The following is a 71,914-nucleotide window of genomic DNA, read 5'->3' as shown; positions in this document are numbered from 1 at the left end:
AATATTTTAAAAAAAGGAAAAAATACTTTAATACCTGAAACATAGTAAGTACTCAATAAAGGTTGGAGAGCCAGATCATCTTTGGTGTGCGCTATCATTTTCTCAAAAACTGAACATATAAAGATATTACTCCATAATTGTACTTAACTGAAACTACATTGCCTGATGTTACTGAAAAGTCGGTTACTTTAGATATGGTTTAATCTGGGGCATCAAGACAATGTCCCCAGGATCTGGGCTTCCACTATTTCTGGGCTCTGCTGTTTTTATCGGTTTCTTTCTCTGGCTCCATACAGGGGCAAGACGGCTGTCGGTCCTGTAATCTCTCAGGTCCAAGTTCATCATTGAAGACTCCTAACCTCTCTCCTCGTGACTCGTTGCATCTGGCTGAGTCATGTGCCCAGGTGTTGGGTCAATTCCTATAGCCCAGTGCGTGAGATACATTGATTGGCCTTGATTCATGTGCCCACTCCAAAGCCAGCAGTGAGAGTCCTCAGTTCATCTCAAAGCATAAGGCATAAGAATAGGGGAACAGGGACTTTCTTCAAAGGAAATCTGGAATACCGTGCCAGGGGAAAGTTGGATATCAGGATAGAAAAAAACAATAGATGCTCACTATGCCCTAATGGACTTGACTGCTTGCCAATTTTTTTTGAAAAATATTTTTTCAGCAGGGCTACTAACATATTGCTAGCCTCAGTTCTGTTTCTCTGCAAAAGATCAAAAGATCATATTGCATTATGTAATAAAAGTAACTTCACATTGCATTGTATTTCTGTCTACAAGCAAAGCTGTATCTTTACCCTTTAAAAAAAAAATGTGGCCCAGGTGTGTTTTCATTTTTGAGAAAATACAATAAGCCGAATTGCTTACTTAGGAAACATCTAAATTGGGAAATCCCATTTTCAGTTCCAAAGGACTTTTTATAAAATGATTTATTGAGGGACAGATTTATCAGATCCAGGCCCCAGCACTCTTGCCCACTGTGGAGAATTTGTGGGCATCTCCTCACCACACCCACAGTCTTCCAGCTAGCCCAACAGGCAGGTCTTGAATAGCTAGGATGGGGTTTTTACTGTCACAGTCTATTGCTAGACCAAATCCTTTGAAGTTCACAATCCTGGCTGATGCCAAGATTCCATGGAAGCTTAAGATGGTTTATTATGGAGTCGCTGCCACGTCTACCAGCAATCCATGATCCCAGAGCAAGTTGCAGCTGACCTAATTCATTTGTCTGAGTCTATGGCCCAAGTGAGTACATGTGAGTGGATGGGGTGCCTGGGGACTCTGTAGGGTGTCTCCTGAGATCAGAATACAGTCTGTGAAGGTAGATGGCGCCGCCAGGCCAGCAGGATGGTTAGCTGACCCGGACCAGAATTTTTCAAAGCCAGCCCACACCTCCAAAGTGCATTCTCTCCCCAATTCCAGCCCTTTAATGAAGTTGACTATGAGGTACCAATGGCCTGTGGTTGTTGAATACATCACACATAATTGGGGGTGGGCTCAGTCACTTGCAGATATTAGTTAAAGGATCCAGAACTAACACAGGCAGATGGTTCGAGGAAAGAAGAGGGTGTTGGTTAAGGACATAATTCTCTGCCAGGGGCTCAGGTGTCCATTGCAGAGAAATGGAAGATGAGAAGATCACGAGCACAGAGAGGCAAAGAAGAGAAGTCTCTTCAGCCTGACCATTCCCTGATGCTGCCTTGCTGGGATCTCATAAACACCACCCTAGTTGTAGGTAGTATGAAGAGCTAGAAGAGCTGCAGTTTGCTCTCCCCACTACCCTCTCCCCACCTCCAATATTCTCATACACATATGGCTTTTCCAGGGCAGGACCATAGCCTGTCGGCCCAAGTGCTCCAGACCCAAGTCCTAAAACTGCTCCCTCTCTCCCAGGTATGTGAATAGTGACTCCGAAGTAGATCAGAGTCCAAGGTCCCAATAGGTCACTGCCGCAGCCAGTCTCCTTCCTGTGAGGGCCCTGCTATCTAGGTCTGGTTCTAGTATCTGGGTCAGAGCAAAATGACTCTCCTGGTATTTTGGTACTTATTTCATGGTAAGTTTCAAGATCTTTTTTTTACAAAGTTCATAATTCATACCTTTCAAAACAAATCAATAAAACTACACATTTAACACATTTCCTTGTAATAGAAACGAGCGATTCCAAGCTCTGCTGTGTCCTTGCAGGATTCAGTGCCTTCCTGCAGCTTTAGCTCCCCTGCCTGGAGCTTTCAGAATCTGCTCCTCTGGATTGCTGTTTAGGTCCCTGTATTTGATTTTTCCCTGCCAATCTGGGAAGGATGGCCCCTCCTGTGGGCTAACTCCTGTCTTCCCCAGCAGAATGAGCCACTTTGTTCACAGAGCTTTTCTCCTGGAATCCATAGGCCCCTCCTCCTTTTTGGGGGGTGGGACGGGGTGGGGAGCTGGGCTTGCAGGAGCTGACAAGATGAGAAGGGCTTCTATGAAGAAGAGAGGAGGCAGAGAAGAGGAAGGGGATAGAGTGGCGAGAGATCTGAGAAACTCAATGGAACTGCTGACTAATCTCTGCAGCTAGAGTATTACACCCACGGAAACAGTTGTGTGTTTTTTTTTTTCTCAGTACTTAAAATAGCTCCGTATAAGCAGAATACTGAAAACAGTGTGCTTGGGTTCTTGAACTCCTGATTGAGCAAACTGCTGGGTATCTGTCCTCTGTGAGAGGTGCTGCTATAGGTGCTCTCTCGTGTGTCTATCCTCCTGAAAGGCTAGAAATCCTTATTCCTATTTCCCAGAGGCAGAAGCCTGGGCTTCAGCGTGGCATAGGTCAGAAAGGCAAGTTTTGTTTGCAAACCGAGGCAGACCTGGGTTTTCATTCTCGTCTTGCCACTTTTGGACAGTGTCGCCTTGGGGAAGTGACTTAACATTGCTGTATCAGTTGGGATGACCATGTGCTGCAACAAATAACAGCAAACCCAAGAATGTCTTAGACAAATTAGGAGAGAGGAAGGACAGGGCCGGCATAGAGTAGCTCTTAGGTGTCATCTGCAGTCTAAGCTGGAATCTTTCTGCTCCGCCATTCCCTGCTTGAGGCTTTTACCTCTGTGGTGACAAGCTAGCTGCTTCGTCTCCAGCATGGCATCCTTATTCTGGAAAGGAAGAAGAGCGAAGGTGAAGGGCCAAAAATAAATAAATAAAGATTCTTATAGTAAAGAAGGAAGAATAAACACAGAATAAGCAACTTGCCAACCTAGAAGCATCACCGTAGGGATTAAATAATGCTCGTAAAACATCTACCAAGAAGCCAGTAACATGGTTGATACTTAAAAATACCCCTCCCCACCTAGTGGGGACAGGTTTTTATTTATTTGGGTTTTTTTTAATCACTTGTAGTCACACAGGTAATAAATAGAACAGGTAATAAATAGTCACTACACCTTAGTTACCTTTTACTGGTTTGGAAATTCTATATTTTCTCGAATCCTTTGGCATCTCTTCAGCTGTACAATTAAAACTACCTCTATGCTGCATTAATCTACACACACAACTGAGGAGTGGTGGTTGTTAGAGGACCATTTACTAGGACAGCATTATGTGTATATGATATCAGAACTTGATTCAAATTTCTTTATATTTGGGCATATTCACCTCCTTAGAGTCTGAGACATTTGTTCTTCTTTGGGGCAATGGGTCTCCATTCCCCCAGGGATAATCATTTGGAAAGATCTGGGAGGAGAAAGTGGTTAGAGAATAATGGCATTTGCTCAGTCTTATAAATAAACACAACTGTTTTATTGATTCTTTGCAGTTTTTAAAATACTTAACAAAGAGAGGGAACTGTAAAAACCTTTCCTCTTCTGTCAGTGATAATACTTGGAATTTTAAAATTCCTTTGTCACAGAATCAGTATGTAAGATTATGAAAACTTAATACCAATTGGCAGCAAAGTCTCACTTCATTTAACTGAGGATTTTACACTGAACATCAGGGAATAATAATATCAGTACAGGACAAAAAGTGCTGGTAGAAAAATAATAAATCAGGATTCAAATTATATATATTGAATGATCATAGCTAAGTTTCAAATATAAGCATAGGGAGGCGCCTGGGTGGCTCAGTCGGTTAAGCATCTGATTCTTGATTTTGGCTCGGGTCATGATCTCAGGGTCGTGTGATCAAGCCCTGCATTGGGCTTTGCACTCAGGGGAGAGTCTGCTTGAGATTCTCTCCCTCTCCCTCGGCCCCTCTCCCTGCTCGTGCACATGCTCTAAGATAAATAAAAATATTTTAAAAATAAGTAAATAAATGAAAATATAAGCATAGGAAGAAGCCAAGGTGTGAATTCAGAGTGGTTGTATTTTGGTAGGAAGATCCTAGGTAATGTTTTCTTCTTTCAACTGTTCATTAATTTCCACTGGATAATTATTTTTTTAACAAGCATGCTTTAAAAAAAAAAATCACAAATAGGGGCACCTGGGTGGCTCAGTTGGTTAAGCGTCTGCCTTCAGCTCAGGTCATGATTTCAGGGTCCTGGGATCAAGCCCCGCATCAGGCTCCCTGCTCAGTGGGGAGCCTGCTTTTCCCTCTCCTGCTCCTCCTGCTTGTGCTCGCGCTCTGTCAAATAATTAAATAAAATCTTTAAAAAAAATAAAAAATAAGTTTAAAAATAAAATTAAAAATTAAAAAAATCACAAATAATAAGAAACTTAGGAAAGATATTAAATAGAAACAGTTTTGGAGGAGAAATATCTGGAGCCCCGACAAAACTATTGATTTGCTTGGGAGACGAAGCCCAGCGGGCCCCATATTGCAGCTAATGCCTGAGCCTGAATTTCATTTCATCCACTTTGATACCATCTCTCTTCTTCCTTTCCTTTATTTCTCTTCTATTTTCCTCTTAATTTAAGGTAGGTGACAAGATTCATTGTAAGAAAAAGACCATTTTTTTTATTGTTAGTCACTATACATCATTAGTTTTTATGTAGTGTTCCATGATTCATTGTTTGTGCATAATAAAAAGACTATTTTATATAGTAGAATGAACATTATACTTTAAAGCCAGACAGACTTGGATTTGAATCCTGACTTCACCATTTATTCATTCAACAAACATTATTTGAGCAACTACTATGCCATGCACGGTCTTTGGCACTGAGGATTCAACAATGATTAGAAACAGACAACAATGTCTGCCTTTATGTAATATATATTCCAGCAGGGGAAGACCATGTGGGTTAAGACGCCCTGGAAAGACCCATAGATCAAAAAGTATCCGCCTAACCCAGTGATTACAGTGCACAAAAGTATGCTTTGAAGGACTTTGGATCAACAAATATCTTCTTTTAAAGTGCAAATGTCAGGGGCACCTGGGTGGCTGGCTCAGTCGGTTAAGCATCTGCCTTTGGCTCGGGTCATGGTCTTGGTCATGATCTCTGAGTCCAGAGATCAAGCCCTGTATAGGGCTGGGCGCTCAGCAGGAAGTCTGCTTTTCTCCCTCTCCTTTTGCCCCTCCCCCTGCTCAAGCATTTTCTCTCTCTCTCTCTCTCTCTCTCTCAAATCTTTAAAAAAATTTTTTTTAAAGACACTTTTTAAAGATTTTATTTATTTATTTGACAGAAACATAGCGAGAGAGGAAACACAAGCAGAGGGAGTAGGAGAGGGAGAAGCAGGCTCCCTGCTGAGGAGGGAGCCCGATGCGGGGATTGATCCCAGGACCCTGGGATCATGACCTGAGCTGAAGGCAGACACTTAATGGCTGAGCCACCCAGGCGCCCCTTTAAAGATGCTTTTTAAATAAAAATAAGCCTTCCAGACTTTAACTTAAAGAAGATCCCAGTGGAGATGATCACCTGGACCATAATCATCTGTTCCCCAAGATGTATCTTCTCAGGTCCCTAACACATTACTGCTGCCACCGCATGTTGGCCTCTAAGAGGCACTGTTTCCCCTCCAAGGTTGAGGACCAGTGGCTCTGAATCAAGTACACAGCTGAGCCTAACTACAGCTGGGTTCTATCTGCTAGGAGATGCCACAGGGAAACATACAGAGTGAGAGTGATGTCACTCTAGGTAAACTGGTTATTAGGAGAGTTTATTGATCCTCAGCTTGCAGCTCACTGGGGGTCCTGAATTCCTAGCTCTTGGACTATTGATGCAGTTGGGGCCCTCCTTACTCCCAAAAAAGCAGCTATCAGTTATCAGGCTTGGTGCTAGGAGCTGGGGCAGAATGAAATGCTAGGTCCCTTCTCAGAGCCAAGCCTAGTGGGAGAGGGGTAGTCACCTAGATTCCTCAAGACCAGGCCAAGAGTCAGGGCAAGGGAGAGGTCCTGACAACCTTCCTTAGACCCACCCTCACAGAGCCTAGTTTTTTGGTTTGAAATCAAGGATACTTCCCTTCAGGGGCGCCTGGCTGCCTCAGTTGGTAGAGCATGCGACTCTTAATCTCAGGATGGTGAGTTCAAGCTCCACTTTGGGCCTGGAGCCTACTTCAAAAAAAAAAAAGAATACCTCCCTTCAGACAGCACATTCTCCGCCCCCCCCCCCGCTCTCCCCCTCCCACCCCCGAGCAAGGGGTAGCATTTCAGCACATAGCACAGACCTCACTTAATTCTGTTGATGCCCATATTCAATAATAGAGGGTCCATTTGTATTACATGTACATTTGCCTTTATTATTTTATAATAATTTCTAGTTTAGATACACGTTGGCCAAAAAGCATCTATTAATGGTAACTGTAGCTAAGAAAACCAATTAGCTAATTCATTCAATTAGGATTATGTCTACATTTTTATTCTCAAGATTTATTCTCACTTCAGTATGTAATATTAAATAATAGAGTCTACTTTCATTAAATCCTATTCCGCTCAATGCCATAAAGCTTGAAAAATACAAATTTATTTTAATTCTATAAAATTTATATTTAACAAGACTAAAGACAACATTTTTTCTAAATTGATTTGTTAAGCCATAGGATTACAATTAAGCTAACCTAGGGGCACCTGGGTGGCTCAGCCGGTTAAGTGGCTACCTTGACTCAGGTAATGACCCCGGGGTCCTGGGATCTAGTCCCAAGTTGGGCTCCCTGCTCAGTGCGGAGCCTGCTTCTCCCTCTCCCTCTGACCCTCCTCCCCACTTGTGCTCTCTCTCTCTCTCAAATAAATGAATAAAATCTTTATTTAAAAAAAGAATTAACCTAACCTATGATGATGCTTTATTGAAGAAATGTGAATGGCATTCTTATTCATCAATTTGATAATTGTCTTATGTTATAGATTTAAAAAAAATGTTATAGACATCATCCCAGGTCCATTGCTTCACCCTAACCTCGTTATGAACGTATAATTTTATCTGGGGATAGGAGCATCATATGTTATATACATATTTGTGTTATTATGCTCTTCTCCCATCAAACACATTTCCACTTATGCACTTGGGTATTTGTTTTTTACATTTCCCTTTTGCTGTTAAGGTTATTAGCTTTCAGTTTCCATTGCTGTGCACAATAGTCCTTCCACTCTTAATTTGCTACTTGTGATCTAATGTAGATCTTTAGTAGTGGCCAACTTTTATTGAGCACTTACTGTGTTCCAGGCACCGTTACCAGGACTTTGCATATTAGCTAATATAATCCTCAAAAGCACTCTGTGGGGCCGGCATTATTTTTATGCCTAGTCTGTGACCATTTGGCCAAAGTCCTACAAGTACCAAGAGCCAGAGCTTGGGATTCAAACCCAGTCTGGCTCCAGAGTTTATAACACTATAGAAGAATATACAATACTGCCTCAATATCCAGGTTTATTAGAGTAGCTTAAGTTTAAGAGTAAGTGGTATCTTCAGAGAATTTCCAAAGTACTCACCTGTGAATTATATTTTGCTGCATATATAAGCTCTTGGAGACCATTTCCTCCAATAATGCAACTGACCTGGTCGGACTACTTTGAAGATTCATTGAGTGAGATGTGTTTGTATTATGTATATGTTTGCGTGCGCATGCGTGTGTGTATACATTCACGTGTGAATATGCCAGGCACTGTACTGTGTAAGGTTCTTACACAGTGCCTGGCATATATTGAGTGTTCATTTTTCTAAGCACTATTCCTGTGCTCAATGAATGATAACTATTGGTACTATTATCCATGAGTTCTGAGGACAGCAGAACTTCCTGATACCTAATGATCTGTAGATGTGGGGAAGCCTTTATACTTATCCCCTCCTCATAGCCCTCTTCCACAGGGCTTGTCCATTCCCTTTTTAAGGACCCTGCCAGTGCTCATTCAGGAGCTCCTGTTAAGTGGCAGTAGAAGCAAGTTTCTAGGGGCTTTCCACTCCTGAGCCTCGGGGCCTCCTTCGTGCCCAGATTCCTTTCTTCCCAGCCTGCTCTCTGCACCCTCCACTCCACCCAGGGGACCCTTCCTGCCCAGGCCTAGTGCTAGGCAGAATATGCTCTCCCAACCTGGCAATCCTGACCAGCCCAGGCTGGATTTTTCTTTTCTTTCCTTTTTTTTTTTTTTTTTTTAATGAGCTTTGCAGGTAATCAGCACAGGGAAACAGACTAGACACAATTCACAGGAAGATTCATAGGGAAGTACAAATGTGACTTAACTTGGCTCTGGTCTATAATTCCTGATTTCGGTTGAAATGGTCAACAGAATGCTTGTGGGGCCCTGCCTTTGTGCTTTCAGTTTGAGAATATAAAGATTTACATCAGACTTCCGCCTCCAGCTTTCTCTGGGTGGGCCTTTACCTCCCAGGTAGCCTGAAGGTGCAGCCCAGGATTTTGTGGGTGTTGTTTCCTCCAGTGGGCAGTTTGCATCTCTGAAGAACTCCAGGTGGGGACATCAGGCATTTAAATGTACTACCCAAGACCCCCCCCCCTCGGGGGGATTATCCCCTTGGGCACTTCCTCCCCAATTTTGTTCAGATCTCAATGTAAAGCTAGAGATAAAAAATTAAATTAAATTAAAGAATCATTAAGAAATTAGATGGAAGGGTGCCTTTCTGGCTCAGTCGGTAGAGCATGCGACTCTTGATCTTGGGGTTGTGAGTTCAAACCCCACGTTGGGTGTAGAGATTAACAACAACAACAACAAAAACTTAAAAAAAAATGACAGAGGTGTTCATTTTGCCTAAGATCCAAAATTTATTTATCAAGAGAAGCATTTACTCTGAGATGGACAAAAGATGCCAACAAATGAAATTTTATTTAGGTTAAAATTATCTTTAAAACTCAGAAGAAAATGAAATGACTTTGAAAACATCTTATGAATTAAGCAAATAGCGAAAGAGGGAAAGAAATGATGAATTAAAGTTACGTTATTATGCCAGTTGCCTAAGTTGTTAAAGGGACTCCCTGCCTTCTCTCTTCCTCCTGCCCCTCCTTTCTTCTTGCTGTGGCCTGTGATATTTTTAAGAAGACTTCATCTGGTTTCTCTCTGGACTAACACACCTCAGTACCTACGCCCTGCCCCCCCCCCCCCCAACTGTGCTCAGGATAAAATTCAAAATGTTTGATTTATTACAGCCCCTCAGACTTCAAAATTGGCCTTGTCCCTCCCCACCCCCCAGTCCTCTGCTCTTCCCCAATGCCTCTCCTAAACTCCAGCTTCTAGACTAAATAGCTTTAGTTGTTCTTACCTCCAGAAGTCTGCCTCTGCTTACCCTCCACCTGGACCACTTCCCATCCACAAAATTGGCTCCTGCTTGCCCTTCAGTTTTCAATTTAGAAGACACCACCCCCACCCATGAATCTGGTGCTCCCCTATGCCTCTCCCACAGATCTTACCCCCACCGTGGTACATTGGCCTGTTTGCTAATCTGTACACGCAGTTAAGCAGACGTCAGGAGGCCCAGGACACTGTTTTGTCTGTTTCGTGGGCCTACACACAGTTTAGTGTTTGGCCCTTCTAGACATTTAGTTAATAGTTGCTGAATGAAAGGATTGAGGGCTGAGGAAAGCAATGGAAATTGCTTAAGCGGCAAGTGCTGTGGAAGGAGGGCGGAGAGGTGTTGTCTTGGAGGCTGCTGGCCGCTTCCTCACACCTACCTGTCGTCAGAACCTGGTCTTCATAACTGGTCCGCAAATTGCTTGAAATGCTGAGAAACTGGCTTCTGCCAGCGGAACCTTGCACCACCCTCAAGTTTGCTCCTTTGTTAATATGTAAGAAGAAATATCAACTGTCAGGAGGAAGAAATTTCTTGCCAGCTCTTTCTCACCCTATAGGAAGTTATAGAGAATCCATATTACAGTCCGAAGGTTGCATGTGGGAACCCCCTGCTCACTTGCCCCTTCCTTCCTTCCTTCCTTCCACTTATTAAGTGCCTACTCTGTTGAAACAAAAGAAAGTAAGTTACTTTCAGGACTATCCTTCAACTGAGGAAGTATAGGAGACTCTTTTCCCTGCTCTGGAGACCCTACTGTTCCTGTGTAGTGGCCAAATGGCCGTATCTCTGAATAATGCTGGCATTGCTCCAAGGTTGTTCCCTGGGCTCCTTTCTTTTAATCCTTTCAGAGTTGACCAACCACCCTTTTCACTCACTTCTCCATCTGTAGATATATTTACATATTCAGTCTGGTTATGGTCCAGCTTTACCTCATGGAATCATTTGGAAGTCTCTTCGGGATGACTTGATTTATCTCTGCTCTGTCTGATGCCAATCTTAGTCCCAAATTCCAGGGTGGGTGGATGCGCAGGGACATCCAGGACATTAGTTACCTTGCTGTAGCTTCCATATATCGTCCTACTAATGAATCCATACATGATGCTTTCTCTTATGGTAGGGCACGTAGGAAGATTTAAAATTCAGCATTTGCAAAGAAATATTGGAAATGCTAGATTATAAGGTTGTCAGGGAGGAAAAAAAACTTTTCTTCTACTCTCTTAGGTTCAGTTGTTGGGAGCCTTTGAGTTAAACCAACAGAAGACAGATTGGCAAGAAAAAAGACAAAAATTAATCATGTGTTTTTATTAATATATATATATGGGACTTTGTAGAAAATGTGCATTAAAGGGGCAGTTACAGTTTGAAGCTTGTACTGTACCATCTTAATGGGGGAAGAGAATGGGAGGAAGGGCACTTACTGGAAAGCAAAAAACTTCTTAGTAAGGGAAGGGGAGGGGGGGAAAGGGACATTTATGGGAAAACAGGTGAGTTTTTGGAAAGATTCATCAGCTCCTACTAGTATAGATGGGAGAGATGGTAGTTTTGTGACAATGTCTGTTTAGGTGTGGAGACTTCTCAATGTCTCTGGTGATAAGAATCAATCTAACCTCATTGTTCTGTGACAGTTTGGGTTCTGAGTTCTTTTGGGAGGCTCTGCTTTTAGGAAGATAAAAGATCAAGCAGGGAAACAGATGTGGGGCTAGGTCCCAGGCCCCTGGGATCACGACCTGAGCCGAAGGCAGATGCTTAACAACTGAGCCACCCAGGTGCCCCTCTAATAGTATATTTTAGGCACATTTTTTTGGACAATAAAAAGAAATAATGTTGGGGCTCCTGGCTGATAGTAGAGTATTGGACTCTTGATCGTTGGGTCATGAGTTCAAGCTTCACACTGGGTGTAGAGATTACCTTAAAAAAAAAAAAAAGGAAAGACAATCTCATTCCAAAAATACTTATTGTACCAGCACTATTTTATTTCCTGGGAGTTTTATTTTAGGCCTGATTTATGAGATGCCAAAAGTGGACAAGAAAACTAAATACAGGATTAAAAAGACTGAGTGCTTGCTGTCCCAGGGGAGAAGTGAATGAAAACTCTGACAAAGTAGTCATCAAAAGAGAAAGGGACAAACCAGGGGTGTAGGCCAAGGGACAAACCAGGGGTATAGGCCAAACCAGGGGTGTAGGCCAAACTCAAAGATAATTTCTTACAGTTGGTAATTTGTGGCTAAGAGATGGATTTAGGTCCATCAGAGAGACATATTGAACACCTACAAAACAATGCAGCAGAACTCATCTTTGTAAGAAATAGAACACAGAGGACTAAGTTTCCTTGGTATCTATTTGGCTGACAGAATAACCTCATCTCATTGGAGACTTAGAATGGAAATTATGGAATTGTGGGGCCAGGTTAGAGCACTTTGACCTGAGCTGGAAATGGCTAAATTAGAGAACACAGTGTTGAGGAGATAAGCCAAGGTAAAAGTAACATGCTCTCTGAGCACTTATCTGTTATTTATATACTCTATGCTTTCCATACATTATCTAATTTAATTCTTACAACAGTGCTATGAAGTACTAGTATTATTTTGACTCTGCGGAGGAGGAAATAAATTATGTAACTATTCTTTTATTGAACATTTATTTCCTGTTTTTGTCTATGCTGAATTAAACAGTCCCCATCCTTAAGGTTATGTGTTTTTATTTACGTTGATTTCTTTGCATAGTTTAGTAGATAATGCATGATTGCTTTTCCATATTTGTGATGAGTATAACTAGAAAAAAAACACATGAAAACTTGGAAAGAAAGAAATGTGCTGGGGTGCCTGGGTGGCTCAGTTGGTTAAGCAACTGCCTTCGGCTCAGGTCATGATCCTGGAGTCCTGGGATCGAGTCCCACATCGGGCTCCCTGCTCAGCGGGGAGTCTGCTTCTCCCTCTGACCCTCCTCCCTCTCGTGCTCTCTATCTCTCATTCTCCCTCTCTCAAATAAATAAATAAAATCTTTGAAAAAAATGTGCTGAAACAATACATTGTATGTTAATTTAAAAAAAAGTGCTAACAGTATTTGTACTTGGTCATGTGATTGTGGCTCATCTATTTTTGCTTCCCATTTCCTACATTTCCATATGGAGCATGTACTAGTTAAAATAATAAACTTACAAATAAAATGATACAGTATAGATCATAGTGTAGCTCTAATGTAGTAATCTAATGTAGCCTCAGAGCTTAAGGAAATATCCATGCAATCTTTCCTAAAAGCAGTAACTACAAGAGAAAACATCTCCATGTAAGCCATGACACAGACATAAAATCTGAAATATTATATGTTACAGTCCATAAAGTAATTGGAATTACATCTTATAAATGCTTTATCAGCATTTATAAGCCAGTGTTATAGGAGGCTGGCTGCATGGTCCAATGTACAGGAGAAAATAAGAAAGTTGTCGAGCCAGACGGAAGCATTGACTAGGAAGGGCCCCGCCATTATAATCAGCTGGGTGCTGGTGTGTGGTTTTGAACAATCTGCCCCACGTCTCTGAGACTCCATTTCCTCTTCTGTAAATGGATATGATGATTCCCACCGTGGGGCTCTTTGCCCAGGATGAATTAACAACCAATTGGAGTGGGTTCAAAAAGGATAGAAGAGGAATTAGAGATAGCAGAGTTTTTACTCTGAGGAAAAGCAGAGAAATGGGGATGTGGCTAGAAGGGAAGGTTGTTACTGCTTTTCAGCGGGGCTACTTTAAAGCGTGTTTCTCTGCTAATGGGAACGATCCAGTGCAGAGGGAAAAACGTGATGATGGATAACTGCCGGAGTGATGTTCTTGGGTAGGTGGGAGGGATGCTTGGCCTTTGAAAGGAGCATGGTATATGGAAAGCAACAAGAGGGACAGAGGAGTGCTGGGTGTAGGGGCAGGAGAACAGGAAAGAGCCCTGATTGCTCAACTGGGTTGTGGGCACGTGATGAAGTCCCTCCCTCCAGCAACTGCAGAGACGGCAGGAATGCATTGGGAGGCCAAGTGGGGAGAAGTTGTCTACAAACTTGAGGAGAGCAGAAAAGCTGTGACATAGTTACCTAGGAGGGGAAATTGACAAGAAATTGTGAGGAATTGCTGAGGTGGTGGAGGTAGGGCCCCTGGGAGTCAGTAGGCAGGAATTTGAAGTGAGATCAGAAGGCAGTGTTGTGGGGTGCCTGGGTGGCTCAGTTGGCTAAGCAACTGCCTTCGGCTCAGGTCATGATGTCAGGGTCCTGGGATTGAGCCCCGCATCAGGCTTCCTGCTCGGCAGGAAGCCTGCTTCTCCCTCTCCCACTCCCCCTGCTTGTGTTCCCTCTCTCGCTGTCTCTCTCTCTGTCAAATAAATTTTAAAAATCTTAAAAAAAAAAAAAAAGAAGGCAGTGTTGTGTGTTTTCCTCCAGGCACAGTGACTGGGCTAAAGACAAGGTGTCAGCAGGGTTGCTTCTTTCTGGAGGCTCTCGGGGAGAATCGGTTTCCTTGCCTTTGCCAGCTTCCAGAGGCCACCTGCACTTCCTGTCTCATGCTCCCTCCTACATCTTCAGACAGCAGCTTGGCCTCATTGAATGTCCTTCACAGATTCTACTTTCCTCAGGTTGCCTTCTCTCTAATGTTGGTCCTCTTGCCTTCCTCTCAGGAGGACCCATGTGATTACTTTGGGCCTCTCAGGATAATCCAGTATCATCTCCCCATCCCAGAATCTGCAAAGTCCCTTTTTGCCATGTAAAGTAACATTCACAGGTCTGCGGATTAGGACATTGACATCCTTGGGGGGACCATTATTCTCTCTCACATAATTAGTGAAGTTGGATATGTTTTCATATGATTATTAGCTTTTTGTATTTCTTCTTTTGTGAACTACCCATTCCTGGCATTTTTTTCTATTTGTTATTAGTCTTTCTAATTCATTTGTAAGAACTGTTTCTCACTTGAGGATATAAACCCTTACAGGATAGCATTTTGCATATTTCCCTCTAGTTTGTTGCTTGCCTTTCAATATTGTTTGCAAGATACTATCTAATTTACAAAAGTATAGTACTTTTTAAAAACATTATATTGTGGAAAATGTCAAACAAATGAAAGTGGAGAGAATGCTGTATTAAATCTCTACATATTCATTGCCAAATTTATTTTTTTGTAATTTTATTTATTTATTTAACTGACAGAGAGAGACAGCTAGAGAAAGAACACAAGCAGGGGGAGTGGGGGAAGGAGAAACAGGCTTCCCGCCGAGCAGGGAGCCCGATGCGGGGCTCGATCCCAAGACCCTGGGATCATGACCTGAGCTGAAGGCAGCTGCTTAACCAACTGAGCCACCCAGGTGCCCCTCATTGCCAAGTTTAAATAATTATCGATTTAATACATATATATATATATCTCCTTACCCACATCCCCTAGATTATCATTTGAAGCAAATCCCAGGCATATTTCATCCATAAATATTTCAGCAAAATACATTTATTTCATGATTTAAATTTTCTTACATTATTTTCTCTAAGGCTTCTGTTTTCCGTGCCATGTATAAGAAAGCCCAAATCATTTGTCTTTTTAAAGGGGATGCGAAATAAAGTCTGAATATAAGGGTTTGTACTTTTCAAGGAAGTTGTTTCCTTTACATTGTTTTTATTAGCAATGACCATTTTATGGCTGCTTAAAAACAAGTATATTTGAACACCTACCCTGTGGAAAATGCTGTGAATTTAATTTTGTTGACCTTGTGTGCATGTGAACAGGGAACTGTATAAAAGGAGTATAATTATAAAATTAGCAGGCTGCCCATTTGTGTCTGTACTCTTGATTTAGTCTTTTTTCCGTGACGACACTGATGACTGGGAACAACTGCTAGAAGGTTGGCGATTGCCTGTTGTGCCTGCATCATTTACAGGTTGAAATGTTTTTGTTTTTGTTTTGCCAAGGCCACTGGGCACTTGTGTGGAAGTAAAAACACAAATGCGCAACAAGGGAAAGAACATATCCCCTCCTGCGTAGTCAGTCTGCTGCTCCTTGACCCCTCCCTGATCCCAGAGGAATGAGCCCCGTGGTCCTTCCTTCAACATGGCTCAGACTGTGAGGGACGGTTGGCAACCACAGATGGAATTGGAGAGCTGTTGGCTTCCATTTTGAAAAAGAAGAAATATAACAAGTACAGGACTAAGTAAGCATAGATGATCTAGGTGATTTCTTATTTCTTTCCAGACATAAAAGGGGGTGGCCTGGCAGGAGTTCAGTGTGCACTTGTCATAGCCTAGCAACTCCACAGCCAAGGCAAACACAACTCCAACTTTACTGCCAGATTGGTTGGCACCCACTAGTTTCCCATTCTTAACCTCTTGCAAGCCGGTTTCCACCCCTTTCCGTGAAAACTCTTCTTCTGAAGGTTACCAACCAGATCTTGGACATTATTTCAGTCTCTGTCCTGTGTGTCCTTTCTTCAGTAAATGCCTGTTACCAGCCCCCGTTTTATTTTTTTAAAAAGTTTTTAAAATTTATTTAAATTCAATTAATTAACATATAATGTATTTAGTTTCAGAGGTAGAGGTCAGTGATTCATGAGTCTTATATAACACCCAGTACTCATTACATCACGTGCCCTCCTTAATGCCCAGCACCCAGCTACCCCATCCCCCCACCCCCTTCCCTCCAGCAACCCTCAGTTTGTTTCCTATGGTTAAGAGTCTCTTAACAGCACCTTCTTTTAAACTCCTTGCTCTCTTAGCTTGTGATGTTAAATGATTCTGTTCTATTCAGATTTTTCTGTGTGAATCTTTGACTCTTATGGTGGTTCCTTCCCATTCCTACATCCCTTAAATGTGAATGCTTTGAGGGTGATGTGCTTCTCCCTTAGCACTGATTTCTCAGCATTCCCCCCAAATCTCAATTTCTAGTCTTCTTTCCTGAGCTCCTGACACATTTCTAGCTAATTTCTGGGGATGCCCGGGACTTCTTAGCCCCGCTTCCGTCTTGAACTCTAGGGGCTGCACACCTGTATCCATCCCCTCCTGAACTCTAGGGGCTGCACACCTGTATCCATCCCCTCCAGGCTCAAACCTGCTCAGTTCAGGAAACGTCAGGGCAGGAACTGAAGGATCACCATTTGGCAAACTTAGAGTTGAGTCTGATTGGAGGGCCTTCGAGGGACTGCAGTCACACAGCCTTCCCTCCTGAGGACCTCAATGATGCTTGTCTTGCCTTCCCAAGAATGTCGTGCTTCCTGTAGGTATGAGACCTGTTTTGCTGAGGCCCTGAAGTGTTGATTAGTTTTACCAAGTCCCTTCCCAGACAATCATATCCTGTTTTGTTTTATTTTTTTCCCGGTTCCACTAGTCGGTGTCCCCCACCTTCACTGACAGAGTCTTCTGGAAACTGGGCCTTGAGCCATAGGGCCATTCTCCTGAACATTCATTAGGTCTTGATTGTTATCCCTTCTTCTGTGTCCTCCTGCCACAATTTCCTTCATGACTTTTTTACTTCATCCTCAAAATTACTGAAAATCCCGCGGACTGTTGTTTCTGGATGTGGTGCCTCACACTTCGGCTTTTCCTCCCATCTTAAATCCTGGAACTTGGTGAGATATAAACATATACTTACCTCAGAAGTAGATTTTTTTTTAAATCATGAATTTTATTAGCATTCTTTTCATTACTTATTTTCAACTGTGTATCATATGTAAAGTCGGAGGGCCTAATTTTACTAGTGTTCCATAAAGTCAGGCAAGCACTCCTTTGACATATGTGCTAGCTAAAGTTGTACGTAAAATATTTTCAAGCACTCACCTTGATCATGTTGCTGCATAGGAAAATGCCTTCAGGTGACTTTCACCCCATGCCATAGTCCACACTTAAATTGGTGTGCTATTTGAGGTCTTCTACAGTTACTCTCTTTAGTATTATTATTTTTTCTTTTTTCCCCCCCAGATTTATTGATATATAAGTGATATGTAATATTCTGTAAGTTTAAGTTATACAGCATGAGCATTTGATATAACTCTTTGGTATTAATAGGGGGACTCTCTTTCCTTCTCTTCCTGTTCTTTCTCTCTCCCTCCCATTCTTTTTTTTTTTTAAGATTCTATCTATTTGTTGGAGAGAGAGAGAGAGAAAGCACAAGCAGAGGGGAACGGCAGGCAGAGGGAGAAGCAGGCTCCCCCATGAGTAGGGAGCCCCATGTGGGACTTGATCCCAGGACCTCGGGATCATGACCTGAGCTGAAGTCAGACGCTTAACTGACTGAGCCACCCCGGGCGCCCCATCTCTCTCTCTCATTCTAATTGATTCATTAACTAGATAATTATTGAACACCTGGAGAAGCAGGCCAGTAAATGAAGAGGTGAAGCAGGTGGTGGTAAAGGCTGCCCAAAACTGGAGAGAGGATGCCCCATGCTGAGGGAGCAGTAGCTACTGATCTTCCCACTGTTCACATGTGGAGTGTGTGTCCAGTGCTGTCAAATCATCATCTTTTTCAAGAAAAGCTGGCCATCTGGATTTTGATATGAAATCTCCCAATTTTAAATATGAGCCATCAATTCAAAAACCTTTTAAACACTGTGAGGGCTAACCAGAACAATTGTGAGCTGGATCTGGCCTACAGGCTCCCAGGTTGCAATCTCTGCTCTCCAGAAACCTCTCAAAGTCCCTCCATTTTCCCTGATACTTTGTACCTTTATGGCTCTTCTTTTTGTTCTTCATGTCCCATTATCTGGACTGCCCAACGCCATTCTCTCCATTGATCCAAATCCTAATACTTACCTGATCTTTTTTTTTTTTTTAAGATTTATTTATTTATTTGGGGGCACCTGGGTGGCTCAGTCTTTAAGCGGCTGCCTTTGGCTCGGGTCATGATCCCAGTGTCCTGGGATCAGGCCCCACATTGGGCACCCGGCTCAGCGGGAAGCCTGCTTCTCCTCTCCCACTCCCCCTACTTGTGTTCCCTCTTTTGCTGCCCCTCTCTCTGTCAAATAAATAAATAAAATCTTAAAAAAAAAAAGATTTACTTATTTATTTGACAGAGAGAGAGAGCATGAGCAGGAGGGGTAGAGGGAGGGGGGAGAGAGAAGATCTGAAGCAGACTCCATGCTCAGCACAGAGCCCGGCATGGGGCTCGAGCTCATGACCCTGAGCCAAAACCAAGAGTCAGGCGCTTAACCAACTTGGCCACCCAGGCGCCCCACTGTTACCTGATTTTTAAGATCAAACTCAAAAGATTGCTATCTGGCATGCTAGGCTTTTCAGCAGCAATAAAGACAGAGCAAGTAGGGGAAGCCAAAATCAGAATGGGTTGACAGGTGGTCTAGATGCCAAATCCTGTGAGGTCAGCCAAGGCAAGGATCAGGTTCCCAATCTACAAGTCCAGCGAACAGAGAGCCAGAGGGCAAGAGGTCCAGTAAGTTGGGTTAAGAAGCCTGAGCAAGTACTAGACATAGGACAAAGAACATAGAATTTGATAATAGTCACAAGACTTTTTAAATTTTTTTATTTTATTTTTTATAAAAGATTTTTATTTATTTATTTGTCAGAGAGAGAGAGAGAGAGAGCGCACAAGCAGGGGGCAGTGGCAGGCAGAGGCAGAGGGAGAAGCGGGCTCCCCACTGAGCAGGGAGCCCGATGATGCGGGACTCGATCCCAGGACCCAGGGACCATGACCCGAGCCGAAGGCAGACGCGTAACTGACTGAGCCACCCAGGCATCCAGACAACAGCTTTTTTATTTTTATTTTTTTTAAGATTTTATTTATTTATTTGAGAGAGAGAGAATGAGAGATAGAGAGCACGAGAGGGAACAGGGTCAGAGGGAGAAGCAGACTCCCGGCTGAGCAGGGAGCCCGATGATGCGGGACTTGATCCCGCGACTCCAGGATCATGACCTGAGCTGAAGGCAGTCGCTTAACCGACTGAGCCACCCAGGTGCCCCAGACAACAGCTTTTTAAAAAAAATATAACTCTCTAGGTTTTTTTCTCCCCCCCTCAAAAAAAATTTTTTTTTTTACTAGAATTCCCTAGTTTTTAAAGGAAAAGAAAAAAGGAAGGGCAGGGGCACCTGGCTGGCTCAGTGGGTGGAGCACGGGATGCTTGAATTTGAGCCCCATGTTGTGCATAGAGCTTACTTAAAAGAAAATGTTAGTTGCCATTTTCCCTTTTTTTTAATTAAACTCTATGCCTAACGTCCAATGTGGGGCTTGAACTCACTGACCCCAAGATCAAGAGTCCCGTGCTCCACCAACTGAGCCAGCCAGGCCCCCCTTCAACTAACATTTTTTAAAAGCCTACTGTGTGCTACGTAGATCTGTCTCAAAGTCATCCCTGAAATTCACAGTGATCAAATAGTTTATTCATGTCATGTAACTAATAAATGGCAGAGTGAGAATTTAGATTTTCAATTCTTTGCGGAAACCACTATACCAGTGGTTCTCAATGTCAGTTGTATATCAGAAGCACCTGGGGAGAGATAGCATGTGCGTGTCGTGTGTGTGCACATGCACACATGGGTGTTATGTTTAGGCAGTGTATCAATGTGTCCAGATTTTGGTCCCTGGGGAGCTTTAAAAAAATTCAGATGCCTAGGTGGCAGCATTTAAATAGAATCTCTACGGATGGGACTCGGGCATCAATGGTTTTCAAAGTTCCCCAGATGATATCCGTGTGCAGGCAAGGTAGAGAACCATGGAGTCCTTCCCACAATATTGACTGCTGCTGAGCTTTGCTCACAGAGGGAAGGGAAGCAGTGAATAATAAACAGGTAGATGTCAGGGAGACCAGTGGAACTCAAGTAGTGTTATTTTAATTAGCTCTTTTTTCAAGTGGAAATATGTATCTGTACTCATTCCACAACCAGATAACCCAGTCTGGGAGTCTACGGAATACATAGACACCAGCCAGTGGAACTAAGCAATGAAGAGTATAACTAATCGTTCTTCGGGGCTGCTGGCTGGCTCACTTGCGGGAGCATGCAACTCTTGATCTCAAGGTTGTGAGTTCAAGTCCCACATTGGGTACAGAGATTACTTAAAAATAAAATCTTAAAGGGGCGCCTGGGTGGCTCAGTTGTTAAGTGTCTGCCTTCGGCTCAGGTCATGATCTCAAGGCCCTGGGAACGAGCCCACATCGGGCTCCCTGCTCAGCCAGGAGCCTGCTTCTCCCTCTCCCGCTCACCCTGCCTGTGTTCCCTCTCTAGCTGTCTCTCTCTGTGTCAAATAAATAAATAAAATTTTGGGGGCACCTGGGTGGCTCAGTCGTTAGGTGTCTGCCTTCTGCTCAGGTCATGATCCCAGGGTCCTGGGATTGAGCCCCACATTGGGCTCCCTGCTCGGCGGGAAGCCTGCTTCTCCCTCTCCCACTTCCCCTGCTTGTGTTCCCTCTCTCGCTGTGTCTCTCTCTGTCAAATAAATAAATAAATAAAATATTAAAAAAAAATAAAATCTTAAAAAAATAACAATAGTTCTTCAAATATAGGTTTTGTTTTTGTTTTTTTAAAGTGTACAATTCAGTTGTTTTTTTTTTACCATATACACAGAGTTGTGCTATCATCACCACAGTCATTTTTAGAATGTTTTCATCACCTCAAAAAGAAACTCTGTCCCCTTTAGCCATCAGCTGCCAGTCCTAACCAACCACTAATCTACTTTCCTTCTGTATAGATTTCCCTGTTCTGGATTCAAATGTTGGTTTTTAACCCAGGTGCTTCATTGATGCAGGACCCATGATGATCTTTGCTGCTGTTGTTGTTGTTGTTTTTAATTTATTTCTTACTTATGTTCAGGAAAAAAAGCACAAACCATAAGTATACAGCTCAGTAAAATTTCGCAAACTCAGGTCACATGTAGCCAGCACCTGGGTTCAAGAAACCAAACCTTTTCAGCATCTTTCAAGCTTCCTGTATGCCTCCCTCCTTCAGGGGTAACCACTCTTCTGACTTCTACAAACATAGATTAGTTTTGCCTTTTTTAAAACTTTGTACCAATAGAAATATAGAATATGTCCCTTTTTGTGTCTGCCTTTTTACTCAACATGATGTTTGTGAGTTTCACCCATATTATTGCCCATAGCCATGATGATCTTTTGATGTTAAAGTCACCTAATTTCCTTCAGAACAAATTACTTGGAAAGGTTCATTGAGACTCCAAAATATTCTTCACATGATTTATTAAATAAGCTACCTTCCTTGCTCAGTATGAAAATAATCCATACCTGAAGGATTTGTTTGGGAATTTTAATTCAGAAAACTGACATTGTTGAAAGCAAATGATACAATTTTGGTCTTGCAGAGCTAGTTGGCCAAGTCATTAAATTTGAGCTAAATAAATTTATGTTTTTTTAGAGATTTTATTTGTAAGTAATCTCTATATCCTACGTGAGGCTTAAACTCACAATCCCAAAATCGAGAGTCATGAGCTCTATTGACTGATCCAGCCAGGTGCCCCCTGAACTGAATAAATTTAAATGTGTATAACATTTAACAAACATAAGAGTTTGAATTCCTTATCTAGGTTTATCTTTCTGGGATCTTTATTTTGGGAACTGCTTATGATTTTTCTTCCTATTTAAGCTTTTTTTTTCTCTTTCACGTCTAATATCCAGTACTGTAGACCAGCTCCTTTCTTCACCCAAGAATGTCTAAGACCAAATGTATAAGACCAAACATACAGCTAAGGATGAAGTAGTGGTTTTATACGTACAAGTGTTAGAAAGTTAGAAAGTGCCTAGTTTCCTTGGCAATTTCTTCTCTCCCTGCACACTCATACAGACTAGTGGAATGCTTGCTAAACATGGCAAAGTACTGTGCACAGAAATTTGTCCTCTGGAATTTCTTTTTATGGACCAACAAGGTTTGCTCTTCACAATAAAGCAGGAGGAAGGTCTTTGTGGATCAAGCCTTCCCTAATGTATGTGAATGTGCAGGTATCTAACAGCAGCTCTGAAAGTGGGGGGAAGGGTGCACATCTCCTGCTGTGCTCTCTTCCCCAAAATAAGCCTCACAGAGTACCTAGGGTGTGAGGTTGGTATCTTGGTTTGAGGCCAGCCAGATCAGAAGCATCCATAACAGAGGCTCTGACATTTAAAATACACACAACAAACATAATAACCAGTAAGTGTGCTTCTTTCACTAGATAACTACTCCCTTGTGCCCATAAAATTAGCAGTGATGTTTTTAGTCCTGATGTTTAGTCAGAAATCCCTAAAAATGATTTGTTTGAAAAATGTATCCCCAAGCAAAGGGTCAGGCAGAAACCAATTACTTCTGCAGGTTTCTATGACTTACGTGTTGCTCCAGCTTCCTCTGTGATTCCCTTAAGATCCCACATTGTACAAGAAAGGTCATCAGACCCCTGACAGTTCCGAGGGGAGAAAAAAGTGCTGCTTTTAAATGCTTAAAAACTGTACATTTTCTCAGTTCGCAGAGAAAAATAGAGCGGAAATGTAGAGTTAGGTCATGGAAATTAAGCCCAGCTTTTCCACAATGTATATCTTGTCCTTGCTCCTCACAGAAATAAGTGTTCTGTGATGGAAGTGTTTGCACAAATTACTTTTTCTAGGACTTATATACAGTAGGAAAACTTGAAGAAAGTTTTTTGTGAAATGCCATTTACTGTCCACGCCTGCCTTCTGAGATGTCATGTCCCACCTTGAATTCGATGTTGTAGTTAGAGCAAACAGTTGTACTTCCCGACACAGGTCCCATCACCTTTGCTCTTGCTGTTCCTTCTGCCTGGGACAGCGGTTGTAAGCCCTTGCACTTTCTTCCGTGGCTCCATCTCGCTTCACCTTCCAGACCCTGCTTAGGTGTCATCTCTTGCGTGAATTCGAACCTCTGGTTTGGCTTAACTGCCCCTTCTCTCTGTTCTCACGGTGCCCGGAGCCGATCTTTGTCTTAAACCTTATTCTGTTACAGTGACATTAAAATTCTTCTTGGTATGTATCCCTCCCATCAGCATACACACTCCTTGAAAGCAAGTTATTAATAAAAATGATTATGTGACCCTTCTTTTAGTTTTTCAGAAATCATAATATTACCTCATTTCTAAACTTTAGGTTTAGTTAAATAATCTTCATGGAAAACATGCAGCTTTGTGAAATGCATATTACCCTTATTTTGTCTACTATTAAATAGAAACCATTTAAATGAAAAAAAAATTTTATTTCGGGGCACCTGGGTGGCTCAGTCATTAAGTGTCTGCCTTCGGCTCGGGTCATGATCCCAGGGTCCTGGGATCGAGCCCCTCATCGGGCTCCCTGCTTCAGTGGGAAGCCTGCTTCTCCCTCTCCCCCTCCCCTTGCTTGTGTTCCCTCTCTCGCTGTGTGTCTCTCTGTCAAATAAATAAATAAAATCTAAAAAAACAAATTTTTATTTTTAAAAGATATTAATTAATTAATTAGAAGGGGGCAAGAAGGGAGAGGGAGAGAGAGAAAGAGCATCTGCTTGAGATGCTCTCTCTCTCCCTCTGCCCCCCCAGCTCAAGCACATGTGCGAGTGCTTTCAATAAATAAATAAATAAATAAATAAATAAATAAATAAATAAATAAAACCTTAAAAAAAAAAGAGAAGAACATAGCATTCTTTATACTATAAAGCCTTCATTTTTTTTTTTTTTAAGTAAACTCTACCCCCAACGTGAGGCTTAAATTCACAACCTCAAGATCAAGAGTTGCGTGCTTTAACTGAAGCAGCCAGGTGCCCCTAAAGCCTTCATCTTAATTAACCAACTTACCTTGATATACACTGAGAAGAACGTGGCTCAGATCATGGGTTGGTTTGTTGTTGTTTTTAAAGATTTTTATTTATTCGTTTGACAGAGAGAGAGAGCACAAGTAGGCAGAGCAGCAGGCAGAGGAAGAAGCAGGTTCTCCGCTGAGCAGGGAGCCCAATGCGGGGCTCGATCCCAGGACCCTGGGATCATGACCTGAGCCGAAGGCAGAGCCTAACCGACTGAGCCACCCAGGCACCCCCAGATCGTGGGTTTTTAACCCTTTAGGACATAGATGCATTAGAAGGAAATGAAATACAGACTTTTTCAGAAAAACAAAGACATATACAATTGACCCTTGAACAACACGATTTAAACTGCATAGATCCACTTATATTCAGATTTTTTTCAATAAATACAGTACAGTACTATAAAGGTATTTCTTCTTCCTTAATGATTTTTAAATAACATTTTCTTTTCTCTGGCTTACTTTATTGTAAGAATATAGTATAGAATTTATATAACATACAACATATGTATTAATCTACTGTTGATGTTACTAGTGAGGCTTCCAGTCAACAGTAGGCTATTAGTAGTTAAGTTTTTAGGGAGTCAAACGTTATACGCAGATTTTTGACTGCACGCAAGTCAGCACCCCAATCCCCATGTTGTTCAAGGGTCAACTGTGCACACATAGGTACAAAATGTGTGTGGTTTCACGAACATCCTCTATCTCCATCCCCTGAAAATGTGCATAGACCTCAGGTTAAAAACTGGTTTAGAACAACATATAAGGAAATACATTAAGGAAAATCATAAAGGAAATAAATAGATCTGAAACTCTAACAATTCTTAGGAGCACTTTTTTTTTTTATAATCTTTTCCTAACTCTGCTTATAGAAAAGCCCCAAACTCTTTTATAATTCCTTTACTTAACAGGCTGAAAGTTCCTTGGGTTTTCTACAGCTCTTGGTTGCTTAGAGAAAAAACTCCTCTGCTTCCAACATTATTGCCCCTGTGAACACACTTTAGCTGGGACTACTTTCTTGTGTGCAAAAGGTCTTTGGTCGCTAACTTTCAGTTGTCTTTCCCTTTTCAGGTCACCACAAGAACTTGGGTAATTTGGGGCCATGGCTCTGGTGTTAGAGATCAGGCCTGGGATCCTTGAAGCCCAGCTAGATGTGGGAATGTAACTGGGAGCTGCTGTTTTGAGCCAGCTTGTAGGAGCCAGGAATGTTCTTCCACGGCCAGGGCTCACCCAGAGAGTGTGAGTCAGAGTGGCAATCCGGAATAAGAAAGGTAGAGATATTTTTAAAAGCCAGGCATCTGGTCTGACCAGAAGGATAGGACAAATCTTGATTCTGAGGAGGATTCTTGCCTTCGTCATAAACCTCATATATGCCTCCTGCTGAGGTAAAGCCTAGAGAAGTATTCTGCTGCCATGGGGCCAGAATCCAGAGGTTACCTAGCCTAGAACCTGCAAGGAAATGGTTACACCTGGAAACCCGTAGGTGGAAAATAAGGCCTGTTGCTGACACTCTGTGTTTTGCTCTCAACTGGGCAATGTAGAAGAAAGCCAAAATGCTTTCAGTGAGTATCAAGGGTATAATTTTTTATGATGATCTTTTTCCAATCAGAAGAAATTTCACAACTTCTTTCCTGTCTTTTAAGTTTTTGGTCTGTAGGATGAACACCTTGTAGTTTGCATACAGTTGGGTTTTTTACTACCTGGAATAGTTTTGTTTTTTTCTTCCTTCTTCCTCCCTCCCTCCCTCCCTCCCTTCCTTTGTGATTTTATTTTTTTTTAAATAATCTCTACACCCAGTATGTGGGCTTGAATTTAATAACCCTGAGATCAAGAGTCACATGCTCCACCGAGTGAGCCAGCCAGGTGCCCCACTACCTGGAACAGTTTTATAGCCTGGTTGCTAGAAGAGACTTAGTGAAAACAAATTTGCTTTTAAAGGTACTGTATGCTTTTCCTGCTCCTGAATTTGACTGTCTATTTAAGGCAAAGACTCATGGCATGGTTTCTCTGTACAACCAAACCACGTATTTGACCCAAGAAGAGAATGGAGAGTGGAGGGATGGAGGGTAGACCTAGGCTAATGTCTGTTTATGATTTTATGACCCCACTGTGCTGAGGTCCCCCAATATTGAAGGTCTGCCTCAGTTTTATAATAGGAATCAGACCTATATACCGTCTATGGTAGAAACTGTGCTAAACACTATGATTAATCCTGCCAACAACCCTAACACTGGCTGTTTATCCCTGAAGAAACTAAAGGTCGAAAAAGTGAACTAACCTGACCAGTATCAAAACACTGATTAGTGAAGGGGTGCTTCTTGGCTTGATCGAAGAGCATGTATCTCTTGATCTCCAGGTGGTGAGTTCGAGCCCCACATTGGATGGAGAGATTACTTAAACAAACAAACAAACAACAAAAACTAGTTAGTGAAGAAAATGGGATTTCATCCCTTTTTTCCCCACTCCTATATTTAAGTGGAGGATTGCCCCTCAGCTTCCCTCCTTTCCCACAACAAGGAAATCTGGCTCAGGTACACTGGTTGACACTGAGTTAATCCATTAGAGACTGATTAATAACCCACCAGAATACTATTTCACAAAGGGGGATATGCCTTTTCAATAAATAGATTATCTGCTGAGCAGGGCCCCTCCTCTGGGTCAGAGTGCTTGATGAGCATTAAGAGGAGAGAACTGGATGACCTCAAGCCATCTCATATCCAGACTATAAGGCTTGAAAAAGTGAACACACCGTGTAACCCAGTAATGACTAGAATATTCGTGTCTGCCGTAGATAAATACTTGGTGAAATTTTGCCTCCTTCCAAAGTCGTCACTTTTTGGACTTCAGGCAACTCAGGGCAGATGACTCTTCTTTTATTTACATTATGTTTAGTTTTACTTCCCAGGATTACTGTATCTTTTAGATCACTCAGCCCGAGGTGATTTTAGCTGTCATCATAGCTTCATGAGCATTGGATAGAATCTATTAGAATTTACAAACCATTAATCAGATGGGTTACTTTTGTAATCCCGTAACCTAATTCTTTGGGTTGATTTTTTTTTTTAAGTTTATTTATTTATTTATTTTGGAATCTCTATACCCAATGTGAGGCTCGAACTCACCACCTAGAGATCAAGAGTCACACGCTCTTCCGACTGAAATCAACTTTGGGGTGATTTTTGATGAAGATTTTCATCTCTAAATTCTGACGAAGTGACCTCCTTCAAGTCTGCAGCCTTTTTTTCTCCCAAGCTGGTAGCATTTAGAATCTCCCCGGCTTGAAGACTTTAATAGTATGATCAAAACCAGTTAGGTAGCTAACACCTACCACCTACTGCAGGCAGTCATATTGTTACATTTTATACTTAGCAAATGGGTAGGTCACTCAAATGTTTTATGCACCTTTCTGGATGAGTGACGTATTTTAACACAATGATCAAATGGAGAGGAAGAACATTTCTTTAGACCCTAACCTGTCCCAGGCTTACAAGGATAATGGATGGAAAGATTTCAGGGGAAATTAACGTTTGATTCTTTCTTCAGGCTATAATAGCCTTTCTCCTATTCTGTTCTAAAAGGATGGATTCACCTACTCCTGGGAGCGGGTTTCTCTTTGCATCAGAAAGCTTTGCAAAGGAGCCAGCTGCACCAAGAGAGCCCTGAAATTCCCAAGTAACTTGTTTTCCATCAGGAAGCCTTGCTCCAAGGCTGCGGAGGTTCATCATTTAACAGTGGAATGTGGTATAGTGGCAGGAACCCTGGGAGATTCTGGGGTCTCTTTCTAAATTGGCCACTTTTAGCCTTGCGCAGCTTGCCTACTTTGTGAATTGCCTGTGAAACTGAAATGAGTTGTGTTAGAAAGTGTTTTGAAAACTGTGAAATGCTATACAAATGTAAGTTTTACTTCCAAGCAAATCAATGAGCATTCATGGAAGAAGGAATCAGTTGAAAGCAATTGGTGCCTATGCTTTTTAAAGCACCAAACATTCAGTGCTTATGTTTATTGAGCATTTACCCATGGGCCAGACATGGTTGTAGATGTTTTACATCTAATCTTCACAGTACTCTAATAAGATAAATATTATTGTTCCCATTTTACAGATGAGAAACTCTGAGGCACAGAAAAGTTAAGCATCCTGCCTGAACTAAAATACCTAGGTAATATACCTAACAAGTGTTGAAGTGAAGTTAGGATGGAAATCCAGGCGGCCTGGCCCCAAAGCCCAGACTATGCTGCTGGCATCCTAATCCTTACTAACTGAATTGGTTGCTAGCCCAAGACATTTGTTATGCCTGTCTCAAAAGGTTAAATGTCATGTAAGTGTTGGAATGCTAAAATTGTGATGAGTAAAGATACTTTCCAAGAAAAACAAGCATCCTTTCAAGATTTGGATTTGACCCCCAGTGCCTAGTCTTCATATTTTGGAGTCCTACGGGGACCTTGAAACATGCATGAAAAGTCATCTCTTACATACCTACTTCATCAGCAAAATGGTGATAATGCGTTTTAAGATCCGGTTAGGTTGGTGTGCCTGGGTGGCTCAGTCGGTTAAGCACCTGCCTTCAGATCAGGTCATGATCTCTGGGTCCTGGGATCCAGTCCCACGTTGGGTTCCCTGCTCAGCAGGGGGTCTGCTTCTCCCCCTCTCTCTCTGCCTGCTGCAGCCCCTGCTTGTTCTCTCTCCCTGTCTCTGACAAATAAATAAATAAAATCTTTAATATAAAAAAATAAAATCAAACATTTAGAGTAGTTTACTGTTGCCAGACATGTTAAACTGTGATAAGAGACTAGAAATTTCTACTCATTAGTCACTTCCATCCTTGTTTTCCAGACTACAGACTATGATTTTTGGATATTTAAGATGCCTCCAGTTTTAATTTTTTTAATTTATTTTTTTATTTTTAAGATGCCTCCGGTTTTTAAATGGTGATAAATAAATAACATCACAATGAACTTTTTTTTTAAAGATTTTATTTTTAAGTAATCTCTATACCTAATGTGGGGCTTGAACTCACAACCCTGAGATGAAGAGTCACATGCTCCACCAACTGAGCCATCCAGCCATCCCCGTAACGAACTTCTTGGTGCATATCCTGAGAGGGCTATATACCTAGAAGTAGAATTATTGGCTTAAAAAGTGCAAACATTTTAAAGTTTTTGATATATTTTCCCAAATTACTTTTTTTAAAGGATGAATTAACATTCACTTCCAACAGAAATGTACAAAGGGGCTTGGTTTTGCATATTGGATGTTTTCATTTACAAATATTTACATTTATTTATGGTTTGCCCTTGTTTCATTTTGACAGCTCTTCATGTGTTTAATGCTATGCATGTTTTTCTATGAATTGGACTTCCTTTGCATGTTTTCTGATTAGGTTTTTTTTTTTAAGATTTCATTTATTTATTTGAGAGAGTGAGCAAGTGAGAGAGCACAAGCTGGGGAGGAGCAGAGGGAGAGGGAGAAGCAAACGCCTTGCTGAGCAAGGAGCCTGATGCAGGGCTCAATCCACGGACTCTCCCGGATCATGACTTGAGCCGAAGGCAGATGTTTAACCAACTGAGCCACCCAGGTGCCCCTTGATTAGGTTTTCATATTGATTTCTTATCAAATTTTATTAGTCCTTTGACTCAAATTTGTGTACAAGTCTACAAGTGTGTACACTTGTACAAGTGTACAAGTACATAGCTTATACTTATTTTGGTTATATCCTCATAATTTTCTTTATAGTGTACAAGTACATAGTGTACAAGTACATAGCTTATATTTATTTTGGTTATATCCTCATAATTTTCTTTATAATTGATTCTCGTGCCTCTAAGCTTAAAAAGTTATTCCTCATCTATGTAACCATTGGGAAAAAAAACATTAAGCAGACCTATGTACTAACATAAAAGGATGCCCAAATTATACTGTTAAGAAAAAAGTAGTATCCTGCAAAACAATGTTTAATTATGATCCCATTTCTCTCCATCTATCTTTATATATATCTATATCTATATCTATCTATCTCACACATACACACACGTTTATTCATTAATTATTTTTGAATGTCTCCTTTGTGGCAGAGATACATCTTTGAACAAAACAGACTAAATTTGAGCCCTTATGGAACTAAAGTTTATTGGGGAGGCCAACAATTTTTAAAAACCCACCAAATCATACATGTCAGGTAGTGAGAAGTGCTATGAACAGAAATAGAACAGGGTGAGAGATGGAGAGTGAAGGGTTTCCTCTCGATTCAGTGCTCAGAGAAGACCTAATGGTGGCATTCAGTTCAGTCAGAAAGTATTGAATGAAGTAACTAGTATGTTATTTCATCTAAGAGCTACCTGGTTGGCTCAGTTGGTTAAGTGTCTGACTCTTGATTTTGGCTCAGGTCCTAATCTCAGGGTTGTGGGATCAAGCCCCACCTTGGCTCCACACTCAGCAGGGAGTCTGCTTGTTTTTCTCCCCCTGCTCTCCCCCGCCCCCCTGCTCGCACTCTCCTTCGCTCTCTCAAATAAATAAAATCTTTATGAAAAAAAGAGTATGGATAGAAAATATTTGGAAGAATATTCACTGAAGTCTGTATTCACGTCTCAGTGAATAGTACCTACGGCTCTCTTGTTGCCCAGACAAAAAACAGCAAAGCCTCCTATGCTAGACTTGTCCCTTACTCCCCATATCTAGTTAATCATCACATTTTTTGCCACTTATACACTCAAATTTCTTTTCTCCTTGCCACGGTCTTAAGTCCTTTTCACTTTTTGAAAAAATATATTAGTTCATTTTTACATGCTAAATAATGTCAAATTAACATGTTTAATGCACAGGAGCTAATTTGGTGGGGCTTCCCCTGGCCAAATTGGGGACAATGTGAGTGTGAAAATAAATGTTGATAATATTGGATTGTAAAATAGGAACCCATGAGTTCATGCTGATAGAAATAAAAGAATAAAAAAATAAATGGGAAAGAAGGAAAAGTCTTCCTTATAGTAGAACTCCAGCTTATAAATATAGTAAGAATGATGGAATTAGAAAAGTCACAATTTGGCAGCCACCATAACAAAAGTTGATTTAGCAAGAATCATCAATGGATGTTAAAACTGGTGGGGTCAGAGGATGATGAGAAATGGATATGTACATCATCTCAGAGTAGGACCTTACGCAAAGTAGGACCCTAATTACAAATAGTAACTGTACAGTGGAGAATCCTGGGAGACACAGCTTCAATCAGGTGATGAAAGCTAACATAGTCATTATGGGACAAATGGACATCAGATGCCTCCTGGTATGATGAACTGAGAAGGGCAGAACAGTATTTCTCTGGTATTTTTGCCAAAAATACACAATCTAGATCTAAATATAAGGAAACATTAGAGGTTACCAAATTCAGGGGCATTCTTCAACATAATTGTCCTGTACTCTAAGAATATCATTGTCAAAGAAGAAAAAGACTGAGAAAGTACTCCAAACTACAGAAGACGAGGGTGACCGGCAACTAAATGGCTTTGTCACCCTTACTTGTTTTTTTTTTTTTTTTTTTTTTAAGATTTATGTATTTATTTTAGAAAGAGAAAGAGAGAGCATGAGCAGCAGGGGCAGAGGGAGAGGTAGAAAGAATCTTAAGCAGACTCTGCACTGAGCCCGACTTGGGGCTAGATCTCACGATACTGAGATCATGACTTGGGCAAAAAGCAAGAGTTGGATGCTTAACCAACTGAGCCACCCAGGTGCCCCTGTAATCCTGAATTGTATCTTGCACCAGGAAACAATTTTTTTCTTTTGCTATAAAGGGTATTAGATGGACAATTGATGAAATTTCAATGTCTATAGATTATAGTATCATATAAATGTTAATTTCTGATTTTGATAATTGTAGTTATATAAGACAATGTCCTTGTCTTTTAAGAAATACACACTGAAGTGTTTAGGGGTAAAGGGACATCGTATCAGAAAAAACTTTAGAGTCTCTTCATAGATGCTCTTTTGAGGTCAGGGAGCCTGATGCGGGGCTTGATCCCAGGACCCTGGGATCATGACCTGAGCCGAAGGCAGACGCAGACGCTTAATGACTGAGCCACCCAGGTGCCCCACCTTTGGAAGGTTTTGAAAATGTCATCTGATTGTAGCTATAAAGGATCTGGTTGCTGTGCCTGTGAGACTAGACTGTAGCGGGATAAGGGTGGAAGCATCAAGACAAAGTGGAAGGCTGTTGCAGTAGGCGATGGTAGCCTAGACTACGATAATAGTAGTAATAGTGATGAGAAGTGTTTATCCAGATTAAATATTGATGGTAGAGGGAATAGAAGTTTATTGATGATTGGCTGTGTGGTATGAGAGTCAAGGGTGACTTAAAGGTTTTTGGCTTGTGCCACTGAATGAATGCAATTCATACTGGTTCCCTGGCTTACAGTCAATTAGGGCAGAGGGTGTTTCATGGAAGTTGTATTTGAAGGGCAGGGACATTAGGAGGGTACTGCAATCATTCTGGAAAGATGAAAGGGTCCTGAACCTGGGCAGAGGCCGTAAGTATGGAGAGGCATTCAAAGGGCACAGACTTGAGAGATAATTAGGAAGTAAAAATCACTACTTAGGAAAACAGTTTATGGTTTTTTACTAAAATTGAGGATAGCTGAATCTTTCTTCCCCACTACCTCACTTATTGGTATTTATCCTAGAGCAGGGGTTGCGTAAGTCCTGTTTTTGGATAGCCCTAGAGCTAAGCAAAAATGGTTTCTTATTTTTTTGTTTTTTTGAGAGAGAGCAAGGAGGGAGGGGCAGAGGGAGAGAATCTTTTTTTTTTTTTAAGATTTTATTTATTTATTTGAGAGAGAATGAGAGAGAGCACGAGAGGGAAGAGGGTCAGAGGGAGAAGCAGACTGCTGAGGAGGGAGCCCGACATGGGACTCGATCCCGGGACTCCAGGATCATAACCTGGGCCAAAGGCAGTCGCTTAACCAACTGAGCAACCCAGGCGCCCGAGAATCTTTTTTTTTTTTTTTTAAGATTTATTTATTTCAGGGACTCCTGGGTGGCTCAGTCGGTTAAGTGTCTACCTTTGGCTCAGGTCATGATCTCTAGGTCCTGGGATCAATCCCCATGTCTGGCTCCCAGCTCATCAGGGAGTCGACTTCTCCCTCTGCCTCTCCCCGTTTGTGCTCTGTCTCTGTCTCTCTCTCTCAAATGGATAAATAAAATCTTAAAAAAAAAAGATGATTTATTTATTTTAGAGAAAGCTCGCACCTGAGTGGAGGGAAGGGCAAAGGAAGAGGGAGAGAGAGAACCTCAAGCAGACTTCCTGCTGAGTGTGGAGCCCAAGGCCAGGTTCCATCTCACCACCCTGAGATCATGACCTGAGCCGAAACCAAGAGTCTGGTGCTGAACTGACCTAAGCCATCCAGGTGGCCCTGTTTCTTTACATTTTTAAAGGATTTTAAAAGGGGGTAGGGTGGGATATGTAATAAAGACCATTTGTGGCCCTCAAAACTTAAAATATTCACTCTCTGGTCCTTTACAGGACCAGAGTTTGCCAACCCATGCCATAGGTCAGTGGGTTTTTTTTTAAGATTTTTAAATTTTTATTTATTTGACAGAGAGAGACAGCGAGAGAGGGAACACAAACAGGGGGAGTGGGAGAGGGAGAAGCAGGCCTCCCGCCAAGCAGGGAGCCTGATTCGGGGCTCGATCCAGGACCCTGGGATCACGACCCCGAGCCAAAGGCAGACGCGTAACCACTGAGCCACCAGGTGCCCATTTTTTTTTTTTTTAAGATTTTTTAAATAATCTCTACACCCAACGTGGGGCTTGAACTCACAACCCCGACATCAAGAGTTGTATGCTTCACTGGCTGAGCCAGCCAGGTGCCCCAGTCAGTGGTTTTTAAAGTGTGGTTAGGAGAGGAGCAATAGATTCATCACCAGGGAACTTGTTAGAAACGTAAATTCTCAGGCCTCAACCCAGACTTGATGAATCAGAAACCCTGGGAGTGGGGCTTGGCAATCTGTGTTTCAACAAGCACTCCAGGTGATTCTGATGTAGGTTAATTTCTGAGAATCACTGCTCTAGAGAAACTTTTGTACCTATGCACTAGGATCCATTTTGGGAAGAGTAACAGTAGTTGTGAATAAGAACCTCAAACTGGAAAAAATCAAAATATTAATCAGTAGTAGAGGAGATAAATCCTGACAATTAATACAGTGAGAGTATTCCACAGCTTGTGGTTCTAAGGGCATGGAGTGTGATCGCAGACTGCTAGTGTTTGAATCCTAGCTTCACCCAACAGTAGTTGTCTGACCTTGGCAAGTTATTTGATCTCTCTAAACTTCAGCTTTCTCATTTTTAAAATGGGCATAGAATAGTAACTACTCTATAGGGTTATTGTTATGCTTAAACAATTACATAAAAGTAATTTGAAGAGTGCCTGGTACAGAAGTATTAAAGGGCAATCTTCATGTAATATGTTATGCTTCAAAGGAAAAAAAAAACACGTCAAAGTTCATTTCATAAAAGTTATGGTCTTAAATATTTTTCATGTAACAAAATGATTAAGCAAACTAAGGTAAAAACAGTGTAGTTTTTGAAGGTTCAGATGTTGCCAGTGCCTCTGTAAACCTCAGGTTTCACATGTGGAAAATACCTTAAAATTGCTCTTAAAACTGATGAAATGTCTATTCCCACATTACGTTTGGTACATGGGCATGTAATAAATGTGTTCTTTCCTTTTCTAATTGCCCTTTCATTTCTTTCATTATTTTGTCAGCCCTTCCTTCCAAAAATGCCTCTGCTGTCTTGATATATCTTTTGAGAAACATTGCCAGAACTAAGGTGCAAAGTGGCTTCCTTGACTGTAAGGAGATTTGGCTTTTTCCATGAATCAAGGTCACGAGAGTCAGTGTCTAGTGTTTTCCCAGCTATGCCCTGGGGCCAAGTCTGGGCCTAGATCTAGGACAGGGCTGTAATCCTGTATCTCCTGGGATTTCAGCCTTTTAACGGCCTTAGTATGTAAAACGCTTAATGTGTATTTAGCAACACCTAAATACACAACAGGCACACAAGAAATGGATTCTTTTCCCCTCTCTGCAGGCCGCATCGTATTTTTCTACATCCCAGGGCCTAGCACCTAGTAGGTTCCGTAACATATATTGCTTTGAACGGTTAGGGTGAATTTGACCTCGGTGGAGTTTAATACCTCCGTTTCCTACGATGGGTTAATAAACAATATAGGTGAGTTTGGGGTGCAAATAGCTGAATCCACTGGCTGCATTTTATGGTTTAGAACAGCAACCTGCAGACACCTAGTTCAAAGAGAAAATTCCTTCCCTTTTAACATTAATAATCAAAAGGGACCAGAAATATCGCTCTCCAAAAGACGCCGCAAAAGACACACCGCTGCAGCCAACAGGTTCCTGTTCGGGCGCAATCTCGAAGGGCGGCGAGGCCAGAGCCGTAGAGCAGTAGAAAGGCGGCCTCCTTGTGACGTCAAATCAGCGGACTCTCGCCGCGGATTGAGGCCGGTTCCGGTTCCCCGGCTTTCTGGGCGCGAGAGTACGTGAGCGCGGCGGCGTTCTGCGCGTGCTCCGCAGAGAAACGCGAGAAGGTTGGGTCCAGCTCGCGAAGGAGATGCGTGATTGGCTGAAGCCGTGCTGGGGGGTTCCCCAGCCCTTTCGGCAGGGGTAAAACAATAAGAGGGGGCGGTGGCAAAGGGGGCGGGACGTCCGTGTTCCTTGTCGCTCGCCGCAGCGCCTGGCGCCCGGGAAGAGGTGGTTGTAAGGGAAACGAGCTCGCGGCTCTCCGGCTTCCGAGGCTTGAGGTTTGTCGGAGGGAGGGGGCAGCGAGGGAGAAGAATCCGCTGCAGCCGGTCCTCGGCAACTCTCCTGCTGACCTCCGCGCGACGTACCCGCCGCCGCTGTTGGTTGGAGGTGTGTACGGGGGCCGAGAAGGGAGGTCGGTGTGGTGGTCGGAAGGGGACATTCCCTTCGCGCGCCGCGGCTCGAGGCAACCGTCCTGTGCGTGAGCCGTAGTGTCGGAGGTGTCGCGGCGGAGAGAGACATTGTTCTTGCCGGCTGCCTACGCTGCCGTGTGTGCGTGAAAGAAGCCAAACCTTTCCTCTCAGGTGAGGGATGGGAGGCCGCGTGGGAAGGGAGGTGACCGGCGCGCGTTGTGCGGACGGAGGGGCCCGGAGGGCACAGGTGGGGCCCGGATTTGTTGGAGATGAGGTGGCGAGCTGGGAACAGGGACGCAGCAGCTCCCAAAGGCGCGCTGGTGGAGGCTTAATACGAGACGTGGAGGAGTAGGCTTTCTGGAGAGGATGTTTTAGGGTGGGTAGCCCACCAGCCTTGTTTCCGAGGGGTTTGCGTCTCTTATTCCCGGTTCCAAGGGAGCGGGGAGGCCGTCGCCGCCCCGCCCGTGGGGGAGGGGAAAAGAGGCTGTGTCGGCGGAGGCAGAAGCGACGCAGATGCGAAAGTAGCGGCCTCCGGGCACCATTTCTGTGCGTCGAAATAGAATCCGGGTTTGAAGGCAGCCGCCGCTTTGCTTACCCAGCACCTAGTGTTCCTCGGTGTTTGACCACCCCTCGGGTTTATCCCAAAAGTGTTCAGAAACCCGGGCTGTATATAACGTGCACCTTTTCCTGCTCTTTCTACGCAGACAATCCTATATTGACCCAGGAATAGAAAAGATGTTTCAGTGCTTTGGGAAATGGGTTTCTTCCTATTCCCCCACTTTGGGGGGGTTGCGGGAAGAATAGTCAACGGGAAGAACATAAGCTTCCCTAGATTGTGTTGATTTTTGTTAGTCGAATATGATCGAATTTTATCTGCGTCTTTAAAAGCAGATTTCTTAAGATGGCTCTGTGCCGATTTGGAGTGAATATAGATTTGCATCTACAGTTTTCCGCATAGATCAATTTTTTCCCCCCAAGTCACACCTAATTTCTTAACAAATTTTTTTTGGAGGGTAGGTGCCTTTGCTCCCTTTAAAAAACAACAAAACTCGTGCACCGAAGCTGCAATGATAGCAGAGTTGATCCCCCTCCCCCAAGTTAAGATTTCAACTTGGGTTAAAATACTGTTTTTAGGTTCAAGGCTCCACACACCGTGTTAGTCCTCTAAATGTTAGGATTGCCAGTACCTGGATCCGTGAACCATCAACTGCAGTGAGGGAGCGCCCCGTATGTTAGAGGGAAAGAAGATGGGAATTCCTTGTCTAGCTCCATATTTGGCAGTTAATATAGCCTTAGGCATGTGAACAAAGTTTCTAAGTAAACACTTGGCCCTGTTAGTATCCAGTGGTCCTTTTGATGTCCAAAATTCCTGGTTTTAAAAGCTACACGGTAGGATTAGTTTGAACTTCTTAGAACTGGATTATGTGTAGTTTCTTGATGATATTACCTTCCTGTTTTCTTAAATTTGGGGAATTAGTCCTCTGTATTCCTGTGTTATGATTTAGTCTCTAGAGACTGTTTAATTCTGAAAGGCTATCAAGGAATTGGGAGGATAAGGAAGGACCTCAAATGGATTGCTTATTAAGAGTTGTTATGGTTCAGGTTTTTTAAATATTTGGGGTTGAAATATTAATGGTGAACAAGTCTGAGTAGAGAGAACCAGGATATTTGTGGGGTACTTAGAGATCAGAAGTAAAAGAAAGGAGAAGAAAAAAAGTCTTTAAATAATTTGATATTCTAATTTAGTGTTCATTAATAGTTTCCTTTTTTTTAGAGTTTTTTTTAATGTTCTGTTAATCACCATACATTACATCATTAGTTTTTGTATATGTGCTGCCGAAGCGAACACTACATCATTAGTTTTTGATGCAGTGTTCCTAGTAGGTTGATTCTTGAGTTTCAGTAATATTGGTACTGTTGGTAGCAGGAAATACTCTATCCATATTTTACTTACGAGAGATCAAAAGTAAAAAATTTTCTCTATCATTTGCTGAAAATCTGTAAATACTAATGGTGTGTTTAAATTCGTACCAGCTTTGGGCGCCTGGGTGGCTCAGATGGTTAAGCGTCTGCCTTCAGCTCAGGTCATGATCCCAGGGTCCTGGGATCGAGTCCCACATCAGGCTCCCTGCTCCTTGGGAGCCTGCTTCTCCCTCTGCTTCTCTCTCTCTCTCTCTCTCTGTCTCTCATGAATAAATAAATAAAATCTTTAAAAAAAAAAATTCGTACCAGCTTTCTTATACTGCAAAATTATTGCTATTGATTACCCATTATCAGGATTGAACATTAATTCTCTCTTAGGTTACTTTAAGACTTCCCACATTTTACGCTGAATTGATACAGAAGTGGAGAATGACCTCTTTTCAAGGCTGGGTTTGATAGGTACAAACTCAAGGGTTGCTTCTGAATTTAATTTCAGTAGAATTTGACAAACATGACTTAGTTACTCTACATTGATAGACGCTTGTTTAAGAGCTGCTAGGACAAATTGGTTCTTAACCCAGAACTCTGGACTGGCTTCAGAAGCAACAGAATCAGTTTCTTGACGGCTATTCATATCCTGTTTATTCATATCTTTTAATTTCTAGGTAGTTTACCTTATTTTGGTACATCATTGTAGATACTTTGGGATGACTCTTGGATTTTTTTTTTTTTTTTTTTTGTATTATGTTACTGCCATCTCCTTTTTCGCTTCTCCCAACAGTATCAGATAAGCTAGCAGTTGGACTTCAAAAGATTTTTATGTTCTTGCGTCCATACCTGTTCTTCTAAAGTGGTTCTTAACCAGGTGTAATGAAAATATCACTAGAGACAGGAGACCTGATTTTAAATCCTCTCTCATAACTATAACTGAGGGACCTTGTAAACTCCTTTCCTTAGACTCTCTAACCATCAGTTTCCTTTTCTCTAAATGAAGTGAAATATCCTGTCTATTTCAAGGAGATAAAGGAACCTGTAGGTTACTTGTTAAACTTTAAAGGGTAACATAAATACATGCTTTTATTTTCATGATACAGCTTTCCTTTTCCTAATGCTTGGTCAATTTTAAGAGTTTCTGAACTTCAAAATTTGCCTCCTTCACTTTGGGGTCTGAGAAAAGAAAAGGCTTACTTAATCCACAACTACCTTTTATTTTCTACCACTGGTACTTAGATCTTGTTTGTGATACTTTCATTCTATGCTCTGCCCAACAAATTGAAGGTTTCTGCTTTAAAGAGCTATTCATTGTTGGGGGCGACTGGCTGACTCAGTCGGTAGAACATGGGATTCCTGATCTCACAGTTGTGAATTCCAGCCCCATGTTGGGTGTAGGGATTACTTAAAAATAAAAAAATTTTAAAAAGGTTCATTGTTTTGATTGGTAAAGACGTCTGGAGTTTCAGAAAGTTCCAGTTTTAATATGTGGTTAGGTGTTGAGATTGAGAATATCCATGGCTCAGTGAGAAAGGGGCTGGGCCTGACTAGTGTGACCCCAGCTCTGAGTAAGGGGCTCTAGAGGGGGAAAAGGAGTTAAGTATACAATGCGAGAGATAAGCTGTGTCCTAGCATAGACATAGCCTTTGTTAACAGTTTCTTTCTTGTAAAGAACTGCATCCTGTTACTAGAGATCTTATTCTTTTTATAGAAGTCAAGATATAGTACATGTAACTTAACAGTGCTGAAACTATTTTTGTAGATTTAAAAATTTTTGTAATTTTCTTTTGGTTTCCAGTTTTTTTTTTTAAATAAGATTACATAGTGTCTACGCTTCTTAGCAATTTTCATTTTGGCTGTTTTTTCCAGGCATTGAAATGGCCATCAAAATGTGACATGAAATTTCATGTCAGTAGTTTGCAGTGCGTAAAAGTCTAGTCCCGTTTCCTGCCGCGCCCCCCCCCCCCCGCAATACTTGACCAAAAATGCTGCAGTTATCCCTCTTTATAAATGGTGGTCAGGACACTCCAGGCTCCTCAAAGAGTGAATTTTTGACTGTGGATTTCGAGGCTTATATATTGTGGTTGCAGCCAGGTCTTTGAGGTTGACAGAATAGTTAGATTTTATGATTTATGTAGATCTAGCCATTTTATCACTGTATGGAGAAGTTCCTTTAATGAGAATGGAGATGCCATTTCAGAGATCCCCAAGATTAAAGAGAACTGATGGAATACATTTTTTTGCTTGCGTTTGAAAACTATTTTGCTAGAGTAGATCTAAAAATAATTAATTTCATTTTCTTGCCCAAGTGAATGCATACCCTTTACATTATTGAAATCATACTTTATTTGTAAATTTTATACTGTGTTCAGTATTTTCGATGGTTTCATTGTCTTTGACAGTATTTTAATGACTGTATATGAATTGGTGCTTTATATTATAGTCAGCGTTCGATTTATTATATTTTTGTTTCTAAGACCGTTAATAGGTTACCAAAAAATAGCATTATATCAAATGAGCGTATCAAGATGTTTTTTAAATCAGCTTTTGGAAACCTTGGAGAGTGCACCTTACGATCCTAGGCAGTAAGTTTTTTTTTCCCCCCCAGTAAGTTTTTCTTTATTACTCATTCTGTATGTAACTGCTCAATTTAATTCCAGCATGGTATTAGTCTGTTTTCCCCATCTCAGCCTCCTCAATCCTATCTTCAATTAGTTGGTAATATTTAAGCACACTTAAACTTTAACCCTGAATTGTCACTAATGTAGGCATAATGTCAGGGATTGCTTGTTTGTTTTAGTAGTAGTGGTGAATGAATTCTCACACTCTTGGCCTTTATTCTAGCGACATATTTTCTTTTCTTCTTTTTTTTAAGTTTAATTATTTCTTTTAGTAATCTCTACACCTGTGTGGGTTCACACTCAAAACTCCCAGATTAGGAGTTGCTTGCTCTACCGACTGAGCCAGCCAGGTACCCCCTAGAGCCATGTTTTCTAACCAGTAACATGTATCTGTTAGAAGGTTATCAGAAATTAAATGAAAATTTTAAAATAGGATTTAATGTCTTACTGGTGGTGTTAAGAATTGGTATATAGCTTGTGTTCCCCCCCCCTCGCCCCTGCTGGACCCATGAGTGTGTGTGGTTGTTGTTTTTTTTTTTTTTATCTTATCATGCTTTTTCCAAAGATGGGGTTTGTAAATTATTCTACAATTTGATTATTACTTTTGTGGACAGTAGTTCTTGTCCACATTTATAACTTTAATCTTATTTTCCCCTATTTTAAATGAGTGCATAATTTGGTATTTTATAGCTTTCCATTTTCCTGTTGATGGACATTTAGACTGCTTGATTTTCTTTTGTGGCAATGAACAACTTTGAATATTCATCTCAGTGCAGTTGTATATGTATTTCTTTGTAATGTATCTTAGAAGTGGAATTACTGGTTATATGCATTCAATTTTAATTAATTTTATTAAAACCGCAAAATTACATCTCCAAAAGGTTGTAACAGAGTTTATATTTTCACCATCACTGTGGAAGCGCCCATTTCCCCACACTCAGCAATACTGGATATTACTAATAATTTTCATTTTTTTTAATTTTATAGGTGAAAGGTGTTGACTTTGAATAAATTGCCTTTTTTTGAACTGGATATTCTCAATTTCAGGGTACCATGGTTACTCTTACATTGTGTTAAGGGATTCTCCGTAAATGTTCGTGAAATGATTGACATAATGAAGCATAATTGTATTGCTAAATTTAAAATTTGAGGAATAATTTACCAACAGTAGAGGCCACTCTTTATGCACAGTTTAATGACTTTAGACAGACATACAGTCATGAAACCACCACCACGATCAAGTTCTCTCCTATTCCTTTATAGTCATTTCTATCTCCAGCCTCTGATCTGGTTTAACCCTATAGTTCTGCATTTTACAGAATGTCCTATCAGTAGAATCATGTAATACCAACTTCTTTGGCTTTCAGTAATGATTTTTTTTAAGTTATTAGAGATCTGTTTTTCTTTCCCCTGAATACAAGTCCTTTATCATATATGTATTCTACAGATACTTTTTTCAGACTGTGACTTGTCTTTTCATTTTCTAAATGGTGACTTTAAATGAAAGGTTTTACATTTTGATGGAGGTCCAATTTGTAGGGTTTTTTTTTTTTAATTCTTTTTGTGTCTTATCAAAATCTTAACGTAAGTTTACAAAAGTTTTCTTCTAGAAGCCTAGAATTTTAGGTTTTACATTTATGTCTGTGGTCCATTTCAACGTAATTTTTTTTTTTTTAAAGATTTTATTTATTTATTTGAGAGAGAGAGAATTAGAGATAGCACGAGAGGGAAGAGGGTCAGAGGGAGAAGCAGACTCCCTGCTGAGCAGGGACCCCGATGTGGGACTCGATCCCAGGACTCCAGGATCATGACCTGAGCCGAAGGCAGTCGCTTAACCAACTGAGCCACCCAGGCGCCCTCAACGTAATTTTTGTACATGGGTGCCAAGTATGAGTCAGACTTCCTTTCGTTTTTATTTTATTTTTTATTTTTTTTAAAGATTTATTTATTTATTTGGAGAGAGAGAGCGAGAGAGGGAACACAAGCAGGGGGAGCGGGAGACGGAGAGGGAGAAGCAGGCTTCCTGCAGAGCAGGGCTCAATCCCAGGACCCTGAGATCATGACCTGAGCCAAAGGCAGATGCTTAACTACTGAGCCACCCAGGCGCCCCAAGACTTCCTTTTGTTTTTAATGTGTGGATGTCAGGTTGTCCCCAAATCATTTTGTTGAAAAGATAAAATTACCTTGGTACCTTTGAAAAGAAATTGACTATATTGTGTGGATCTGTTGTAATGCTAATTTTGGGGGTGGAATTTCTAAAATTTCTTAAAGTTCTAAAATTAGAGCTTTAAGTTCTGATTTTAAAGTTCTTAAAATTATTTGTGCCAAAACTGCTATACTTGATTTGTTTGGACCTTTAACCTCAAAGCTCTCTAACTTCATATTACAAGAGTAGTATGTATTCTTGTAGATGACTGTGTATGAATATACATTTACATAATAAATAAGCACAGGAGTGTAGATGATTGACTTTTTTTTTTTAAGATTTTATTTATTCATTTGAGAGAGAGTGAGAGCACAAGCAGGGGGAGAGGGAGAAGCAGACTCCCAGCTGAGCTGGGAGCCCAATGTGGGGCTCGATCCCAGGACCTGGAGATCATGACCTGAGCCGAAGGCAGATGCCTAACCATCTGAGCCACCCAGGCGCCCCAGTGATTGACTTTAAAGCTATCTTGAAATTGTGTGCTTAATGTGTTTAATCTATTAATTAACATTCCTCCATAGTTTTATTTATTAACTATTGAAATATCTTTGTATTTTAGTTGTTGCTTCTCTGAGGCCTTTAGTATCAGAATCATTCAACAGATTTTTTTAATCCTGTTATGTGCACAGCAGTGGTGGATGCTGTAAAGATTATGTCTCGAGCACCTGCCGGAAGCATAAAGCTGCCAGGCTTATGCTTAGCATTAGCGTAGAGGTCTTCCAAATAGGAGAGGGATGTGCCTGTGCTCAGGTACATATATTATTAGGATTAAGTGCATTAATAAAGAGATCTATGATACCAAGAGGAAGAAATGGTTAATCCTGCCTGATGGACCCTAGATAGGAAAGCCAGAGGTAGAATTGGAATGAGATCTTTTTTTTTTTTTTTTTTTTAGATTTTATTTATTTGACAGATAGACAGTGAGAGGGAACACAAGCAGGGAGAGTGGGAGAGGGAGAAGCAGGCTTCCCACTGAGTAGGGAGCCTGATGCGGGGCTGGATCCCAGGCTGGGATCACGATCTGAGCTGAAGGCAGACACATAACGACTGAGCCACCCAGGTGCCCCTGGAATGAGATCTTGAGCAGGTTTTTGAAGAGTGAATAGGGGAAGAATTTGGTGGCAAGAGGTTTTGAGGAGATGGTCATCCCCTAAAAATTTTCTCTTTTAGCTTTGGCTTGAGATACTTCTCATTTTCTGCATGTCCAATTTCTATGCCTGTTCCAGTTTTCAAATGGTATATTCTTTGTGATAGGGCTGTAGGATTTCTAACATAATTGTGTTTAGGAATTTTGTCTCCCACTGGACTTTAGTCAGTGGAGCAGCAGATCAAGTCCTTCATGTTCACCATTGTTTTTCCTTGCATAGTTTTTGATACATATATAGTAGACATTCATTAAATGTTGGAAGAATTTGTGTTTTCCCACCTATTCACCCATCTTAGGTTGAGTGAAATAAGACAGTGGCCTAAAGAATGAAAATCACAGGTTCAGGGAATGATGGTGAGTGGCATAGTGGTCTTCGAACACAGAATTTGTTACAGAGGTGAAAAGTATAATGGGAGATAAATTTGCAGTTTGTCAGGACCATGAATGTCAGATTGAATTTCTGTGGAGTGCCTTATACTTCAAATTAAATGCAGGTGTTTGGATTTTACTGTATTTAATGTATGCTGCACATGATAAAGAAGCTTGGAAGATTTGAGGAAGATGTAGAGTGTAAATTCAGTGGGAGTGGAAAGAATGGGACAAATTCCGAGAGACTTTGAGTTGGCAGGATTTCACAGTTTGAAGCTTAAAGAAGGAAAGTTACTTAGGACTGAGCATTCTAGCCAAGAGGATGGTGGCATCATTAACAGAAATAAGGAAAACATTTTGAGGGATGCATATATTGGTAACCTCTGAGGGCATGTGTAGTTATTCAGCATGGGGTTAAAATGTAAAAATTGAGTTCGTGGTAGAGACTAGATTTATATTTAGCTTGATATGAGAGCTAAAGCCATTAGACTCTCTGAAATTGCCAGGTTAGAAGACAGGACTGAGAACCTCTGCATTTTGATGAGAAGGAAAGTTGCCTAATCGTAGAAATCTAGAAGCATTAGGAGGAGGTTATCAACAATGCTAGTGCAGACAAGTGGAAGACTGAGCAGAGGTCATTGGATTTTTAAGAATTGTGACTCTCCAGCTTCCTGTGCTGATAGTGCTCTCACAAACATGGTGAACGTTCCTAAAACCCGCCGGACTTCCTGCAAGAAGTGTGGCAAGCACCAACCCCACAAAGTTACACAAGTACAAGAAAGGCAAAGATTCTCTTTATGCCCAGGGAAAGCGGCATTGTGACAGGAAGCAGCGTGGCTGTGGTGGCCGACTAAGATTTTCCGGAAAAAGGCTAAAACTACAAAGAAGAGTGTGCTGAGGGCTTGAATGTGTTGAGCCCAATTGCAGATCTTAGAGAATGCTGGCTATTAAGAGATGCAAGCATTTTGAACAGGGAGGAGATAAGAGAGAGGGCCAAGTGACCCAGTTCTAAGCTTCATACTTTGTTACATTAGGAAGACAATAAAATCTTGAGGTTATGTTCACTTTATTTGGTTGCAGTTGGTCTTTTTTTTTTTTTTTTTAAGAATCTTATTTATTTTTTTATTTATTTGACAGCACAAGCAGGCGGAGAAGCAGGCTCCCCGCTGAGCAAGGAGCCAGATGGTGGGGCTCGAACCCAGGGCCCAGGACCCTGGGAACATGACCTGAGCCAAGGCAGTTGCTTAACCAACTGAGCCACCCAGGTGCCCTGGAGTTGGTCTTTTAAGATGGAAATAAAGTAGTGCCATCAATTAAAAAAAAAATTGTGACTTTCCAGAGAATTATATTTGAGGGAGAGCTCAGATGATAGAGGAGAGTTGAGGAAGACTAATGCACAGTTAGTAATTTAGGGAACAATATGATTAATAAAGTGCCATGATAAAGACTCAAAGTACCTTGAGAATTCAGAGGAAAGACAATAGTTTATATATAGAAGAATCAGGAAAGATTTTCAGGGGTACAGTATCTGGTCCCAAAAAATGCATAGGATTTCAGTCATTACAGATAGGAAGGTATGGAATGAGTATTGGAGTAGGAATCAAAGGTCTTAGTTCTTGTTTAATAGACTTTTAGAATCCTAATGTTGGAACAACCTAATCTAATGTTGACAGACACAGATTATTTTACTATATTCCTGCTAAATTGTTCTTAGTCTCTGAAATAAATACTTAAGTGACTGGCTATTTATGAAGTAGCTCTATTCTGGTTATTCTTGTATTATGTTGAACCTAAATCTACCTTCCTGTAATTTCCATTTACTGTTCAATCAGTATGTAACTTTTACAAAGTAGAATTGTCAGCTCATTTTAGACATTACATTTATGTTGTAGCCTGAGATTGTATGCTTTGTGGGCAGCTCCATTGTACTAGTTAGTGATTCACCAAACTTACTTTTAACCAGAAAGTAAGCAAAAAACCTAAGTACTTAACTAAAAGCTGAAGTTCTAGTCGAGGAAGAAACCAAAAATTCCTTTGGTTGATAACAGTTTTTTTTTTTTTAAGTGTTTTGAAATTGAAGAAATCAAAGTATATTGTAGTATGAAGCCCAGTGTGACTTTCTTTTCTTTCTTGTGTATATGTGTTACTTTTCTTTCTTTCCTCCACTTCCCTCTCAATGATATTAAGAGATTCAGAAAAGATAGTGGCAATTGATAGCAATTTCTCATGAGAGCTGGAGTAGCTATGCTTCAGGAATTAGTCTAGGCAAATGGAGAGGAATCATTTTAAGAAACAAACAAAAAAAAGATATTGATGAAGATATACAATATACAGGGATTTTAAGTGGGATAAGATTTCTGACATAGTTGAGGCTCTAAATAGTGAGGGAAACTAGATATAATCATGTTGGTATCTAGATGAATTAAAAGGACCAATTGTTTTTAATTAACAAGGAAACTAAATTTTACAGTATGCATCCCAGTGTGACAGAAATCTCCACATTTTCAAGTGTTCATGGGAAAAGTGGGGTTTAATACATGTAATTTTACTTTAATTAAAAAGATGTTAGATGATTGTTCTTATCTTTGAAGGTGCTAGAGCTAACAACCAACTGAAGATTCTTTATAAGTATCCTTTATTCTTGGCTGTCTTTGTTGAATCGTATAGTCTTGTAGGTTTGACCAGAGATCACATCTCAATTTGTAAATTAGAAAATTAAAATCCAAAAAGGTCATAACTTTTTCATGGTCTTAGTTAAAATCTTTGTCCCATGTTCAGTGTGGTTTTCTAAAATAATTTTTGAAAAAGAAATGGGGGGCACCTGGGTGGCTCAGTCGGTTAAGCATCTGCCCTCAGCTCAGGTCATGATCCCAGAATCCTGGGATCGAGCCCCACATCGGGCTTTGGGCTCCTTGCTCAGCTGGAAGCCTGCTTCTCCCTCTGCCCCTCCCCCCTCTTGTGCTCTCTCTAGCTCTCTCAAATAAATAAACATTTTTTTAGGGGCACCTGGGTGGCTCAGTGAGTTAGGCATCTGCCTTTCTGCTCAGGTCGTGATCCCAGAGTTGTGGGATTGGAGTCCCAGGATGGAGCCTGCTTTTCCCTCTGCCTCTCCCTCTCCTTGCGTGCTCTCTCTCAAATAAATAAAATCTTAAAAAAAGAAAAAAAGGAATTAAAAAAAGAAATGGAAGGATCCAAATCTCAGAAATTGCTTACCTAAGAGTTTGGTACTTCGCTGTGAATAATAAAAACAGCACAATTGTTCTTGTAATCACATTTATTTTGAAGGTGTAATTTGGCTCTTTTCTTTTTTCTCTTGACAAGGTTCTTGTATACATTGGCTGTGTGTGAATTATAAACGCAAACTGTATATTACTCAATCTTCCAAGTCTTAACTTCCTACAACTACCCATACTACCTGTTGGTGGTTCATTTATAATTAAATTCTAATGCTTCTTTGATGCATTCCTTATGTATTGCACTGTTAATTTTCCTACTCTAGGGGAGAAAATGGGAAGATGGGCAAGATGGCAGTTGTTTGTGTAGAACAAATAAATTAGTGTGTCATTAAAAAATAGATAAGTCAGTGAGGTTACTTTTTTCCCTTTTGTCCCTAATATCTTTATCTTCTGGTTGATATGGTTAATTTCCACCAATTATATTTTAGCCCACTAAATTCTTTTTTTTTTTTTTTTTAAGTTTTTTTATTCATTTGAGACAGAACATGAGCAGAGGGAAGGGGAAAGGGAGGGGAGAAGCAGATTATCCACTAAGCCAGGACCAACTCTGGGGGCTCAATCCCAGGACACAGAGATCATGACCTGAGCCCAAGGCAGATGCTTAACCATCTGAGCCACCCAGGCGCCCCTAGCCTGCTAAATTCTGACTTATTTTATAAATCAGAGTTAATAGTGAAGAAATAACTGCTTTGTAAGTTATATTTAAGTATAAATTGTAGCACCATTCTACAGGTAACTTCTTTTTGTTTTATCATTCTCTGTGGAAGGAAGCCTCCCTACAGCTAAAGATGGACTCTGCCTAGCCTCTGTATAGCTCTTTGTTTAGGCTTTTACCAGATTAGCATTGCCTTACCTCATCCACCATTTGAGGTTTGCTTTTCAAGTTACCTCCTTTGAATAATTTATTGAATAATCTCTGAAAGTTGCCTTCACTGTGTGTTTACCTTGCCTGTCTCTCTGATCTGTATTGATGATGTGATCACCATACTTCTGTGATTGTATATATAGGTGGCAGGCATTTGAAAGCCTCTCAAACTTTGTTACAATAACTCTTTAGTGTATTTTGACCTTTCTTTGATATTGTTTTACGTATTCAGTACTTTTTTTTTTTTTTACTTTACTGTTTATGTATGTGACAAAAATGGTAGGTAAATATATCCTTTATAAATGTGATGGAAGATTGGGGTAAATGACAGAGTGTCATTGTAGAAAATCTGGAAATATGGAAGAGAAAGAAGAAAAACATGGGAATCTTCAAATCCATAAATAGTCCCTAATAGCATTTCTGTTATTCACCATTTGAACAAAACTATGTTGTACATAGCTATTTTATTTAGAGGATAAGTTAGCATCTTCCCACATCTTAGTATTATTTTAGCATCAGTTACAGTATTAAAGTATGTATTAATTTTCACATTTTGGTTATTTTATAAAATTTTACTGGATAAGTCTACTGTTCTTCACATTTCCCCATCATTCAAAATAAAAATACTATGTTGCTTGGCTTTGTTACTTTAAATGTAGCAAATGGGGGGCACCTGGGTAGCTCAGTCCTTATGCGTCTGCCTTCGGCTCAGGTCATGATCCCGGGGTCCTGGGATGGAGCCCCACATTGGGCTCCCTGCTCAGTGGGAAGCCTGCTTCTCCCTTTCTCATTCCTCCTGCTTGTGTTCCCTCTCTCGCTGTCTCTCTCTGTCAAATAAATAAGTAAAATCTTAAAAAAAAAAAATGTAGCAAATGAGAATTCTTTTATGCATTAGGATTTGTTAGTCCTTATTGGAAGTTTTTAGGTTTGGCGGGAAACAAATGGCACCTGAAATGACACTATCTGACTCTGCTTTGTGAATTAAATTTTTCTTTCCTTTTTTTTTTTTTTTAAAGAGTTGGTATAAATTGTACATGGTATAGAATTCAAGGTAGAACAAAGACTGAAGAGCAGACTGGCAGGATTCTAGGCTGGGTTTACCCTGACGTTACAGCTAAGGTAGCAATGGCTGAGTAAGAGGGAGTAAAGAGGAGATGAGTCCCACTGTGTGGGTTTTTTTTTTTTTTTTTCTTTTCTGAAGTTTATTCTTGAATGTACAACAGACTCCTAGACACACTCATTCTAGCTGTAGGTAGCAACGGATGTTAATGGCAGAGAATCCAGGTGTTTTAAACAGCAGTGGAAGTAAGGGTTACCATCTCCTGATGGAGACACAAGGAACTGCTTACTTTTTGCCAGATTTCTCGATTCTCCCTGTGGCCCAGGGACTCTTCCTTATAACCTTCACTTTAGCTCCTCCAGCTTCTTTTTCTCTTTCTGTTGGAAAGCTTTATCTTCCTTTTCCATCTCCGTGAATTGCTTCAAAGGCTTCTTGCCACTGCTTCATCCCCAGACCCTGCCACTGGAAGCAGTGAATTAACCATTTTTGAAAGCAGGTGAGGCGTTATTGACAGTTTTAAACAGATTGTGGGTTTTTTTGTATACTGTTTCAGGACGGTTGTAAAAGGAGAGAAAACCTAATAGAGCATTATGTAAAAAAGTTGAATTGGGAGTCACTCGGATTGTATAGAGCTTAGTCTTGCCTGTAGGCCCTGCCATGGTTTATTTATTTATAAAGATTTTATTTATTTATATGAGCGAGGGAAAGAAAGAGCATGAGTGGGGGTGGGGGCAGAGGGAGAGGACAAGCAGACTCCCTGCTGAGCGTGGAGCCCCACTGGATTCCAGGACCCTGAGATCATAACCTCAGCTGAAGTCAGACAATCAGCTGAGCCACCCAGGTGCCCCTCTGATTTTTATTTAAAAACATTATCACAATTGTAATGATTATGGCAGGTTATCTTTGGCTATAAAATTTTTTGTTTTAGGTTAAGTGTGACTCTAGGTTTTGGCCCAGGTTATGATCTCAGAGTTGTGAGATTGAGCCCTTTGTCCTCTGTGCTGGGTTTGGAGCCTGTTTAGGATTCTCTCTCTCCCCCCACCTCCCTCTGCCCCTCCCCCTCCCTCTCTAAAAAAAAAAAAAAGAAACCTACATTGAGATTTATTTGTTAAGCAGGAATTTAAACTGTATCCCAATTTGCCCAGTAAATACACACAGATACTGTTTTTTTTTTCAGTACTTTTAAGTGTAATAGGAAAGGGTATTTGATTATAAATACATATTTAAACAAGTAATATTTAACTTTCTCTTTTTTCCCTCCCTCTTTTCCAATTCCTAATGTTATAATTTTGACTGATGGGGGCTATAACCATATATGTCATTGACTTTAAATGATTGTGTTTCTATTTGTGTTTTTTATTTGTTTTTCTTATTTTTAAGCCCCCTCCCTGTCAGCATAGACCCTCCCTCCCCCTGCCTTGTGTATTTGTTTTCTTGATCTTATCTTTGAGATTTCAGCTTAGCAGTACTTTATCATAGTTCCTAACCCATTCTGTTTCCTATGTGCTTGTTTATAATCCATGACAGATTATAAACTTTTAAGTTTTTATTTTAATTCCAGTTAAATGTATTTAAATATTAACTGGAATTAAAATATACAGTATTACATTAGTTTCAGGTGTACAGTATACTGATTCAGCACTTCCATATACATCATGTTGATCACCTATTTAAGCCACCCCCCTGCCCTCCACCTCCCCTCTGGTAGCCATCAGTTTGTTCTCTGGAGTTAAGGGTCTGTTTCTTGATTGTCTCTTATTTTTTTTCCATTTGCTTGTTTGTTTTGTTTCTTAAATTCCACCAGATTATAAACTTCTTGAGGGTAAAGTCTTAATCTTGTTCACCCACCGGGCTGTCCCCTTTATTAAAGAGCACCTGGCAATGTAGTTAGATGCTTGTTACTTAGTTAACGGAAAGAATTTTTTTTACATATACCAAATGTAAAAAAATACTATTCTCTGAGTACTCAGGTTATTGCTGATTTTTAATGGTAGTTATCATTTTGAAGCAGTGAAATAATTCTAAGGAGAGCGAATACAAAGAAGATACTAGTCAGCACTTTCCCATAAGTCTAATCTCCCGGTCCTGACTTGTGCCTTCTGCCTAGTTTTCAAAAATAAAACATTGTAATCCACAGACCTAGATTATTGTCTCCAGAGGAAAGAGATACTGTCTGTGAATGGAAAAGACTTGGTTATGGTGTTCATACTGTGAGGCAGCACGGTACTTTCTGGGGAATAAGAAAAAGAACTGTGTGGGGGTGGGCGGGGAGGCATTGAGGAATAGAGACAAAGAGGAACTGCAGATGTTGGAAGTTACCAGTAGTTGTTGAAATTGGTTTTCAATAAATGTATTACTTTTCTTTATTCCTTTTTGTATGGCTAAGAAAATTTGCTTCCTAGAAGTTTACAAAGATGACTTTTTAATAGTTAATCATTCTTGTGTTTGCTCCCTTAGCATTTGACATTGTGCAGCAAAGAAATGGTTATGGAGAAGCCCAGTCCGCTGCTTGTAGGGCGGGAGTTTGTGAGGCAATATTATACTTTGCTGAATAAAGCTCCAGAATATTTACACAGGTAAATTCTAAATGGATTATTTAGTATTTTTATTTAGTTTTGTTTTCTTGAATAGGACTACGTAGTATTGTATTTCTTCATGTTCTGGTTGTTTCTTTGCAAACCATAACCAATATTTTAATTGTCTAATGGCTAAAATCATTTTTTCAAGTTTTTAAAAAATGAGATCCATAGGGGTGCCTGGGTGGCTCAGTCAAGTGTCTGGCTCTTGATCGCAGGGCCGTGAGTTCAAGCCCTGTTTTATTAAAAAAAAGAAATCCACGGTAAAAAAAAAAAAAAAAAAGTCTTCACATTATATCCCATTATATTTAACACATTCATGTTCACAATTATATCCTTCAGTATTTTGTATTTCATTTAAATAAACCTTGGGCTTGACCAACTAATGGGTTCTAGTCTGCACTTTGAAATCATAGTCATTAGTTGACTTTTTTTTAAGTTCCTTATAGCAATGTTAGAAAATGAATCATTTAAGTGATTATACTTGTGAAAATTTCTTCTGATTGATCTGCAAAATAGTATTTCTTGGTAAAACAGCAGTAGTAGCCTTGTTTACTATTTTGGCAGGAGTTGGACATCTGTAAGCTTATTTTTTCCAGAAGTTGAAATGAAATTGATTTATATTGTGAGTAGTATTTATAATTTTTGTTCTTCCTGTGTATTTTAGCAGGTGAAAGATAAATGATCCTTTTATAAGGATTAGGTTTTGCAAGTTTTTGTTGGAGAACACACCAGCCACCTTGAGTTAAGGGATAAATCATTGCCACTTTATATGGGAAAAGCTGTTAAAAGGACTTATTTTCTTTTAGCTAGGTCCTCTTTATAAGTATGCTGGGCATTCCAAAGTTAGATTTTGCAATATGTCTTGTATTATTCCATAAGACATTTTTCTATAACAAATACCCCTCCTCAAAAAAAAAAGAGAATACCTGTACATTTTTCTAATTATAGAAATAAAAGATATTCTTGCTGACAGTGTATGTAGTTTGGGGTGGGGAGGGGAGAATGGAATTAATAGGGCCTTTCCTTGTCTGAAATTTAGTCTTTTTTAATGTAGGTATTAGCATGTTTTTGTGTTTTTGTTTTTTTTTGTAGTAACTTAATAAGACTCTCCACCATCATTTCAAAAAACCCCATAAACTTCTGTTTTATACTTAGCTTATATAACCAGTTTACCTATTAATGAAAATCAGTTTGTAATTTTTCACTTGTTAAGAAACTGTGATCATTATCCTTATACATGCATCTTTGTGCACTTTTCTAGTTATTTTCTTAAGTTCCTAGAAGCAGAATTGTTAAATCAAAGTTATAATTATTTCTAAGGCTTTTCCTACACTTAACAGCCAAGTTGTCCTCCAGAAAAATGGTAGAAGTTTACATGTTTGCCAGTGGTACATGTGAGAAAATAGTGTAAACTTAAAAATACAGGTAGTAGTTAAAAACATGGACTGTGGAACTAGACTGTCTGGGTTCATGTCTTAGCTACCCCACTTGATTAGCGTGTGGCCTTAGGAGAGTTAATTTCTTCTGAACCTCAGTTTGCTCATTTATATAATAGTGCTTATTTCATGAGGTTGTTAGGGGAGGGGTAAATAAATTAATATATGTAATGCACTGAGAGCATTGCTTGGCATAGATGAAGTCTTAAATGTTTCATTAACAATAGGAGCTGAGTTCTCTTTATGAAAATACTAATTTTGCATGTTTGATAACCTTAATTTAGAAAGATACTAATTCTAATTGCTTTAGGTAATGCCAGAGAAATACTAATTAATCATGTACTTAAGAGTAGTATAAAATATTAATGAGATATCAGATACTGAAATAATGTAGATTTTCTTATTTGGTCTCTGAATTATTTCAATGATTGTAAATCTAACTAAACTGCTTTAATCTAAGTTTTTGGAATTAGTAATCATTTGGAACTTTGAGTAGAATGTTAAACAGCAACAGCAACCGATTCCCAAACAAATCTAGAGAACTGAGTTTTGTATCTAAAGGGAAAAACTGGGTCAATTACCCAGCATCAGTTATTTAGAATGTATTTTGAATATCTCATTCTTCCACTTCAAAAAAATAGATGTGATAGGAATTAGATGAGAATTGCAAATAATTGAGTGTATTTTCAGTGTGCCAGGCCTGAATCCTGTCGTTACTCATTTAATCCTTACAAACAGCCCTGTGGAGTAGTTACTGTTACTGTGTTTGATAACCAAGGAAACTGAACTTAAGGACCATAAGTAACTTTATCAGAATTATACAACGAGTGACAAAGCCAGACATGCAAGCTAGGTCTGTTTTATACCAGAACTCTCCTGCCTCTTAGGCTTCTCTTGACAGTTGAATGTTAATCAGATATCATTGGCTTTACAGGTTTTATGGCAGGAATTCTTCCTATGTTCATGGTGGAGTAGATGCTAGTGGAAAGCCCCAGGAAGCTGTTTATGGCCAAAATGTAAGTATCAATTTCATACATACATTTTAGATTTTTTTCCCTTTTCTTGGTGTTAAGATAGTTGAAAATAGCCTTTTTGTGCCGATGGATTTCTTCCTGAATGTGATCTTTACTTGTAACTAGAAATTTATGTTACAATAGTTGTTAAATGAGCTTTCATTTCTTATAAATATCCATTTATAAGGGTGCTACACTGGATAGGATACAAAGAAGCGCTAGGAAATTATCTATCCTTGATGTATTTTGTACATGAAACAGTTGAGAACAATATATTAAGTTTATACAAATATGGGCTAAACCTTATGTACAGGAATGCACAGAAGGTTATGTGCTTTATGACATTATAGAGGATATGGGACTTTAGTTAGATGCTGAATTACAAAAATTGGCCTTAGTGTACAAGAGGAAATTAAAAGCAGAAGAAATGGCACCAACAAACTTTACCAGTAAAGTAAAATCAGCTGTGAGGTCAAGGAGTAGTCAACACAGTTTGTATGAATGATTTAAAACTTAATACAGAATACTGGGAGAGAGCTAATAAAGCCCATATTATTGCTTAATATGAGATAGCCGTAGTGATCTCTTGTATTGAGCTGTGACATGTTGAAAATGGTGATTTAGGAACATCAACCTGGCAGGAATGCATATCATGGTGGAAGGGATTCAGATGAGGCAGAAAGATTATGTAATTAATATTTTAGAGTTAGGAGGAAATCAGTGAAGCTCTATAGTATTAAGTAATAAAGTATCATAACAGTTTGTATTTCTTCCTTCCTTTCTTCTATTAAAGGATATACACCACAAAGTATTATCTCTGAACTTCAGTGAATGTCATACTAAAATTCGTCATGTGGATGCTCATGCAACCTTGAGTGATGGAGTAGTTGTCCAGGTTATGGGTTTGCTATCTAATAGTGGTCAGCCAGAGAGGAAGTTTATGCAAACCTTTGTTCTGGCTCCTGAAGTAAGTTTTTATTTGTATGATTTTATTTGATTGTTATTAGTTGCGTGCTGTCCAGAGTTCTTTTTACAGGTTTATATATGCATGTAGCTAAACTTGAGAAATTGGTATTGAACCCGTTGGTAAACATTTGACTCTTGAGCAACACAGGGATTTGGAGCACCGACCTCCCGGGCAGTTGAAAATCCACATACAGCTTTTGACTTTTCAAAAACTTAACTCTATGATAGCCTATCGTTGACCAGAAGCCATACTGATAGTATAAATAGTCGATTAACACATATTTTATAGCTTATATGTATTCTGTAATTCTATATTGTATTCATACAATAAAGTAAGCTAGAGAAAGGAAAATGGTATTACATAAGAGAATACATTTACAGTACTGTAACGTATTGAAAAAAATCGTGTAAGTGGACTCGTGCAGTTCAAACTTGTGTTGTTCAAGGGTCAACTGTAATTTGAGCTTTGTGTGTGTACACACTTTGTCTGTTTTATCTTTTTCACTTTGCCTATTTAGAAGTTAAAGTCTACTGATACAAATGTATCAATAGATTTACTAAGATTACAAGAATAATATAAAAAGTATCTTATTTAGTAAGTTGTATGTTAAAATGGCAGTTTCATTTGTTAACTAGTCTTGGTTCTCTTCTGTTGAGTACCCATTTCTCGAGTTCCAATATTTGAATGACCTATAGTATACTTTATATTAATATAGCATGTTTAATTGTAGAAAATTATACTGAGTCTACATAATATTTCTATAGTGTTAAAATAGATATTGCATATGCCATGTAATTTGTTCTTTTTATGCAGTGCCACATTTATGAGTATTTAATGGAATATTTGGATTTTGTTTTCCTGTAGGGATCTGTTCCAAATAAGTTTTATGTTCACAATGATATGTTTCGTTACGAAGATGAAGTATTTGGTGATTCTGAACCAGAACTTGATGAAGGTGAGGTTAAGATAGAAGGCTTCTATCAGTATTCTTTAAGGACATGAAAAGTACGAAACTTAAAGAAATTTGCCTCTATTGTAATTGAGTCAAACCCCTTTTTCTCCTTTTTGTTAAAAAGAAATAGGAATTGATTGTATGACATTATGTAAAAATCAGACATAGAAAGTAAAATTTCAGTCTCATCCTCTATATATAACCAAGAGTTTGTGCCTATTATAGAATTTTGTTGTATCCCATCCTTGGATGTACTTATTTTTATAAAAATGGAATTATGCTGGTTCAAAGCTTGCTCTTTTCTATTTAATATATCTCTGGCTGTCAAGTTTTTGTCTGTATCATAATTATTGATCTTTCATTTATTAGTTTTCATTATTGTACTATTGAATAGATGTGACATAAGAAACTGAGTTACAGCTTAATATTTATTTCCTATCCTTTCCTTTTCTTACTACTAGATCATTTTTAAAAATAGGGACACCTGCATGGCTCAGTCAGTTAAGTGTCAGGCTCTTGATCTTGGTTTAGGTCTTGATCTCATGGTCATGAGTTTGAGCCCTGCATTGGGCTCTGCGTCGGGCTTCACACTGGGTGTAGAGCCTACTTAAATAAATAAAGGGACTCCTGGGTGCTCAGTTGTTTAAGCGTCTGCCTTCAGCTCAGGTCATGATCCTGGGGTCCTGGGTTCGAGTCCTGCATCGGGCTCCTTGCTCATCGGGGAGCCTGCCTCTGCCTGCTACTCCCCCTGCTTGTGCTTACTCTCTTGCCTGCTCTCTCTCTCTCTCTCTCTGACAAATAAACAAAATCTTAAAAAAATAAAAATAAATACCAAACTTCATCTTGCTTGCTTTTCAGTTAAGAGAACAGGGAATCCTGCATTTGAATGCCTTAGTAAGGAAAAGGTCAATTTTTAAAACTATCCTATCACTTCCTTAAACATTTAAAATATGCATGTGAAATAGTGTGTTGAGTCTCTTAAAAAAGAAATGTGTGTTCTGTATTGTCAGAATCAGAAGATGAGGTAGAAGAGGAACAAGAAGAAAGGCAACCATCTCCAGAACCTGTGCAAGAAAATGCTGATAGTGGTTACTATGAAGCTCACCCTGTGGCGTAAGAATAGTGTTTGCAAGGCCAAATTTGGTCTAAGCTATAATGTAGTTGCTAGGTGGTTTTTGTTCCTAGGATTACTGTTAGAAGTAAAATTTTTTTTTTTTTTTAGAAGTAAATTTTTGATAAAGTACCTGTCAGGCCAGTATTGGAGCACTATATATAGTGTTCAAATATATATATATAAAAAATACATATTTTTATATATTATATATATATATGCAAGAAATTTGGAAAGAGTTGTTTTATTTACAAAAAAAAATTGAACATGGTTTTGCCCAAAACAGTGTGTACTTACTGATAATGCAGAATAGTTGGGACAGCACAGCATTTTATTTTATTTTTATAAATAGGTGGTTTGTTTATAGGTAGTACTGAAGTAAACATTTTTAGTAATTTAATAATTCCATTTAAAAATGTTGGGGTTAAAGAAATGCTGCTTAAGACTGTTATTCCTTCTGCCTTCAAGTTCTTACTGGACTTTTGCTTCAAAACAGCTTATTACTAGTTATGCCCATTAGATTAGAGAAATACTAATTTTGTTTTATTAGAACTGATCATTTCATTCATACTGAAAAATGAACAAAATATTTTATTATAGTAATGGCATAGAGGAGCCTTTGGAAGAATCCTCTCATGAACCTGAACCTGAGCCAGAATCTGAAACAAAGACTGAAGAACTAAAGCCGCAAGTGGAGGAGAAGAACTTAGAAGAGTTAGAGGAGAAGTCTACTTCTCCTCCTCCAGCTGAACCTGTTTCTCTGCCACAGGAACCACCAAAGGTTAGATCAAAGGAACTCTTTAGGCCTGTAACAGCACACTTTCACATTTGGTGCCAATGATGAAGGATGACTTTTGTTCTATTATGTTAAATGGTTTAATAGAGTAAACTATGATTTTTTATGTATATGAAAGCTGTGGGGTTTTTGCAATCCTGAGGAAATTCCTTTGTATTCACATTCCCCCCTCCCCCCCAAATACCCCTAAGAGTGAAACTTAGGATTAATTCTTGTCTGTATGCAGTGTTTAGTCTCTTATGAAATTATTTGAGTCCATGTATAAAGCTGAGAGTTGCTCTCTTCCATTCTGTATAAGTCCTCTATGCACGATGCAACTGGAGTCATGAAATTTCCCAACTTAAACAAGTTGGCCTATTAAAAGAAGAGATACCGTTATTTCTGGTTAAAATGGGAGCAATTTCCTTATACACCAAATAAACTATCTTGGAAAGATAAGTGACACCCATAGTGTATCATTTAAGCCTTCCTAAAACATCTTTTATCTCTCTGTAAAGTAGAAGGTTAAAGTATATATGAGCAGTGAGAGGAGATTCCTTGTTCAATTTGTGAATGTCTGTTAAAGTTTCCAGTGAGTACTCTCTTCTTTCCTATCCTTCCCCTCAACACCATCACACACCTTATCTTCCCCCAAAAGGGGAAAGAAATTGGTTCTATTAGGTTCTTTTTTTTCTAGCATGTGTAGTTAGTGGTTTTGTTTGCCATTGCTCATCTCCTTAGAGCAAATAGGAACTTGTGGATTTATTTAGTAGTTCAGACAAAACAAATAATCTTGCATAATGAGATTTTGAAAGCTGGCACATAGACTGGCATGTGTGTGTGTGCCTTTCTTTTGAGGAGTCCTCCAATATAGAACAATAGTTTAGAAATGAAAAGAAAATATATATTTGGAAGTTTCCCTATAGGAATGTTGGTGGTTTTCCATGATTAGTAGTCTAGGTTTGTTGCATTTCCTGCAGGCTTTCTCCTGGGCTTCAGTGACCAGTAAAAACCTGCCTCCTAGTGGTACTGTTTCTTCCTCTGGAATTCCACCCCATGTTAAAGCACCAGTCTCACAGGTAACCAATCTGTGAACACATTGGATTGTATCCTTGTTACATTGCCAATTGCTTATCTTTTTTATACTTCTTTAAATGAGTCAATCAGAAATTATGGATTAAATATACAAAAAAATTGTATTAAATGTCAGTGCACCCACTTTAAATGCCAAATCTCTATCATCTGCATAGGTGGTATTTGGGGTTTGGGTGTGAACTACACATTAAGTTGGTTTGATTGATAGATAGATGGATAGACAGTCATTTAAAAGGCTTCTTAAAATAACAAAAAAATGTTCCTTTTAAAGTTTTAAAATTTATTTAGCAGAAATATTTTAAGGAAAGGCACAAAGTAGTATGGCATTATAAAAATCACTGTTTAAAAAAGAAAAAAAAGATTCAAAAAATACACTGCCTAAGCTCTCAGTCTGTAAGTGGTTCACTCTGTTTAATTGAAGCCTGTACCAACTTATGACTGTAGTGTTCACTTAACTGATCATTCCAGTATTCTGCTTTTCATCTGTTTGTCATCTTACCCATTTCAGAGCTTTCAAAAACATTGAAAATAAGACACTGGCTACCTGATGGGTTTATTAGATACAGTTTAGAAATCACTAAAATTATTAAATTTATAGTACAGTTAAAAGGTATTCAATTCTTTTTTCTACATTTTGAGTCAAACATTATTCCACTAAAAAATTTACATTTAAAATGGTTAGTGCATATACAGTTATTTTTGTATACGCCTCATTGCTCTAAACAGTGAAACTTTGAGGCTTCAAAAAAGTAGTAATCATTAGACAGTCTTCATGGTGTTGGTACATGTAGTCAGCTACATAATAGAATACATGGCCTCAAGATACCTGTTTTTTCAGCTAACGTTCAGGAAATGCTGAATAATGTCAGATCACAAACCAGAATTCTGTTTTAGTGAAGAAAATTAATTTGTCAAGTATTGGTTGTGCTTTTCAACCCTTCTGAAGACCTGATGAGTGACGTCTGAATTTTCTTTGGAAATGCTTGATTTCTTATCAGATTTGCATTTGGAATCCTTTGGATTGTTACTTCATCTTAGTGTTGGCTATATTTTATTCTTACTGCTAGTTAAAAGTTAAAATAGCTAGTGCTTATTATGCCTTTAGTATGTGCCAAGCGTTGTGTAAAGTACTTTATATTCATTCTCATCTAATCCTCACGGTCACCCTGTAAGGGTGGTTACTGTTTCACAGATGAGTAAATTGAGGCCTAGAGTACCTCAACCTAAGATCAGACAGCTGTATAAATAGCATATTGCTTCACTTTGAATTCATGCAGTTAGACACCAGCGTCCCTTTGTGACTCATTTAAACCTATAGGTTTCTTTAGCCCTTTGGAGGGGAATGTATCTCCATTTACAACAAAGAAGAGTACTATATTCAAGGCATGTCTGAATTACATTAAATCCTATCCTTTTGCCCAGGGGAAATTTTTGTTCTTTTAGTTTTGAGGTGGTTTTTTTTTTTTAATTGTAGGAGATTAGATTGTATTTTCCAACCCATACCCGTATTAAGACATATTTAAACATGTACAGTTTAAGCCTTAACTTTCTGGGGCGCCTGACTAGCTCAGTCGGTAGAGCATCCAACTCTTGATCTTCGGGTTGTGAGTTCCAGCCCAACACTGGGTATAGATCTCACTTAAATAAATTAAACTTAAAAAAAAACAACAACAAAAAACCTTTCTGATCTTTTTAGGCTATATTTAGAATGGATTCATGATTTTTCCACTTGATTTAATAAATCCTTCAATTTAATTACTTTGTAGTATATCCATTGCCTTAACACTTTTAGCATAGTTTAGTAAAAGGAGAATTAAATTTAATTCAGTGTATTGGTAGGAATTAACTTAGAAGTAGGTAAGTTAATTTTTTGGTGAAAAGGTTTTACCTGGAAATTGACTAGATTATCTAAGTAGCTTATGTTCAGTTAAAGAACTTATTGTGGTTTTACCTGCTGTCATTGGTTTGATTTGATGGTTCCATTTTTATTTCATATTCTGTTTGACCTTCTTTTGTGGAATTTGTCATCTGAGCACACTTTGTGGTTGCATGGAATTAATTTGTAAGGCTCTAAAGTGTAGTATGTGAGATGTTAACCATTTTATCTTGTTGGAGTAAATAGTTCTAATGATGAAATTGAGCCTGAAGAACTATAAATGCACAGCTGGCTTAGTTGACATAAATTAATTAGTTATTGAAAGGAATATTGTTAGATCTTGGTCTCGTTTTTTTTTTGCATTAGCATCCTCAAATACCTTCTGAAAGTCAGGTTGCTAAATCACTGTATGAATAATTTGAAAGACATTAGAAATTACTTAAGTTTGTTTTTAATTTTAAATCCTTAAAGGATAATGAACTTTTCTGTTTTGCTACTTGCTGTTATTTTTGTTTTGGTAATCGGTTTTGAAAAAAATTTAAATTAGGTTAGTGAGGACACCTCTTAAGTTCTTTGATATTCTTTGGATTCAATGTGTCTAAGGTTTTTCTGAAATTTTTAGATTAAAAGGTACATTTGCTATTTTTATTAATTTCCTAAACACACTAGCTTCATCAAACTTTGTTAGGGTACATCTGTTCTTTAATTCTGTTTTATATTCATACTGAAATAAGTTGGTGCTTTTAGGCCCCCTTAGTGTAGTGAAATTCATAAATAACTGCGCTTTTTAGGCATCACATTTCGGGTCAAATTACCATCTAGTGTTAAACTCCAAATACAAATAGCAATGGTCCCAGGGTTATAATATAGGATCCCTTGTCAGGCATAGAACATGTTAAAGAACTAAAAATGTAATTTAATTTTAAATGAACGAAGAGTTACTGAACATCTATGCCTAACATCACTCTGCTTGTTTTTTGGGTGTTACAGAAATAAATTAAGATAAGATGCAGTCCTTAGGGTAATAAATATATATAAATGAGAAAACTGGAGAGAGTTTAAAAAATTATTTTTTTAACTAGCAAAGTTTTAGAACATGGGAAGCAACCTGATCTTGAGGGAAATGGGAAATCTTCATGGAAAAACAGCTTGGAAAGATATAGACATCTGTTAAAAACTGCTAGGATAGGAATTAATATGCATTTTGATTACAGTGGGTGAAATCCTTTAAAGTAAATCGTCATTTTTGGAAGAAACATAACTCTTCATATCAAAATTTGTCCTTGTAAATTACGATATTCCAGTTATATAAATGATGAAAGAGTTTGAGACACTGGCTGGACTGAGGTCCTCAGAGATGATCAGACATGAAGACAGGCTGAAATCACTAGTTTTCTGACTTTGAGAACATTTTCTTTATATCCTGCTGAGTGTTTTCAGCATTCTTTGAAGGTGTATATTGTCTCTTCCTTGGACCATAAATATTTGGGCAATAGATGGCCGAAGAGTATGGGAATACTGAAAATGTCACTGTATTGAGGAAAAGGTAAAAGCAGATGCAGATGTTATTTTGTCGTAAAATAGTTAATTATATGTGTAATTAAGCAGTTGGCAGAAATTTTTGGAAGTCCTCTTAAAATGTCCTATTACTACTCCTTACCTGGCCCTGCCCCAAGGTGCAGTGAAAGAAAATTGGTGGGGTCAGTCCTTAAATAGTTGCCTACCTTTTCCATAAGGAAGAACAATAGGGAGCTAAAGGACTCCTTGATTCTGAGGTGTTTTATACATGTTTCTGTCTTGTTTATTTAATTTTAACTTAAAGGTAGGATTTTTTAGTTGCTAGAGTAAGCTGAATTGTATATTTTGAACTATCCATTGTTTTAAGATTTATTTATGTGGCGGGGTTTAGAAGATACTGGCTAAGCACTTACATTTGAAGGGCAGCTAGATAATTAGAAAGTATGTGTCATAATTTTGTCTAAAATAAAGATGGCTATTTTGCATATGCATTTACATGGAGTGGCTCATCTTGCATTTTTGTGATTTTTTTGTAACAGTACCTTTAATGCTGTCTCAGTGTGGATATAAATTTATTGAAAAAATGTGGTTGTAAAAAGCAGCTTATTTTGAGTTATATATCCTTGAATGGGAAAACAAACCTACCCTACAGTCCTAGATTGGTACAGAATATCTTTATAAAAATTTATTCTTCACATACATAGGGACACTATGTTAAAAATATTCTAAACTTAAAATTACCATTATGTGTGCTGGTGACTTGCTGGTAGTTGCTTTAGTTGTTTTGTCTCCTATGGAATGAGTTTCTTTATAATGTGTTTCTTCCCTTGTATTTTAGCCAAGAGTTGAAGCTAAACCAGAAGTTCAGTCTCAGCCACCTCGTGTGCGTGAACAACGACCTAGAGAACGACCTGGTTTCCCTCCTAGAGGACCAAGACCAGGTGAGTCAGCCACCTCTGTGGCCTTTCGCTTTTAGTACTTGGAAAGTTGGAAAAGACTGAACTTAAAATACTATAATGTGCTTTATATACAGTTCCTTTCAATACAAAATTTCTTAAAGGTTTAAGTAACTTGCTAAAGTACAGTCTGGGGCAGAACAACTGACTTGTAGGGGAGGATTAGATGCCATGCGATGGAGACATGTATTTTGAAGGTGTAAAAATTTTGAGAAAGATTTTATTTGGTTATTGTCACTGGTTCTAAGAATTCAAAACCGAGCTGCCAATAACCTACTCTCTTACTTAGCGCTCTTATCTCTTCACAGATAAACAATAAGCACACCCTGATTCTTCTTATTTTGATTGTCTTAGGTATTAAGTAAGTTGCCATGATTTTTGACTTGTTTCCATTGTTAGCTAATATATGTAGCACCTCTATTTGAATTCTATAAGTATGTTTAGATTGCTTTTGGGAGGAGGTGGGAGATAGTATCTATTAATAGCATATGTAATTTTCCCCACAAAAGTAAAATAAAGTGATGTGTTACTAAACCAGAAGTCATGGGAACTGGGGTTTGTCCTAGCTTTGCTACTGCTTGAGTTTTATGGTCTTCGGTGAGACCCTTAAAATATGAGCTTCTCTTATGCCATTTAGTTATTACACAAACTTTTCTTATGTGATGCCTTTCTTAATATGCCTCACTGTGTTCTTTGTGTTATTGGGAGGATCAATGCAGACTATCTAAATAAGATATTATTACTATTAAATTTACTGATTTGGCTATAATTTCATACAACCAAAGATTAATTTGCAAACCTCAAAATACTAAACAATATCTGAAATTTGTTTGGTTCCTGGGTGATGGCAAGAGTTTGGTTAAGGAGGAACATTTGTACTAATGTTGGACTTTCATATAATCAGACCAGTAGATCTAGAAGAAGGTACTTTAGAGGTCTCGTCAGTACCCTCACTTTACACTTTGTGTCATGTTGTTTTTTAACTAATCTACTAATAATAGGCACTTCCACCTCTGTTCAAGGAGTTCACTCTCTTATTAAACTAAAACAAGAATATCTATTGTACATTCATTGCTTCGAGCTTAGTTATTATGTGACATTATAAACCTTAATATCTGTCCTATTCCTTTTCTCAGGCCGAGGAGATATTGAACAGAACGAATCTGACAACCGTAGAATAATTCGCTATCCAGACAGTCATCAGCTTTTTGTTGGTAACTTGCCACATGATATTGATGAAAATGAACTGAAAGAGTTCTTCATGAGTGAGTAGTTTATTTTACTTTATTGGAAAATTAAGCAGGGGGGAATAGAGCTTTTCTCATAATATAATTATAACTTTTTAGAAAAGCTTTTCTCTGTAAACTGTAGGTCTCCAGGTACCAGTCACTTTAATTGATCAGAAGGGAGTAGAAGGTTCTGTTAGATGTTTCCCATGACTGTACTTAGTGTTGACTGGCCTAGTTGGAGAGGGTAAAAAAAAGAGCTGATTCAACCTTAAATCTGGGGATGGGATTCTTTTGGAAAATATAAGTCAGAAATAGAAAATATCATTGTCTTTGTAAAATCTTGCATGTAACTTTCCTTTGGAGAGGACTGATTCAGAAGGGTAACAAACCAAGCAGCCAGGCTAGTTGTTGGCATCTTTGCGTGAATGACTTGTATGAGTGAATGTACCTTGGTTGTCACTGGATGTAGCAGCTTGTAACTTGTTTTGAATTGGTTCAAGTAGATTAAGGTTATTTCTCCTCAACAATTAAAGCTACAAAGTATTCTATTAAAACATGTATCATATGATCTCACTGATAGGAGGAGTTCTTAATCTCAGGAAACAAACTGAGTGTTGCTGGAGTGGTGGGGGGTGGGAGGGATGGGGTGGCTGGGTGATAGACATTGGGGAGGGTATGTGCTATGGTGAGCGCTGTGAATTGTGTAAGACTGTTGAATCACAGACCTGTACCTCTGAAACAAATAATACATTATATGTTAAAAAAAAAAAAAGAAGATAGTAGGAGGGGAAATCGGAGGGGGAGACGAACCATGAGAGACTACGGACTCTGAGAAACAAACTGAGGGTTCTAGAGGGGAGGGGGTTGGGGGGATGGGTTAGCCTGGTGATGGGTATTAAAGAGGGCACATATTGAATGGAGCACTGGGTGTTATACACGAACAATGAATCATGAAACACTACATCAAAAACTAATGTTGTATGGTGATTAACATAACATAATAAAATTAAAAAAATGTGAAAAAAAAATTTAACCCTTGGTGTGTAATAATATATATTTTCACAGGTTTTGGAAACGTTGTGGAACTTCGCATCAATACCAAGGGTGTTGGGGGAAAGCTTCCAAACTTTGGTTTTGTGGTTTTTGATGACTCTGAACCAGTTCAGAGAATCTTAATTGCAAAAGTAAGTGACTGAAAGGGTATACATAGTTCAAGACTTTATTATTCCTTATGTAATACTGATTAGGTGCATTTTAAAGCCATAGAAGATCTTTTCTTAATGGTGAAGCTAAAATAGTTTATCAGAAATGGTATTTATGCAAAGAATAAAGATTTGTTAGTAGTTTTAAAGTTTGAGGTGTGGATTTTTTATTTATTATTATTTTTTTACCACACAATTACTTACGACAGTCCAATTTGAGGTGTGGATTATTTTAAATTGCATTATTTGCTCTGGTGAAGAAGGTTGGAACAGATTGCATATTAAAAATTTCCTGGAAGTTTTTTGTCAGGATTTTCTTACATGACGGTTGCTCTCTAAACTGCCTGTGTAAATTTTTTTCTTTCCTCTTAAAGCCAATTATGTTCCGAGGTGAAGTACGTTTAAATGTGGAAGAGAAAAAAACAAGAGCTGCAAGAGAGCGAGAAACCAGAGGTGGTGGCGATGATCGCAGGGATATTAGGCGCAATGATCGAGGTCCTGGTGGTCCACGTGGCATTGTGGGTGGTGGAATGATGCGTGACCGGGATGGAAGAGGACCTCCTCCGAGAGGTGGCATGGCACAGAAACTGGGCTCTGGAAGAGGAACCGGGCAGATGGAAGGCCGCTTCACAGGACAGCGTCGCTGAAGCTCCACTGTTGGCAAAGTCTTGGCAGTGGTACATTATTCATCGTGTTTGCATTCTTGTTAATTTTTTTTGGCTTTGGAATGTGACACAGCCTTTTTGATCATTTCTTTGATGTGAAAAGCATCTTTTGGTTATCAGTTAAATTGAGGTGGACATTATTTCCCCAATTTCACAACAGGATTCACATTGTTAATTTATAAATCTAGACTTGGAGAATTAAGGACTGAGAAATGACCATATCTTAAACTATCTACAACAAAATGAACTTAAAAGGACATGCCCAACTGAATTCAGGTCCTTTGAGTCAAAAAAAAATCCTCTGCTGCACATTTTGTTTAAGTGTTACTGTTTCTGCCTATTAATGTTGGAAACAAAAATAGTGCAATTTGTGCAATTGGAGAATCTTGCCTTTTTTCTTGGCTCCCCCCCAAAATACAACCCAACAGAAACTTGTTATGCACTCATCAAAATGCACTAATGGGTACTCTGAACTCATTAACATTGACATCTGCAACAGGAGGCAACAGGGGAAAAAAAAACTTTCATCTTTTTTTTCCAGTAGAGAATAGTTTGTGAAATGATGAGGGCATTTTATCTGCTTGCTGTGACCAGCGTGTGTACACATAAACCTTAACAAGACTACAAGTATATTCCAGAAGGGAATCATTTAGTTATGAACTAAATAACAAAAATCAGAACTTCAAATGCTATGGTCTTGAATATTAGACCAGATTTAGTAGCTCCATATCTAAGATTTTTCTACCTGCCCCTCTTCAGTACAGGGATGGCTGGCTGCTCAACACACTCCTCCTCCCTTTTTCCTTTCTTTAAGCTGTGTACAGTGAAAATTGTCTTTACTGTATTTTTGTTCTCTGGTAATGTAATAAGCATGATGGTGCCTTCTATTAATACATCATTCCAGTCTTGCTGGTAATTTTGTACAGTATAGTGTATGAATTGCTGTGCTGCAAAGCCAAACAGCTGCAAAATGTTGAAAAATCATTGAAGTGTATAAAAATTGCAGTATCTTTAAAATCAGTAAAATTGACTAGCATATTATTTACTTTGTTCTTCAGTTAACAACTTTGTGTTCTCTGTGGGAGGGAGTCTTGTGTGTTTGGGAGGGAGAGGGAAGGAGGAGGAAGTCAGTTATTTGAGTAAGTCTCTTGTTGACTTTTCTCTTAGCATGAATGTGAACGTTGAAGCGTATCACTTGAGAGGTGCTTGGAAAAGTCAATCAACTTGATGTACATTTTTTATGACCTTTTTAAAGCAGTCAGATTCCATAAACGGCAAGTAAACCTGAAGTGAGGATACTGCAATTTTCAGAGAAAAGAACAGCAGCTCCTAAGTGTTTGCATTTTCTATTTGGGGGGCAGGGAACTGTCATTCATTTTGCACAATTCTTGAACTGATGTCAGCACCCGAGTGGCTCTGAATTTAAGTCTGGGACGACATCTTTTATTTTTACATAAATCTCTAAACAATTCTGTGAGCAAAGTTTGTAGCTGCTGGATTATTGTCTGTCTTTATAGCAAGTTCCAGTAAACCGCAAGTATGGCAAAGGATATCCAATTTTATGCTTGGAGCATTTGGTACATAACAGTTTCTGATGTTTCAGGCTAGGAGTGAGGTAAATTAAGTGTGACCACTTAAAGCTGCTTGTTAGCATGGAAGACTTCTCCATTCTTAGTAAAAACAAAAAAATGCACTTGACATAGTAGCAAACTGGATCTGAATTATGAAACTGTTTGCTATTTAGTAAACTAGCAAATGATGCACATATTTTGTTTTTCATGTACTGGGCAATATAAGTGAAATTAAATCTGTCCTTTTTCCCCCTTGAATGAGGTCTTCCATGTTTGGGGAAAAGTCTTGCACTATTTGCATATATTTTGGGGACACAGATTTCTCATAGTTTCCATTTGGGGGGGCTTAAAGATTTTTTCCTGTTTGAACACTTTTACACTTTCTGATGTATAGTACTTGAAGTTCTTACCAGAAAATTACTTTTGAGTTTTGAAGCCTTTATTCAAACTACTTTTAAATAAGTGGTTTATTGTCAGTGTTTTGTTTTGTTGTTTTTTTATAGCATATTTTTCCTCTATTCTTTTATTTCTTTCCTTCCCATTTTAAATATATATATAATTTCCAATCTAGGATATTGCCCTGCCACCCATGAAAACTCTGTTCTGGCACCAAAAGTAATGACAAATGTTAAGTGTAATAGAAAATTAAAGAGCCATTCAGCTTCAGTCTTTACATACCATGAATAAAACATTAAAACATCACATGGAGAAGTTTACATGGTGATTGTTCACCTGCAGTACTGTGGACTTTTAACATTTTGTCCCCTTTTCAGTGAACCAGAGTAAAAATATTCATTGACCATTACTGTTATTTGCTGATTTTTTTTTTTGTTTTGATGGTAATATTCTATCCTTATGACACTATTGCAACCAAATTGGCTTTACCATCTTGGCTTTAGTAGGTATAGAAGACAATGGATTACCATCTTTATTGCTGTAATGTGTTAAGCATTATATGCTAGTAGAACCTAGTTTAATTGTTTCAGGTGGAAAAGTATTCTTTGAGTTTCCATTTTGAATGTGTTTGGACTAAACAAACAATAAACTACTGATGTCTGCAGCTTTTATCTATGTCCCTAATTTAATCTGTAGGTTTGTGTTCCAAAGTATTTTCTCCTAATTGCATTTCATACAACCTAAGTAAAAATAAGGAATTGTTCTAAAACCAACTGCTGCTTGTTTGTGAAATTTGATGTCTAAAAAAGTAAAAACATTTAAGTACAACTTGAGCATGGTTATAGATGTATCCCAGTTCACTTAGCTAACTTGAATACAAGTTAAAGAATCGCATAAGGGAGTAAGTTTAAGGAAGGTGAGAATGATCGAAATTAAACTACTTATACTAAACGTTTATTTAATGAAAAACCAAAACTTGGGTTTTCTAAGGGATTGCTACCTCCTATCTCAGAAGGAAAGGGGATGGGAAGATTGAGTTTTTCTGAAATATAGGCATGACCCAATTCAGAAATTGGAACAAATTTGTCAAGCTCTAATAGAATATTAAAGGAAAAATAGTCACATTTGCAAGTATGTATTTCAAACGAAAAATGAGGTCCTAATGCATATATAATTTTAGAACTTGAGACTTTTGTTAAAGGGGATGGTTATAAATGATTTTTTCCTGATGATGTGTTCATAGCACTGTTTATGAAGATGACTTGAATCAGTCTTCACAAGTTTGTACTGGAGAGAAGCCAGAATAATCATTTCCATACTCTCAAAGAAGTAAGACTTAAGATTTTTGTAAATGTATAGTAAATTCACTTTCAATTCTAATTATAATGTAGTAATTTTTGATCTAACTTTATGACTAGGTAAAAACATTTTTTTAGGGATAAAATATATATGGTACACCATATTGAAACATCCAAATTTCAAGCAGCAAATTATCATTTGGTCCAGGAAACTTATGTGAAACAAAATATTTGAAAATTCAGCCACACAAGATGCTCCATTTCAGTTATGATAATGATGTAGTCTGTGGCAAGTGAAAGAAAATTTAGTGGGTAGGTGTTCATATTTTTCCTTTAAATTAGGACAACTTGCTCATCATTTATATTTTAACTACAGAAGAACAAAGACCCTTTTTCCCCCTTTTCTGTGTTCCATAAGATTTTCTAATTATTTAGTAGTAGACTATTTTGGTTCGTTTGATGCCAGAGTTCTAAATTATTTAAAATGACTGGATAAATGAACAATATCACATCATGAACAAAATTTTCCTTTGTGATAGGTTTCAGTAGGTTCATATAGAGTAAATGTTTAAGATAATTTATGTTATTAAGCCAAATAATTCCTAAGTAATGAAGTTTCTGGGTGTTTGGTGGTTTTTTTTGACAAATAGAGACTAAAATCTTTGAATCCGTTTATGTATATATGCACGTTTTATGTTTAACATGCTTCAGAATAGGAAAGTGTTTTTAGCATTACCAGATACCAGGGAAAATGCTATAAATGCAGATTCAGAATTAAACATTTACAGACAGATTAGTATGCTTCTATTGCCAAATTAATTTATCTCTTTGGCCTTGATCTCGGAGATTTTTTTTTTCCAAGAGTTTGATAAAGCTGGCTGCCTATTCAAATGCTTTCTTTCACTTTTGTGACTTAGTATTCTTTTAACTGCTCTTGTTTTCTGTGCTTGATCTTACCACCTCAGAACTGCAGGCACGCCAACCATCCCCACGCCCAGTCCCTTCTGTCCTCCGTCTCTTTCCTGGTAAACTTTGGGTGGTGTCATTTAGCCCAGGCACAACTTTAGCTTCAACATACTGTCCATTCAGTGGCTTCCATATAGTAAAATGGTCAGGAGGAGGCCTTTGGAGACGGCCTGGGCTTCAGTGGCAGCTCCACCATTCAGTGGTTGATCTTGTTTGGTGCTTCTGTTCACTCATTTGTGAGGTGGGTGACTGTGAGGGTTCTCGGTGACTTAGTCTCAGAGCCCCTCAAACAGCTACGGGTAGTGGGTCCTCTGCAAGTGTTAACCTGTCACTATTTTTGACTTCATCGCATTTTTGCTGTTGTCCTCTCCTGTGATCCCAAATACGTTTTTGTTTGTTTTTTAAGATTATTTATTTGAGAGAGAGCGGAGGGACAGAGCGGGAGGAGGAAGCAGATTGCCTGCAGAGCTCGGAGCCTGATCCCACGACCCCGAGATTATGACCTAACCCGAAATCAAGAGTCAGACGCCTAACCAGCTGAGCCATTCGGGTGCCCCCCAAACACTTCCCTTTCTGCCGTGGACCTCTGAAGTCCTAGAAAATTCAAAGTTCAG

At 39.2% G+C, this 71,914-nt stretch overlaps 1 protein-coding gene and 1 long non-coding RNA gene across 4 annotated transcripts; one reads left to right on the top strand and one right to left on the bottom strand.

Moving 5' to 3' along the window:
* Positions 1-23,538: 23,538 nt before the first annotated feature.
* On the bottom strand, positions 23,539-27,276 carry LOC141372618 (uncharacterized). Its single transcript, XR_012377947.1, has 3 exons — positions 27,102-27,276; positions 26,631-26,745; positions 23,539-23,582 (listed from the first exon to the last, which is right to left on the bottom strand). It is a non-coding gene; the product is annotated as an uncharacterized lncRNA (long non-coding RNA).
* Positions 27,277-36,037: 8,761 nt separating this feature from the next.
* Positions 36,038-69,707, top strand: G3BP2 (G3BP stress granule assembly factor 2). 3 transcript variants are annotated; one of them, XM_025886938.2, is made up of 12 exons: positions 36,039-36,257; positions 52,153-52,271; positions 54,645-54,726; positions 55,517-55,690; positions 56,555-56,645; positions 57,653-57,755; positions 58,354-58,534; positions 59,509-59,607; positions 63,856-63,958; positions 65,110-65,238; positions 66,268-66,386; positions 66,779-69,707. In XM_025886938.2, exons 2-12 carry the CDS (start codon positions 52,177-52,179, stop codon positions 67,049-67,051), a joined length of 1,449 nt encoding a protein of 482 aa, XP_025742723.1. In that variant the 5' UTR covers positions 36,039-36,257; positions 52,153-52,176; the 3' UTR covers positions 67,052-69,707. The 3 variants fall into 3 exon arrangements, with proteins under 3 accessions (XP_073747893.1, XP_025742723.1, XP_025742725.1); XM_073891792.1 differs by lacking the exon at positions 52,153-52,271 and having other exon boundaries at positions 36,038-36,257; XM_025886940.2 differs by lacking the exon at positions 59,509-59,607 and having other exon boundaries at positions 36,040-36,257.
* Positions 69,708-71,914: the final 2,207 nt, after the last annotated feature.

This window comes from Callorhinus ursinus, unplaced genomic scaffold (assembly GCF_003265705.2).
Source record: "Callorhinus ursinus isolate GAN/ISIS: 27379988/994484 unplaced genomic scaffold, GSC_fseal_2.0 scaffold4, whole genome shotgun sequence".
In the NCBI taxonomy this organism is placed as follows: Eukaryota; Metazoa; Chordata; class Mammalia; order Carnivora; family Otariidae; genus Callorhinus; species Callorhinus ursinus.
Note: the sequence above shows the minus strand (reverse complement) of the source record. Positions and strands in the feature narration are given on the sequence as shown.

Coding starts and splice junctions, on each gene's coding strand:
- G3BP2 (XM_025886938.2), top strand. CDS start 52,177: ATGGTTATGGAGAAGCCCAGTCCGCTGCTTGTAGGGCGGGAGTTTGTG. Junction 55,691..56,554: donor CCTTTGTTCTGGCTCCTGAA/GTAAGTTTTTAT, acceptor GTTTTCCTGTAG/GGATCTGTTCCAAATAAGTT. Junction 65,239..66,267: donor ACTGAAAGAGTTCTTCATGA/GTGAGTAGTTTA, acceptor ATATTTTCACAG/GTTTTGGAAACGTTGTGGAA.